This window comes from Crocuta crocuta, unplaced genomic scaffold, assembly GCF_008692635.1.
Source record: "Crocuta crocuta isolate KB4526 unplaced genomic scaffold, BGI_CrCroc_1.0 scaffold564, whole genome shotgun sequence".
Taxonomy (NCBI): Eukaryota; Metazoa; Chordata; class Mammalia; order Carnivora; family Hyaenidae; genus Crocuta; species Crocuta crocuta.
The window spans coordinates 2,168,799-2,239,744 of record NW_027533010.1 but is presented as its reverse complement, the minus strand read 5'-3'; the positions used below and the strand labels follow the sequence as shown (position 1 = coordinate 2,239,744).

General features: G+C 39.2%; 4 protein-coding genes and 1 long non-coding RNA gene across 6 annotated transcripts; 3 read left to right on the top strand and 2 right to left on the bottom strand.

Moving 5' to 3' along the window:
* Positions 1–15,417: 15,417 nt before the first annotated feature.
* On the bottom strand, positions 15,418–17,696 carry HSPE1 (heat shock protein family E (Hsp10) member 1). The gene is made up of 4 exons (XM_077745781.1): positions 17,552–17,696; positions 16,781–16,945; positions 15,669–15,758; positions 15,418–15,591 (listed from the first exon to the last, which is right to left on the bottom strand). Exons 1-4 carry the CDS (start codon positions 17,552–17,554, stop codon positions 15,541–15,543), a joined length of 309 nt encoding a protein of 102 aa, XP_077601907.1. The 5' UTR covers positions 17,555–17,696; the 3' UTR covers positions 15,418–15,540.
* Positions 17,697–17,802: 106 nt separating this feature from the next.
* Positions 17,803–28,827, top strand: LOC144216433 (60 kDa heat shock protein, mitochondrial). 2 transcript variants are annotated; one of them, XM_077745779.1, is made up of 12 exons: positions 17,803–17,956; positions 19,103–19,278; positions 20,408–20,660; positions 22,123–22,205; positions 22,742–22,837; positions 23,223–23,316; positions 23,588–23,756; positions 25,744–25,843; positions 26,612–26,857; positions 27,490–27,664; positions 27,919–28,097; positions 28,199–28,827. In XM_077745779.1, the coding sequence occupies exons 2-12, from the start codon at positions 19,105–19,107 to the stop codon at positions 28,349–28,351; spliced, it is 1,722 nt and encodes a 573-aa protein (XP_077601905.1). In that variant the 5' UTR covers positions 17,803–17,956; positions 19,103–19,104; the 3' UTR covers positions 28,352–28,827. The 2 variants fall into 2 exon arrangements, with proteins under 2 accessions (XP_077601905.1, XP_077601904.1); XM_077745778.1 differs by lacking the exon at positions 17,803–17,956 and adding an exon at positions 18,064–18,173.
* Positions 28,828–29,717: 890 nt separating this feature from the next.
* On the top strand, positions 29,718–35,810 carry LOC144216432 (60 kDa heat shock protein, mitochondrial-like). Its single transcript, XM_077745776.1, has 8 exons — positions 29,718–29,820; positions 30,206–30,299; positions 30,571–30,739; positions 32,727–32,826; positions 33,595–33,840; positions 34,473–34,647; positions 34,902–35,080; positions 35,182–35,810. The coding sequence occupies exons 1-8, from the start codon at positions 29,782–29,784 to the stop codon at positions 35,332–35,334; spliced, it is 1,155 nt and encodes a 384-aa protein (XP_077601902.1). The 5' UTR covers positions 29,718–29,781; the 3' UTR covers positions 35,335–35,810.
* Positions 35,811–39,621: 3,811 nt separating this feature from the next.
* Positions 39,622–61,116, bottom strand: COQ10B (coenzyme Q10B). The gene is made up of 5 exons (XM_077745801.1): positions 60,909–61,116; positions 54,942–55,091; positions 49,296–49,488; positions 43,212–43,313; positions 39,622–40,646 (listed from the first exon to the last, which is right to left on the bottom strand). Exons 1-5 carry the CDS (start codon positions 61,022–61,024, stop codon positions 40,479–40,481), a joined length of 729 nt encoding a protein of 242 aa, XP_077601927.1. The 5' UTR covers positions 61,025–61,116; the 3' UTR covers positions 39,622–40,478.
* A 222-nt stretch (positions 61,117–61,338) lies between these two features.
* Positions 61,339–68,371, top strand: LOC144216455 (uncharacterized). Its single transcript, XR_013330674.1, has 3 exons — positions 61,339–61,500; positions 61,822–61,964; positions 68,244–68,371. It is a non-coding gene; the product is annotated as an uncharacterized LOC144216455 (long non-coding RNA).
* Positions 68,372–70,946: the final 2,575 nt, after the last annotated feature.

The following is a 70,946-nucleotide window of genomic DNA, read 5'->3' as shown; positions in this document are numbered from 1 at the left end:
ATGTTAGGTATACCTTAAGTGTCTTACACTTTTCATATTTTTCTTTTTTATAGTTGCCCTGTATTAATGAAAATGAATTAACCTTGTTTTAATATGTCAGGAGGCGCACCTGGGTGGCTCAGTCAGTTAAGGATCCAACTCTTGATTTTAGCTCCAGTCATTATTCCATGGTTCCTGAGATTGAACCCTTCGTTTGGGCTCTGGGCTCACCGCTCAGAGCCTATTTGGGATTCTCTCTCTCTTTCCACGCCCCTCTTCTACCCCTCCCCCGCTAGAGTTCACTTGCTCTTTTTCTCATGTTATTTAATATTATATATTATTTAATAGATCAAGAAATAAAAATAACCTTCTAGAAGTTTTTCCACAATGTTTTCTCCTAGATAGCATCTAAATACAATTAAAGACTAGTTTTTTTAATTCTTTCCATGCAATTTATACTGAAAATGTTTTCCATCAATATGATTTGACTATTCTTTCCTTTAAAAAAATTAAGATAGTTTGTAAAATATTTTGTTTTAAAAGTATTAAAAAACACATATAGGAATATACAGAAGAGATATAAAAGTATTAGCTGGTAATCAAATGTTTTGTCTCATCATAACTGTCATATGCTTTAAACACTTACAAAAGGAACCAAAAACTGGCTTCATGAATATTCCCATGCATTGCAGGAAATAAACATTTACTGAAAACCAACTCTGTGCCTATATCCCAATCTAACCAATTAAAAAAATATACAACTAGAAAAAAAGGTAGGAAGATACTTCACCTACTCTGTTATAGTACTAAATAAATAATTTAGAATAGACCTATTTCACTTAAGGAAATCAATGTGACAGACAAGAAATAGGAAAGAATGCTGCTTAAGCAGTCTTTTTTTTTTAATCCCTACCTTTAATTTAACAACCTTGATCTATGACAATGGGGGGGGAATCAAAGGAGAATTCTTATATGTTACTTACTGATACCATAGGAAACAGATGTTACAAATTAACTTAAAATATATTCTTTCTAACCTTTCAAAATTAAGAACTGAGTAAACAAAAATGGATGGCAATTCTCAGAATGTGAGAACCCAAGTCCACCTCAATATAAAAATATAAAAGCTGATGACTTAAGAATCAGAAACAATGTTCCCACAAAATAAGAAGTCAAGGTATCTGAGAAAAAGAGCATTTATTTACTTTTTTTTAATGTTTTATTTTTGAGAGCGAGATAGAGACAGCTTGAGCAGGGGAGGGTCAGAGAGAGGGACACACAGAATCTGAAACAGGCTCCAGGCTCTGAGCTGTCAGCACAGAGCCTGACGCGGGGCTTGAACCCACGAAGTGTGGGATCATGACCTGAGCCAAAGTCGGACGCTTAACCGACTGAGCCACCCAGGCGCCCCAGAAAAAGAGCACTTAAAAAGAAGTTTGGAAAAAGTTAAAAAAAAAAATATATATATAATATTGGGGCACCTGGATGGTTCTGTTAAGCTCCAACTTCGGCTCAGGTCATGATCTCACAGTTCCTGAGTTTGAACCCCAAGTTGGGCTCTGTGCTGACAGCTCAGAGCTTGGAGCCTGCTGGACTCTGTGTCTCCCTCTCTCTCACTCTCTGCCCCTCCCCATCTTGAGCTCTCTCTCTCTCAAAAATAAACACTAAAATTTTAATTTAAAAAAAGAAACCATATATAACATAAATTTCCAGTGATATGTCCACAAAACTGTCAAAAGTTACTGACAGTTAAATGTGACTCTGTAAGACTTAAGCTAAACTCTCTAAAATTCAGTAAGTACTAAAAGCAACTTGTTGAAGAGAAAAGGTCACCAATGAACCAGAGACTATGTAAGGCTGAGCAAATGCAGTCAATTATCTGGGCTTCAGTTTCCTTATCTGTAACATGGATCTGGGAAAGTGTCTGGAACTAAAAGATACTTGGGAAGACTTCCTTTCCAAAATTCTGTGCAGTATCTTAAAATCTTTTCTCTGGCATACGGTCAGAGCTCCATGATTTTTTTTTCCAGTTTGTTTTTCCCACTTACATCATTTTTTCCTTAAAAGTACATTTTAACACCTCTTGTGATTTTAGAGCATCTACTCAACAGCAATCCATTTCCGCTGGCGAATTAATCACATCAAACCCAAACGCCTATTTGAATTATTTTTTTTACAATGCGAGGCATCCCGTCTTTTGAAAACCCCCAGAACCAATACCTAAACGAAAACCAACTCACCCCAGATACCGCCCTACTAAAAGTTCATTAAAATTATTATCAGTTTATTCCCTGACTGTGCCTCACACGTAATACCAAGGAAAGACATCTAACAAGAGTAACCTGATGATGAAAACTTGTTGGGCCAGAGAACAGCTGCAGCGAGAAACGGTCAAAGGCAAACTGCAGGAGGAAGATAATCGCTACCAGGATCCGGCTAGACAAGCTGGATGGCAGAAGCCGGGCAGGCACGTCACAAGCCAGGTAGGAACCGGAAGCCAGAACGAGGTTGGCTGTGTTTACAACCCCTTCCCACCGTGGCGGCACCGACCCCCACAAAACCCTCAGGGTCTCCACCTGGCCGGACGCGCCCCTCGGACGATGGTCAGTTGTCATTTAGGGGAAAGACGAGAACAAGTAGTCGCTGCCAACAGGCTTCCACACCGGGGCCCCGGCGGTCACAGCCCAGGGCTCGCCCCCAACCCCTCATGCCCACCCCCAGGCNGGGCGCGGGCGTCGGGGAGGGGCGGCAACTGAAGGATCAGCCGTAGCTCGCGCAGAGCAGGGCGGGAGGACGAAGAGGAGTCCTGGGGAGGAACAGCTAGCGGAGGGAGGGGTACGAGAGAAGGAACAGCCAACGACTCCCAAGTCGCAACGTAGAGGAAGGGACAGACATGGCAGCGAGGAGGAGAAGTGGCTTTGGGAAAGTCCGCAGGCCTGCACCGAAGGCTGCTTCGGAATGAGCAATATCTGCATGACACAATGGTGCATCTCCCTGGGTTTAGGTTAGTTACACTCAAAGGACAGAGCTTGCACAATGGTGACTGTTTCAGTAAACCCTTGTGCAAGCAGACACCCAGAGAAGCATTATTTTGTTCCGAAATCCTCATAGACAGGCAAAGTGGAAAAACAGGCCAGCAGTCGGAAAATTCCACCGATCCCTCATGAAACCGACTCAATCTCAAATAAGACTAGGGCTTGGATTGTCAAATGGTATTTCCGCCGTCCACTGACTTCAAAGCGAAGGACCTTTTCAATGACCAGTTTGTGTAGATAAAAGGCTGAGACGCTAATTATCTGAGAGTGGACATCTGGTACACTGCGTTAGGCAGACTAAATTAGCTCGTATTTTTTGCAAGTCAGAAGCAGGAGGAGAAAATGAATGCCCCTTGACAGATGGTGGGAGTTGTACATCTTTACAGGAATCTGAATTTCCTTTGTTGTAAGTTTTAAGTGTTCTCTTACGTTATGAAATCATGAAAGTTTTGACTAACTTTTGTTTTCCTGTTTAGAAACGTTAAATCTTGATCTGTGTTGAGAGAGGCCATAGAATACCAAATAGAAAGCAAGCTCAGAGTAAAAACTGCATATGCTAGGGTGATTTTCAAGAGAATAAAACATCACAGTCCCATCAAATACACCAAAAGGTGTACTGGGAATGCTGAGAGGAGAACTATGTCACAGACAACCTCCCAAATGGAGGGAAGAGTGGAAGAGAGGTTGGTTAAATCAAATAGGTACAAAGCTGAGTAATTATCAGTGACTTGAACTTGGCTCAAAGGGGCCTGACAACAGGAAGTTGATTTGTCTTTAAGATTCATTCATTTTGGGGGCGCCTGTGTGGCTCAGTAAGTTAAGCGTTGGACTTTGGCTCAGGTCATGATCTCACCTTTCCCGATTTCAAGCCCCGTGTCAGGCTCTGTGCTGGCAGCTCAGAGTCTGGAGCCTGTTTCAGATGCTGTGCCTCCCTCTCTGTCTCTTCCCCTCCCCAGCTCATGTTCTGTCTCTCTCTCTCTCAAATTGAATAAACATTTTTAAAAAAATCATTCATTTTGAAAGATGTATAGACTGGTAACTTTTCCAGAGTAAGTAACTTAATTCCATCACTACCTCCTAGGATATCAAAAGATGTATTCATTCAACAAATATTTAAGCCCCACTATGTGTTCAGCACTGAGGTACAAGTATGAAAAGACTCAGTCCTTAACCATGAACTGCTTAGGGTCTAGCAGTGGAGAAAGAGGTGTGCAATCACCAAATCTCTTACTAAATACAGTGAGAATCCAGGACAAGTGGCGCCCAGAGTGTTGCCTCACTAATAGAGACATGGGGTAGGTCTGGGGAGAGCAGAGTCCTAGGTAGGACTCTAAATCTGTGAACAACTCTACCTGATTTACTCCAAAGATTGAAGTTAAAATTTCTCAGATTGTGTGGTAATGTCCCTAAATGGTAAACAGGAGTTACCTACAATTGAAGGGGCTCATCCTAATGTTCTCTTAAGTCCAGATTTGTTACATTGTTTCAGCTCATCTGAAAAGAACAAGAGAAAAAGTGAGTAAATAGGAATTAAATTCAGGAACAGGATAGTCATTCATCTCTGAAAAATCTGATAAAGTTGCATTATGATGTCGACTCTGGCCTTGTTCACAGGAAGAACCTTGTTCTTTAGGTTTGAAATGTTTCTAGCTCATAACCTTCACATTTAATTCCTTCATCCCTCTGCAGATTATGACCTCCAAACAAAACTAGTTTTCTAAACAGTGTTAATTTGGGGGGTGGGGTAAAGGAGGGAAGAAGAAAAAAATAAGAGCATGATCAGTAATGGGTTACATGTAATAATGGGTTACTTGAATATTTCAGTTAAAAAAGGAATAGTCTTTTTTTAAAAAAATTTTTAAAGTTTATTATTTTTGAGAGAGAGACAGAGAAACAGTGGAAGCAAGGGAGGGGCAGAGAAAGAGGGAGACAGAGAATCCGAAGCCGACTCCAGGCTCTGAGCTGTCAGCACAGATCCTGATCTGGGGCTCGAACTAATGAACTGTGAGATCATGACCTGAGCTGAAGTCAGACACTGAAGTCAAATCACCCAGGTACCCCAGGAATAGTGCTTTTAAAGGTAATATGGACAGATGGAAAGGACTGGGCTGGGATTCAGAAAAGCTAGATTCTCTTGGGGCGCCTGGGTGGCTTAGTCAGTTAAGCGTCTGACTTTCGCTTAGGTCATGATCTCGCGGTTCCTGGGTTCGAACCCTGCGTCGGGCTCTGTGCTGACTGCCAGCTCAGAGCCTGGAGCCTGTTTCAGAGTCTGTGACTCACTCTCTCTCTGACCCTCCCCTTCTCACGCTGTCTCTCTCTCTCTCTCTCTCTCTCTCTCTCTCCTAGAAATAAATAAAACATTTAAAAAAAAAAAAAAGAAAATCTAGATTCTCTTGCCTGTTGACTGTAAGACTTTGAGCTATCAAATAAGAATCTAGGATAAGTCGCATCCAGAGTGTTGCCTCCCTAAGAGAACCATTTCCTTATTTGTACGGAAAATAGTACACAGCAGTTCTTCCTCTCTACCTCATAAATGATGAAAGCAAGTATGAAAGCAAATACTCCTAGGGCACCTGGCTGGCTCACTTGGTAAAGCACGTGACCCTTGATCTCAAGGTTGTGAGTTCAAACCCACATTGGGTATAGAGATTACGTAAAATCTTTTAAAAAATAGTAAATATTCCTTGACTTTTATTAAAGTCTGAAAGAAAATATTTTATAAATCCAAAATATCATGAGCAATTTAAAAAATATCTAACCTGTATGAAATTCTTTTTGGGGAATTTAAAAATCCAGGTAAAATAGTGAATGTCCGTTACATGTAGGGCAATGAAGAAATGCTGAGAAACATGAATAAGATGTGTAAGCTACTTTCCTCAAAGGACTTAAAAAGGAATGGGGAAAGGTGATAGGTAGGCTACTACAAAGCAATATGTCTTAAATCTGTGGCTGCTGTCCATTCCCCTTCACACATGTTCTTTGCAAAACATAGTTTGATCTTGCTCAGTATCTATCTCATCCCATATGACTAGGGAAAAGTAAACCCACCTCCACCTGAGGTTTAAGTCCCTATTGGCCTAAGCCAATGTTGAGTTAAAGGGTAAGCATCTGACTCCATTTGAGCCTTAAGAGATATAAAAGGATATCTGATGGAGGACATTAGGGAAAAGTTTGTTCTTGAGGAGATAACAAAAGAGATGGTCAAGATGGTCCCTTTTTTCTTCCCATGAATATTGCCAAGTTTGGGACTTCACCAACCATGTTGACTTGAAGGAAGCCAGCCTAAGAGCAAAGCTGACACACTGAATGATGCATGAAGTAGTCAAAATATGCCTTAAAGCAGAGGCATTAAAGCATGCAGATTTCATTCCAAGCCAAGTAAAGATGAAGCAGCAGAGAAACATGGGGTTGTATGTTCATAGTTGAACAAATTAGTGCCTATATATGGTTTCATACATTTCCTTTTTTTCTTTAATGTTTATTTATTTTTGAGACAGAGAGAGACAGAGTGCGAGCAGAGGAAAGGCAGAGAGAGGGATATATAGAATCAAAAGCAGGCTCCAGGCTCTGAGTTATCAGCACAGAGTCCAATGTGGGGCTCGAACCCATGAAAGGCGAGATCATACCTGGACCTAAAGTCAGACACTTAACTGACTGAGCCACGAAGATACCCCTGGTTTTATACATTTTTCAATGTATTAAAAAGAGTTGAAACTTAGACAACTTTGACTACAGATAAGATACCAAACTCCTATGGCACTTCATCTTTCTCTATAGAATTCTAGGATATTTGATCAAATTGGTGATTGTGGTAGCCAGCCGCCAAGATAGCCCCCAACAATTAGTATATCCTGTATGTACGCTTTTAATAGGTAAACTTTATTTTATTTTTTTAAGTTTATTTATTTTGAGAGAGAGAGAGCACATAGGTGGGGAGGAAAAGAGAGAGAGGGAGAGAAACCCAAGCAGACTCCACTCTTCAGTGTAGAGTCTGACGCAGGGCTCAATCCCACGACCATGAGATCATGAGCCTTGAGCCAAAATCAAGTCTGTTGGTTAATTGACTGACCACCCAGCCACCCCAAACTTTATATTTTTAAGTATATTTATTTATTTTAAGAGAGACAGCACAAGCAGGGGAGGGGAAGAGAGAGGGGGGGAGAGAGAATCCCAAGTAGGTTCTGCAATGTCAGCACAGACCCCAATGTGGAGCTTGAACCCACGAACTGTGAGATCATGACCTGAGCTGAAATCACGAATGGGACACTTAACCAACTGAGCCACCCAAGCATCCCTGTACACTTTTTGTTGTTTATTTTTTGGAATCTCTCTACCCAACATGGGACTTGAATTCATGACCCTGAGATCAAGAGTTAACATGCTTTTCCAATGGAGTCAGCCAGGTACCTCCCTGATATGTACATTTTTGTGTGGTTCTCTTAACATACTAAACTGGGCTGGCCTATAAAATAGGATACTGTGAAAATGATGTGTGACTTCTGGTATTAAGTCATAAAAAACATTGTAGCTTCTGCTTTGCTCTCTTAACTCACCTGCCCTACCCTATGTGAGAAAGCTGCCATGTGTGAGGGCAGTTAAGAAGCCTTTATGAAGGGTCCTGGGGCAGAAATGAGGTTCCCAACAAAATCAAGCATCAACTTGCCAGAGTGAACCAACCATGTTGGAAGAATAGTCTCGAGGCCCAGACAATCTTTGGATGGCAGAGACACCCCCCAACAACAAGGACCACCCAAATAAGATGCTCTCAAATTTCTGACCTATGAATACTGTGTGAGATGCTTATTGTTGTATTAAGCCACTAAATTTGGGGTGATTTGTTATGTAGCAACAGGTAATTAACACAGTAGTTCCTAAATTTTCAGGAAGAGAAAATATGATCAGGAGAGATCAGTCACAACAGACTATTATCATTTCTTCTTTTCAATAGGTCACCAGATGTCTTTCACGAATTTAGCAGGACTTTCTATCTTTATTTTCCTCGATGACCCTAATCTCTATTTAATATTGTGCAGGAGCACCTGGCTGGTTCAGTTGTAGAATATGTGACTCTGGATCTCAGAGTTGTGAGTTTAAGCCCCACACTGAGGTAGAGTTTACTTTCTTTCTTTCTTTATTATTTTTTAATGTTTATTTACTTTTGAGAGAGAGTGAGCAGGAAAGGGGCAGAGAGAGAGGGAGACGCAGAATCTGAAGCAGGCTCTAGGCTCCAAGCTATCAGCACAGAGCCTGACTTGGGACTCAAACCCACTAACCATGAGATCATGACCTGAGCTGAAGTCAGATGCTTAACCACTTAATTGACTGAGCCACCCAGACGTCCTGAGTTTACTTCAAAAATAAATAAATAGGAATGCCTGGGTGGCTCAGTTGGTTAAACAACCATCTTTTTTTTTTTCAGCTGAGGTCATGTTCTCATGGGTTTGAACCCTGCATGGAGCTCTGCACTGACAGCATGGAGCCTTCTTGGGATTCTCTCCCTTTCTCTCTGCCCCTTCTTGGCTTTTGTGCATGTGCGCAGGTGCTGTCTCTCAAAACAAACTTAAGAAAAAAGAAAAGAAAAATTTAAAAAATGAAATGCTATTAATTTAGTTGTTTATTTCTCCCTCCTCAATTTTATTCATTCCTTATCTCTAATGGTGCCTGGCACTTGTTCAAAAAAAATGAACAACTTGAAAGGAACAAACTGGCCTTTTTGAAATGACACTCAAGTCAGATAAGTAAGAACCCACTGACGCTTCTTCCAAGGCAAGTCTCTAGGCTAAATGATATGGAAAGACCATTTTGCAAGACTTTAGATAAATTTTAACATGTCTTAAAGAACTAGGCTTAATCTGTAAATTATGTTTTATAACAGGAGAATTTCCAGATTAAGCTAGCATTGAAATTAAAAAAAAAAACCCAACAACTATAAAAGCACCTACGGAAGAACATGTAAGTATTAGAGAAGACTTTTCAGTTTGACATAATACCCAGAAGCCATTAATTCAGCTATACCAAAATGACTTTCTGCAAGTTCAAAAAACAGTAACAAAATCAAAGCCAAAATGATAACCAATTTCCCTAATAAACAAATATATCACATATATCATAAAAGGCCAGTCATCCATTAGAAAGATGGGCAGAAGATATTGACAGTCAGTAGGTCAAAATAAAACCTTTATAACATCCTGTATTATTGACAGTGGGAAGAAATCGGTCTCCTACATTGGTGTTAGGCTGTTGATAGAACTTCTATGAAGGGCAACTTGGAGATATGCATGTGTACATACATATATGATCAAAATCCACATGCCTTTTGACAGCAATTACATGTCTAGGAATTTGTCTTACAGATATACTTGTTCACAAGGGCAAAATAATATATGCAAACATTTTATTCAATGCAGAAGTGTTTCTAATGGCATAAGAATAGAATTTAAATATCTATCAGTAGAGGGGCACCTGGGTGGTTCAGTCACTTAAGACTTGATTTCAGCCCAGGTCATGATCTCATGATTCGTGGGTTTGATCCCTGTGTCAGGCTCTGCGCTGGGTGTGGAGCTTGGGATTCTGTCCCTTCTCTTTCAAAAATAGATATTTATAAGTAAAATAAATAAATAAATATCCATCAGTGGAGAATGCTTAAATTACGGTTCACTCATATAATAGGACATTGTATGGCTATAATGAGAACTAAAAGAATCTCTTTATGTAGTTTATAGATTAATTCCAATTTGTTAATACAAAAAGAGTGTCAAATGGTATAGATGGAATGATATTTTTTGGAAAAAAAAGATATTTCACATACATGACACGTATGTATGCATGTCCTTGCATGTATACACACACCCACAAAATAGATACATAAAATATCCCTGAAAATATAAATCGTAACACTAATTGCCTCTAAGGATGGAACTGTGTGGCTGGGGGACAGGGAAGTATATTTTTCACTGTATATCTTTTTAGTGTATATCCTTTTGAATTTTTAACTATATGAATGTTACCTATTTTTAAATAAAACCGAAGTTTAAGAAACAAATAACAAGCCTGACTCAAAATGTTAAGGGATGTCTGGTACTCTCCTTTTACAGTTAATTCTTTAAAAAAAAAAAAAAAGATTTTTAACGTGTATTTATTTTTAAGAGAGTGAGACACAGAGTAGGTGTGGGGGAGGGGCAGAGAGAGAGGGAGCCACAGAATCTGAAGCAGGCTCCAGGCTCCAAGCTGTCAGCAGAGCCTGATGCAGGGCTCGAACTCATAAACCATATCATAACCTGAGCTGAAGTTGGAGGCTCAACCAACTAAGCCACACAGGCACCCCTACAGTTAATTCTTAAACTAAGAGGAGCTATATTATTTGTCACATGTCACTTAACTAGTATGTAAACAACACAGGATCAGAGCTTAGATTTGATTGGGCTTTCTCTTCAAGGTTGCTTAATGGCAAAAGAAACCATGTAAATACTCTTCACATAAATAAATCAAAATATTTAAAAAAAATAAAAAATAATGGGGAACCTGGGTGGCTCAGTTGGTTAAGCATCCAACTTCAGCTCAGCTCATGATCTCACGGCTTGTGAGTTCAAGCCCTACATCAGGCTATGCTGATAGCTCAGTGCCTGGAGCCTTCTTCCAATCCTGTCTTCTCTTTCTGCACCTCCTCTGCTTGCTCACTCTCAAAAAATTTTTTTAAATAAATCAAAAGTTTAAAACTCCATTTTGTTGTGGATGCAACAAACTTGAAAACAGCAACTAACTTTCTGGAAGAGGCATGATTTGATGTCACTCTGGAGAGCAACCTGGCAGTCCTTATCAAGGTTAAGAATGTTCAGAACCAGGTTAAGTGCATTGTCGAAAGAGTACAGAGAAGACTTACCTTATCAAATATCAAACTTAAATACAAAAGTTTATATTTATATTGAATACGATGTGGTAGAATAGAGAAATAAACGGAATAATCCTATAAAACCCAGGAATAGACTTAAAGACTTAATGTACAATAAAGGTGATACCTCAAACTTCAAGGTGGGGGAGTGGTGGTGGGTAAAAACAAATAATAAAGCTGAGACAAGCTAATCATTACTTAAAAAATAAAAGTCAGAAACATAGACCATATAGTAAATAAAGTATGAATTAAATGCTCAAAAGAAAAAAACTACAAGAATGAGACTTGACTAGTTACAAGAACTGCACATCAAATTAGGATATTACAAGTTAGACCTTTCATATCCATGTTGGTAGGTAGTAATGCAAAATAGTGCAGCCACTAGACAGTATAGAGGTTCCTCAAAAAGCTAAAGATAGGGGTGCCTGATGGCTCAGTTGTTTGAGTGTCCGACTTCAGCTCAGGTCATGATCTTACAGTTTGTGGGTTCAAGCCCTGTGTTGGGCTATGTGCTGACAGCTCAGAGCCTGGAGCCTGCTTCGGATTCAGTGTCTCCCTTTCTCTATGCCCCTCCCCCCACTCATGCTCTGTTTCTCCCTGTCTCAATAATAAATAAACATAAAAAACTTTAAAAAAATTTTAATAGAGGGATGCCAGGGTGGCTCAGTCTGTTAAACAGCCAACTGTTGATTTGGGCTCAGGTCGTTATCTCATAGTTTGAGTTATAGCCCCTGAATTGGGTTCTGCACAGTGTGGAACCTGCTTGGGATTCTCTCTCAAAATAAACACAGTTAAAAATTAAAAATAGAGAAGTGCGTGCTTGGGTGGCTCAGTCGGCTAAGCATCCAACTCTCGATCTCAACTCAGGTCATTATCTCATGGTTTGTGAGATCGAGCCCCATGTTGGCCTCTGTGCTGACAGCATGGAGCTTGCTTGGGATTCTCTCTCCTTGCCTCTCCCTAGCTGGTACCCCCACCCTTCAAAATAAATAAATACACAAAAAAAATAGAGGGGCACCTGGCTGTTTCAGTCAGCGGAACATGTGACTCTTGATCTTGGGGTTGTGAGTTGGAGTCCTGTGTTAGGTACAGAGATTACCTAGAAAAATAAAGTCTTTAAAAACAAATACCATAGTTCTATCTAGCAATCCCACTTCCATGTATTTGTCCTAAAGAACTGAAAACAGAATCTCTAAGAGATGTTAGCACTTCCACAATTGCAGCACTGTTCACAAGAGCTAAGATGTGGAAACAACCTGAAACAATCTAAATGGTCATCTACCAGAAGAATGGATAAAGAAAGTATGGTATATAGACACAATGGAATATTATTAAGCTTTAAACAAGGAAATACTGCAATATGTGTCATAACAAAACCTTAAGGGCATTGTAAGTGAAATAGCCAAACACAGGACAAATACTACATGATGCCACTTAGGAGTTAATCTTTTTTTTTTTTTAATGTTTTATTTATTTCTGAGAGAGAGACAGTGTGAGGAGGGGAGGGTCAGAGAGAGGGAGACACAGAATCTGAAACAGGCTCCAGGCTCTGAGCTGTCAGCACAGAGCCCGATGAGGGGCTCGAACCCCCAAATTGCGAGATCATGACCTGAGCCGAAGTTGGACGCTTAACTGACTGAGCCACCCAGGTGCCCCAGGGATTAATCTAAAACAGTCACTCAGAGACGCAGAGTAGAATGGTGGCTGCCAAGGACTAGGGAGAGAAGGGAAATGGGGAACTGCTAATCAAGACATAAAGTTCCAGATAAGCAAGATGAAAAAGTCCTAGAGATGTGTTGTACAACCCTGTGCCTATAATAAAAAATACTGTATTGTAAACTTAAAAATCTGTTAAGATTAATCTCATGTTCTTACATAAATAGAATAGTAAAACAGAAATGAAATCTTATATATAATCCCAACTTTTTAAATAAAAATTTTTGTATAACATATTTTCTGGAATAATAGGAGGGAAAACAATCTTAATGATAATGCTCGTACAACACAATAGCTCCTTGGGAATTTTATTATTAGTTTCCCAAACTCTTTGTGGAGAATAGTTTAAGCCACGCTTTTAAGTCAAACCTGAGTTCAGTCCCAAGCTATGACTTAAAATTGGTGTCACCTGAGCAAGTTATTCTTTTACCTGTGAGGAAAGGAGCATCTGCCTCACAAGGCTGCTAGGATTACCTGCAATTGAATAAGATTATGTTAAATGTCTAGAACAGTGCCTGGCAAATGCTCAAAAATAGTAGTATTGTAACAAAGATTCCAGTTGCAATTTTACCTATTTTAATCCTTATTTTTCTGTTGACCAAAGGGTAAAATGACAACATATTATTGTGAAACATGTGGTTCCACACCCTCAACACCTTTATTTTTTAGCCCAAATTTCTCACACCAAAATCCTTTTCCCTATTCCCAGTAGAATGTCACAATCTAAAATTACTTTTATTTCTTTTAGCAATTCTGCTGGAAATGCACTATGGGACTACTTCAAGATACAAAAAAAATTCCTCCATCCTTCTAAATTAGATTATAAATGGAGCCCTGGAATTTTAAATACACCAGGTAATTCCAAGAATGAACCAAGGTTTGGAAACTACCGCCTTCTACCTCAAAAGTCATTTGCTTGGTTGTTCAAAAAACGTAATTGGGAAATGGGAAAGTCATGGCCTCTAGACTGGATTCCTAACTACAACTTACCAGCCAGAAAGCCTTGAACAAGTTTCCTCATCTCCTCTGAGTCAAGCTTTGTCATTGTTAAAACCGGGACATCCGTGCTCAAGGTTTTAAGAGCAAAGCACATTAATTCTAGCTATGCCTAGGGCACAGTAGGAAAACTGATGACCTGCTCTGGTACTATAGAGCTTTTAATCCTCATTCTTTTACCGGAGTATGAAAAAAATTAAGCCTTAGTATACCAATGAACTAACATACATTAATGTAAATATGCACATACTTTCCTGAGGAGGGTATGACCAAAAGTGGAGACTATTATTCCATGCCATTTACAATTTCAGCTAGCTTTCAATTCCACAAGACAAATATATATTTATATATATTTAAAGGATATAGCTTTAAAGACATCATCATAGACTGATTTGTAGGTAACTAAAACTAGAAAATGATTTTGACCATCAAGAATAGATGGTCTGAGGTAGTTTAGGAGTTAGTAATCAAGTCTGGTGTAGGACTGTTTGGGTTCAAAACTCCCACTAGCTGCTATAAGTAAATCAAGCTGTCCAGCTCTAATTCGGTTTCCTATTTGTTAATTTCAATGAATTATATACTAGATACCAATAATTAGCACTCAAGTACCACCCATCCCTGAAACCACAGCAGTTATCAACCAGGATTTAAGTAATGTATATCAAGTGCTTAGAGTTATCTGACAAAACAGCCACAGGTGAAGTTCTGGCCAGCAGCATCTAGAGATGGGCTATGTTCAAACCCTGGCTTTGCCACTTCCTACGGAGTGTGTTTGGTTATTACTTGTGTGTGCCTCACCTTCCTCATTTTCAAGATGGAGAAGGATAGTAGCTAGCTTACACATCATTGAAAGGTTAAGCCAATTGATACACACCAAGTACCCACAACAGTAGCCAGTACCTAGAAAATGCTCCTGAGGCCTTGGCTATAGTCATTATCACACAGCACCTGGCACATAAAAGGCAGTCAAGCAACCAATGGTAGCTATTAAACCTTGCCATGAACTTTTTGCAAAGTAAGTAACGTAATAGTATGAAGTTTTAAAAACTGGAAATGTTCACTAAGTTTTTCTGAATACTTCAGAAACAAGAAACTTAAACACTAGATTCCATAAATGAAAAAGGATGTTCAATAAAAGCTTGCTATTGTGAAGTTAGAATACTGATATCTTAATTTTTTTAATGTTCATTTCTTCTTGAAAGAGAGGGAGAGACAGTAAGGGGGTCAGAGAGACAGAATCTGAAGCAGGCTCCAGGCTCCGAGTTGTCTGTACAGAGCCTGATGAGGGGCTAGAACTCACAAATCGTGTGATCATGACCTGAGCTGAAGCTGGAGGCTTAACCAATGTAGCCACCCAGGTGTCCCTGAATATTGCTACCCTTTAAAATGTAAATAAGTGTAAATCCATGGCTTTCATCAGGATAATTTCCTTTTTTTTGAATGTTTATCTATTTTTGAGAAAGCAGGGGAGGGGCTGAGAGAAGGGGACAGACAGCAAACAGCCAGCTGCAGGGGTTGAACTCAAGAAAGATGAGATGAACTGAGCTTAACCAAATGAGCCACCCAGGTGCCCCTGTATCAGCATAATTCCTGTAATAAAGCTACATTCAATGTGAAAAGTGGAAAGCCTATTTTCCAGAATTCTCTGCAGGCTACTTGAGAAAAAAAAAATACTAGCACATACTAGAGAACCCTAAAACCATCTTAAATCACCAAATAAAGATTAACCACTCATTTATGCGTTTTTATTTGATAATATTTATACCAGCACACTACAACTAAATTTTAGAGACACTGGATATATTAGTTTGGATATCGTTAGTTTATTATAAAAGAGAGACATGAAAATTATTTACATGATGAAAGATTTCACAACTTCACTGGAATGGGCAGCTTCACTTCATGCCATTTCAAGAATGATTTCTTTCAGTCTACATACTTTCCGAGAATGTCACCATCTCTGAATAAGAAATAATCCTGCAAATAAAGAAAACCGTTAGTTAAGAAAACTATTAACAAATACTTAACTTATAGAAAATATTAAATTTACATACCTTGTCATCTAGAACTACTTTGGTGCCTCCATATTCTGGGAGAAGAACTTTATCTCCAACTTTCACACTGACTGGCTGAATTTCTCCACCCTTAAGAAAATAAGGATATTTACTGGTAAAGATATCTAGATCACCAAAAACTTACACCTAACTTTTATTAATCAAATGTGCTCATTCAAATCAACTGTTAAAAAAAGGACGTTGTGGCCAAGTGGTATGACTTACACTGTAATCGTAGCTTACTCAAAAATAAACTGTAGAATTACACTTTGGAATAATGCATATATGGAGCTTAAACTAAAGCCAGACTTCAGTGTAAAGTTCAAGGGGTTATACTGGAAAGCTAACTTAAGCTAACTTTTTAATTGTTAAATATTAACATTAACTTCTAGACTATGTGAAATAAATCAGTTTTAAACCAGATATACAGATGTCATCTTTAACTTCTTCCAACACAAAAATTCAAGAGGTGTTCCCAGAATTTGGAACATACACTTCTTTATGGTTCAATTTCCATTAAAGTGAAGTGGGCAGCATAGTGCCCACTCCTCAAAGCCTTCCTATTCCTGACTCTGGGTTAGCCCATTCCTATAACTTTCTTAGACGCAACTGGAACAATGCAATTAATGTATTTAACCCCAAGGGCATTTACTGTGTATTTTGGCTGACTTTGAGGTCTGCAGTCTAACCAGTTACTGGAGAATGCTTATCAAGGCTAGGATTCAAACTGTTCTTCTTCAAAGTAGGCCAAAAATTGCTAAAAAGATTAGGGCAATAACAGTGTTAGGGGTTAGAACAAGACTTTACATTTCCCCTCAACTAGTCAAAGCACCCACAGATCATCTTGAAGAACTGTTTGTTTTAATCAAACACTTGGATTTTAAAGAAAACACTGGTCATACTCAGCTACCAAATGGCTATTGATTTTAATACTCTGGAACTCACCATCCTACAAAGTAAGCGAATTTATTTTACAATCATTTTCGTCAAAAAAGCATATTAGACATGTGAATTAGGAAATGATCTTGAAGATAACACAGAGACTTTCAATCGCCACCAAGAGTTCTTTTTTCTCCTCTACCCAAAACTAGTTGCACTTTAGCCCCATTTACCTTTCCTTTAGAGCCTGATCCAACAGCTACTACGGTCGCTTGCAAAACTTTTCCTTGAGATTTTTCTGGAAGCATAATGCCTCCTTTGGTTACAGTTTCGGCTGCACTCCTTTCAACTAAAACTCGGTCAAAGAGGGGAAGAAACTTTCTAAACGCTTGTCCTGCCTGTAAGAAAAAAAGTGTTAAACTTAAAAACAAAAGCAGTATGTGATTATGTTCTAAGCGTTACACGTCAAAAAGCACGTGTAGCTTTCAAAATTAAAATCGTAGCCAAAACTCCGATTATTCGTTTAAGAAAACCATTTGAATGTTTTGCTCTACATTCCGAGTTTGATTTCCCATTCAGTGATAGGGGTCGTTGTTGCTCCTCCGACCAGCAATCAGACTAGAAGAGTAACCTTAGTTTAGTTCAAGGTCAAATATTTTCCTACCTCCACTGGTCCGGAAAATTTCAGCAAAACTTAAGTCAACCCCTTTCCCTTGGGCCACGCTTTTCAAAATACTACACACTCACAAAGACCTCGCAGAAGTGGGTCTGCCGCTGCGCGTGCGTCCGGATTCCCGCCCCCAGGCCCACAAGTATGCGGGGTACACGCGTGCAGAGCCGTTCGCAAAGAAAAGGGTCAGTGGGCCTCGCCCCTCCAGGGTTACTGCAGGCGCGGCTCCCTGAGTGACCCCCGCCCCTCCTGGTAGGCCTAAAAATAAGCATCCAAGTACCCGGGTGCTTTAGGCAGAAGGGGCTCTACGTCCTCCAGCCCACGTGAGACTCACCATGACTCTGGCCACCGCAGTTCCTACTCTGCTCTGGAGCTGCCGCCGCTGCAAGGAGACCCGCAGTCCGACCCCCGGGCCACGTGAACGTGGGAAAAGGCCGCCCAGCGCGCAGGCGCGCTCGCTCCCGCCCCCCGCTCCTCCCCGCANGTCCCGAGGGCTGTGCGCCGGCCACTGACGTGAAGACAGGGAGGCGGAAGAAAAGAGGAGCTCTTTCTAGGCTTTTCTAGGCCGCCAGCCGGGGTGAAAGTACTAGCTCTTCGCCTCTCTCCCGGAAATGACGCGCTCTGAACCTTGACCTACAGAGAGTGCAGTGCTTCCCGGAAAGTTCTCGAACCGAATACAGCCCCGGAACTAGCTTAAGCCGGGTTGGAGGGCTGAGCCCGCTGGCCTGGCCCTGCGCGGGTAGGGAGGGGCGGAGCTGGCGCGCGGCGACTGCCGATTGCGGGGCCCTGGTGGAGGGGAAGGGGTGGGAGTCTCCCGCGCACGCGGTGCCGCGGGGCGGGGGGAAGCGGCGGAGGGAGGGGACACGGGCTCTTTGCCGTGTGCGCCGTGCACTCTGTCCCTCACTCGCCGCCGACGGCCTGCCTCATCGCCCGCACGCTTTGCAGCTGCCCTGCAGGTATACGGCCGCCCCGCGCCGCCTCCCCCGGACTCCTGGGACCTGGGAGCCGAGTCTGTCCCCATCCGCTGCGGTCCTGCCTGATTGAGGCGGCGGGAAAGAGCCGGGGCCTCCCTACGGCGCCGCAGGCCCGGGCCCTCCCGGCCAGGCCTTACGGGTCCCTGTCGGTGTCCATCACGTGCGGCGTGGATTGCTGGCTCGGACAAGGCCCAGGAGGGAGGGCTTGCCCGGTAGTTTGTGTGCAATTCGGGGAGTATATTCACGTGGGCTCTCGTTGCGACGCTGTCGCCCGGGAGGGTGGTCGCAGCCGCGTGGGAACCGACTTGGGCGCCGTGGGCAGCTGGGGTACGGCATCTCCACCCTTGACCTTGCTGAGGGCGTCCTAATAGAAAGACACGTGGGGTTGGGCGGAGTGGGCCGGGCCGTGGCCCCCCTAGCATCGCGGCCCTACGGGCTGATTTGATACAGTAGCCTTCAGTAGACACTGAAGACTCTTCTTACTAAACGGATTTTTGCACCGTCTGGAATATATATAATTTATCCTTTGGTCATTTTGGATTATAATTTACCCTTTTCCTGCAGATTTGGTTTTTGAGGAGCACTTTTGGAGTGGATTTGCTCTGGAGGCTATTTAAGCGGTGGAAGATTAACTCGTTTGTAGCGGTTGGGGTGGGTGGCCGTGGGGAAGGACATGGGTGAACCTTGCGGTAGTTCTATAGGTTAGGCGTGGGGGCGGCCTTTCAAGCTTGCGTTTGTAGCTTCTGTTAACGTGGGCCGCGTGTAGTGGCTGGCAGGGGTCAATACAGCTTATATCTAATATTTTTTGTCTTGTTGTGGGGTACAGGTGTCATATTTGTGCTCTACTGTAACGCGCCACGGGTAGTGCAAGTATAAATTTACTGATAACCTGATTGTTTTCCCCCCAACAGAAATGCTTCGATTACCCGCAGTCCTTCGCCAAATTAGGCCAGTGTCCAGGGCACTGGCTCCTCATCTCACTCGGGCCTATGCCAAAGATGTAAAATTTGGTGCAGATGCCCGAGCCTTAATGCTTCAAGGTGTAGACCTTTTAGCCGATGCTGTAGCTGTTACAATGGGGCCAAAGGTATCAATATTTTTATTGTTTTAGAATTTCTAGTATTCTGAATTAAGGAAAATTTTAATGATGTCAAATAGACAGTAAATGCTTCCAGTCTCCATTGTTGAGAAACCCCAGTTTACATATGAGAGTTCCGTATCACTGCTTGATCTCTGATGTAACGGTCTTAAAACTTAAGTTGTTTTCTTTCAAATTTGCGAAAGTTTATTTCATGTAATGTGTGATGTAATCCAGTGGTAACTCAGAGCTCAAGTTGGATTCATAAATGGAAGGTAGAATTAATCTTGTCTACTTAAGTTTTGGGTTTTTTCCCAGTAGTTAGTATCAAACATTGACATTAGTGGTAACTTAGCTCCAGTAATACCTCAAGTATGTGCTTTATAGGTACTAGTTTTACCTAATGTTTTTCTGCTGTTGGTTCTGTTTCAAAGCCCACTTAAAATGTTAAGTCGTCTTTAACTTGAAGAGGTTGGTGAGGAGTAAAGAATGGCTTGAGGCCTTTGAAGATGATGCACAAGTGTAGTGATGCAGATTAACAGTCCCAATATCAAAGTATTAATATATGCTATATAAAATATGGCATTTGCATGCCTCACAAGTAGCAGCTTTGATTCAAATTCAGAAGCTGACAGTACTGTTTGCACCATGTTTGAGATTTAACATTGAACCAGCCTCGGAAGAGTAAACTGGACTCACCTTGCTGTTAGAATTTTAGTAACTAAATTTTAAGTCAAGTTTAAAAATAAGTTTTCACATTATTTTCAAAGATAGCAGGCAACGGACAAAACTAAATTATGTGAAGAGTATTCTGACATTTCATTATCTACCAAATTGATTTGCTTATCTTGTGTTTTTGTTTTTTTATGAGATAACATCTTAGGGTTCTCTAGGATTTTTATCTTCTGCAAAAATCATCCAAAGTTATGTACTTGGCAACAGAGGTCATTTTGTCTATAAGCTAAGAATACTATGAACCTGCCTTTGAGATTTATGCAGCAGATCTGATTAAAAAATGACAATTTGTGTTGAGGCTTTCAAGTAGTTGTCCTATTATTAAAAAAAAAACTTCCTGTTTTAAGCTAAATAGTACTTAGAGTATGTGATTCTGTCACTTTTTTTCTCTCTGCAATTATAGGGAAGAACAGTGATTATTGAACAGAGTTGGGGCAGTCCCAAAGTAACAAAAGATGGTGTGACTGTTGCAAAGTCAATTGACTTAAAAGATAAATATAAAAATATTGGCGCTAAACTTGTTCAAGACGTTGCCAATAACACAAATGAAGAGGCTGGAGATGGCACCACCACGGCTACTGTCCTGGCACGCTCTATCGCCAAGGAAGGCTTTGAGAAGATTAGCAAAGGTGCTAATCCAGTGGAAATCAGGAGAGGTAGGCATGTCTCTTCATTGTCACCACAGAAAGTTGATTCTTATTTCTTCGTCTTTAAAAAAAAAAAAATCACACTGAGTTTTTCTTTGGCAAGTAGCAATTGGATGTCTGGCTTATGTGATGGGTACTATGCTAGGTGTTGAGGAGGGAAATAGGACTGAGACATTCTTTGCTGTCCTTCCCTTCCCTGTGTCTAGAGCCCCTGAGCCCCCTAACCCCCCGACAAAGGAACAGTTTAGTGGAAGATACGGCATGTTCTCTGTACCTTCAGAATAATAAACTTCCGTGGGGATTAGAGCAGGGAGAGATTACATTCTTTTGATATTTTACAGAGTAGGCCTAAACAAACTATGTCATTCATCCAGCATGTCAAATTTAGTGTGTGTGTATCCATAAAAAAGCAGGATTTTGTTTTTGTTGTTGCCTCTTAACAACACATAATACATTATTGGTCTTCATTTTGTTCATTATTGCTTGCTTTCTATCTTGAAAGTGTAATTACTACTTACCTATAGGGTGTGTTATTGTCCAGATTAGAGGAGAGTTGAGAGTAAGGTGGGGTGCCATTAATAATTTTGTCAGAATTGTCATCCCAGTACACTGATCTGTCAGCATCCCATCTATTTCAGTGTTTGAGGTCCAAATGAATGTGTTGCATTAAAAGCAGCTTGAATGTAAATCATGGACAAATATTAATTGAGGTTATTAAAATTACTTCCCAAAGAAAATGATGGGTTAGTACATGCCTTTCTTTGGATTTATTTCTTGAAGTTCCAGTTCTCTAAATAAAGGGAAGAGCCAGCACTAGTCCCAGTTGAACAAAATGAGGTTCTCATAAATCCCTGCTGTGCTGCTGCTGACTGTTAAATGTTTTATTTATTATTACATATTAAATAAGGAAATTTCAGATAATTAAAACCTCTAGGGACATAGGGTTGGTTAAGCATCTGACTCCTGGTTTCAGCTCACAGTTTATGAGATTGAGTCCCACATGGGGCTCTGCTGACCTTGCAGAGCCTGCTTGGGATTCCCTCTCTCCCTCTATCTCTGCTTCTCACCCACATGTGTGCACACACTCTTTTCTCTCAGAAAAAAAAACAACAACAAAAAACAAACCTGTGGGCGTATAACACCTTATTTCAATTTAGCGAGATGTTGGTGGAAACATGCTTGGATTGGAAATAGCTTACACAGAATGAGTTGAATGGTGAGATTCTTGAAATCATACACCATAATTTTTTTCCTTAGTTCAGTTTTCCAAATAATTTTGATCTGTGGTTTTTTGTTTATCAGAGTTCCTGTTTGTGCACCATCCAACTCCATGTGAGTAGGAGAAGCACTGGCACAGGGGTATTGTTCATGCTGTATTAACATATTAAAACATTTAATATGAGCTGGAATTTTTACTTGACCAGGAACCATGAGTGAATAAGCATTGTAATGGCCTTTATTCTTGAATCAGGTGTGATGTTAGCTGTTGATGCTGTAATTGCTGAACTTAAGAAACAGTCTAAACCTGTAACAACCCCTGAAGAAATTGCTCAGGTAAGGAGTTGTCATCTTTATGACCAATATGTGATTTTATTCCATAATCACACATCATTGTTAGAATAACAATGCCAGTCACTAACACTGAAAGCATTTTTCTTACTTACTTTCATTTGAAAATAATGTAGTGACCATAACTGGAGTCTTAGTGGCTGTCACTTTAGTTCTACATGGCTCTGAGTAAACCTCATTTTGTTTGTATGGAAATGTTCTTCAGTCATTTGTCAAAAGATACATCATTTTTGTCATGTTAAAATATTACCACTTTTTTTTTTTTTTTCCAGGGAGGAGTGGGAAGTCTTTTTTTTTTCTTAGGAGTAGTTGTGTGATTATCTCATCTTTTAAAAACAATGTAGCCAAATGATAAATTGAAAACAGAACCAACACTTAACACTATTACACTTACCTCCTTGTCCATACTGCCCCCCATCAGTGAATGTATCAATTTGGAAGTTACTAGGACAAGGAAGGGAAGTTGAATGAGGACACTAGCCTTAAGTTTTTAATTTGGAAGAGTAACTTGCTTGTTTTAGGTTGCTACCATTTCTGCAAATGGAGACAAAGAAATTGGCAACATCATTTCTGATGCAATGAAAAAGGTTGGAAGAAAGGGTGTCATCACAGTAAAGGCAAGTGTTTTTTTAATGATAGTTTGGTATGGAGTTGTCTGGTGATCAAAACAGTTTTTGAAATATAAAAATTTAAACTGTGTGTGTTTCATGTATTTGACTTCTTTTTTGTGTGATGGCAGCACTTATATATAGAGTATTTACTTGTATGAATTTTTAGCCTTTGCTGTCAGGAATGAATCCATTCTAACGTAAATGATACTGTCTTTTAAATATAAAAATTCAAATATGCATTTTTGAAGTTTTTGTAGAATTGGAGTTGGATGTCCTGGGGCATTTGCATACTTCTCCCTGGATCCTTTATGATCAGTGGGTTCACCTAATGTAGTCTATAATTAAAATTTTTGTGATTCTTTAATGAAATTCATACAATTGTTTGTTATAGGATGGAAAAACACTAAATGATGAATTAGAAATTATTGAAGGCATGAAGTTTGATCGAGGTTATATTTCTCCATACTTTATTAATACATCAAAAGGTAAGAGAAAGTCAGTAAATGAAACTTAAAAAAAAAAATAGAGCTTGCCATGTGTCAAACTGTAAACATTAGGCCATAATTCTAAGAAAATAAATTTTTGTATTCCAAAAGTTACTGTAAATGAGAAATGAAAGCAGAAAAACATGAACTCAGTAGTTACTTGAAATGTACTGAAACTGGTTTATAGCTTTTTCATTTAAAGAAAATTGTAGTTATTTCAAAATATTGTTAACGTTTTGATGTTGATTTAAAATGTTCTTTGTTTTTGCAGGGCAGAAATGTGAATTCCAAGATGCCTATGTTCTGTTGAGTGAAAAGAAAATTTCTAGTGTCCAGTCCATTGTACCTGCTCTTGAAATTGCCAATGCTCACCGGAAGCCCTTGGTCATAATTGCTGAAGATGTTGATGGAGAAGCTCTGAGTACACTTGTTTTGAATAGGTAATAGGCAGTAGTATTTGGTTTACGTTTCCAGATGAAAAGCAATTTTTCGTATTGATGCTTGAAATCTCCATTATGTACCCCCACATGGAACCACTTGTGTTTGTATTTAGGGTTATGTGTAGTATGGGTGTGTTTCATGAACTCTTGGTCCAGTTATAATGATTCTTTGTTTTTGAATGGGTTCTATATGGAAGTCCATAGTATTTTGTGCAATTTTCTCATCAGCCTAATTTTGTATGGTGTCTATTACGAATATTCACAGTTGTTTTGAAGAAATGATTGTTTTTTTTCCTGAAAAAATGTTTTCACAATTATAATTTTGAATGAGAAATAAGTAAACTATTTTTTAAACCTTAGATCAAAATGTATTTAGCCATTAGTATTTTACATAATCTGTTAAAAAAATTAATAGTCTAAATAGAGAAATCGGCACTCAATCTCAGTTGAGATTAAGATAAGTTTTTTAAATCTATAATGTATTACTTTTGATTTCAAGGCAGGTATTTAATGCTATAAACAGAATCTTTGCGCATTTAAAAAATAATAGTCTCTAGAGCCACCGTGGGGTTTGAACTCACAACCCCTGAGACCAAGAGTCACATGCTCTTCCAACTGAGCTAACCAGGCGTTCCTTAGGACATCATTAAAATATATATTCTTAATCCTAGAATTGAGGTATATTAGAAGTAATTCTTCCAATATTATTGTAATCGAAATGCACAAATGAAACAGCAGGTATCTAGAATAGTTATGTAGCTTGACCCAAAAGCTCTGAGTGAGTTTACTTATCCTGGAATGTTTGTTAGCTTGGATTTGCTTTTTGGGTTATGAAAAGTCTTATGAGACTGGGATTTGAAACCATAATAAAAGAATAATAGACCTACAGAGTTTCACTGAGCCATTTTACTGATAGCTTGTAAAATTGATTTTCTTGGTATATTATCAGAGATTACCCCTTTGATTTTTATTTGGGTCTTTAATAAAATAGACCAGCTTTGTTTTAATACTCATCTACTCTTTCTGTTTCATAATATGGTCTCAAGTGGACATTTCTTTGATTATATATTCCAGGTATTCATTATCTGGTAAAATTGCAGGTGAGCTTAGTGCTATTATCAGTAAGACCTACATTTATGAAGGAATTGGATTAAGAACACTGCTTGCTCAAATGTCACGTTAGTAGTAACTTGATCTCCTAAATTAGGAATCTATAGGGTAGGAATAAATGCTCATTAGATCCCCAGATTTAATATTTAACTAAACATTTTAAATTTAGGGGCACCTGGGTGGCTCAGCCGGTTAAGCGTCTAACTTCGGCTCAGGTCATGATCTCACGGTCTATTGGTTTGAGCCCCACCTCGGGCTCTGTACTGACAGCTAGCTCAGAGCCTGGAGCCTGCTTCAGATTCTGTGTCTCCCTCTCTCTCTGACCCTCCCCTGCTCACGCTGTCTCTCTCTCTCTCAGAAATAAAACCTTAAAAAAATAAAATTTTTAAAGTTTAACTATTCTGACTTTTTCAATTTATAAAGTAGTTATCACTATATTAAACCTAAAGGTTTTTTGCTTACAGTAATATTTTTCCTGAGTCCAGTTTAACTGGAAAGTAAGGTCAGCAGTTTATTAAGAAGGTAATTGGATCAATACAGATGAATGGAAAGTTGCCCTTTCCTGCCTTAATTTGACCAAAAGTTGTAGGAAAGCAAAAAATTCTAAAAAGTGTGGTTCCCAGGGATGCCTGCGTGGCTCCATCTATTGTTCCGAGTTTGGCTTAGGTCAGCATCTCATGGTTTGTGGGTTTGAGCCCTGTTTCATGCTTTGCGCTGACATCTGGGAGCCTGGAGCCGGCTTCATAATCTCTGCCCCTCCCCTGCTTGAGTGTTCTCAAAAATAAAAAGTACGTTTCCTAAGTAATCATAGTACTTAGAACTTAAGAACTTTTTATTCAATTTAAATCTGATTTTTATTAATAACTGTTCTTAACAGGCTAAAAGTTGGTCTTCAGGTTGTAGCCGTCAAAGCTCCAGGTTTTGGTGACAATAGAAAGAACCAGCTTAAAGATATGGCCATTGCTACTGGTGGTGCAGTAAGTAAAATAAATGTGATGTTGGTTTACTGAATGTTTTATACTTTTAGGTCTAAAGTTTATAGGTAAATTTTACATTTTTCATGGTCATCGGAACTGTCCACTTAATCTGTGTTTCTTTTGGGTGTTTGGGAGGTGTAGGTTGGATTAAATAGTGCTAAGGTTCCTTCTCTAACTTGCCATGAGTCTAGCCCAAGAATAGGATTATTTGACTAATTTGTATTTAAGAATATTGGCTGGGTGGCTCAGTCGGTTTTAAGCATCCGACTTTGGCTCAGGTCACGATCTCACAATTTGTGAGTTTGAGCTACACGTTGGGTTCTGTCTTGACAGCTCAGAGGCTGGAGCCTGCTTCAGATTCTATATCTCCCTTTCCGCTCTCTGCCTCTCCCTCGCTTGCATGCTTTCTCTGTCTCACAAAAATAAACAAAAAAAAATTTTTTTAATTAAAAAAAAGGACTATTGTAGAAACGACATAGGACTTAAGAGTTTAGGCCTAATATCTAGTCCCAATTTCACCAAAACTATGACCTTGGATGAGTTCTTTTCAAATAAAGCTAATGTTAATTAAGTAAGAAGTTGGATATACAGTGGAAAAACTTGATCAAGTCTTCTCTGGATTAGCCATAATCTTAAAATCTCAACTTTCAAAGAAATACAGTATTATAAGATGTTTTTCTCATCAAAACACCCATGTGATGTATATTGATAAACTTGGTATAATGAAAACCTAAGCTGCAAGTGGTTCAATTTTAAATGTTTTTGTAGGTGTTCGGAGAAGAAGGGTTGACTCTAAATCTTGAAGATGTTCAGCCTCATGACTTAGGAAAAGTTGGAGAAGTCATTGTGACTAAAGATGATGCAATGCTCTTAAAAGGAAAAGGTGACAAGGCTCAAATTGAAAAACGTATCCAAGAAATCATTGAGCAGTTAGATATCACAACTGGTGAATATGAAAAGGAAAAGCTGAATGAACGTCTGGCAAAACTCTCAGATGGAGTGGCTGTGCTGAAGGTAAGATTCATTGTTGTAAATGAGCTTCTTGAGTTCTGAGCCCAAGAATGGAATACCTACTGGTATTCCCCAGTAGGGCAATGTTACTAGAATGTTTTTTTGGGAAATAAGTTCGTCATGGAGATAAATGTTATACAAAATTTCTTTGTTGGAATATTCTTTTCAAAAACCAAACTTGAACTGGGGGAGTTGCTGTGGAAAAAGATGTTTTGTTAATGATCAGTCTGGAGTTCGACTAATATAGGACCCTGTACTCACTCTATTAGCTATTTAGTCATGCAGTCATTTAACAAATAGGCAGCTTTTTTACATGGTCTTATTTTGGTGTTTATTTTTTAAGTAAACCCAGTGCAGGGCACTAGGTGGCTCAGACAGGTAAGTGTCTGACTCTTGGTTGCAGCTCAGGTCATGCTTTCACGGTGTGTGAGTTCAAGCCCCACATTGTGTTCCATGCTGACAGTGCAGAGCCTGCTTGGGATTCTCTCTCTCCCTGTCTTACTCTGCCCCTCCCCCACTCACCCTTCATCTCTCTCTCAAAAATAAACTTAAACCCAGTGCTTTTGAATGATTCTTGCCAGCAGCATTTTGAATGGGAAGAAGCCCATACTAACTGGAATTCTTTTAATTTTTAGGTTGGTGGCACAAGTGATGTTGAAGTGAATGAAAAGAAAGACAGAGTTACAGATGCCCTTAATGCCACCCGAGCTGCTGTTGAAGAAGGCATTGTTCTGGGAGGGGGTTGTGCCCTGCTTCGGTGCATTCCAGCCTTGGATTCAATAACTCCAGCTAATGAAGATCAAAAAATTGGTAAAAACTGCCCTAGAAATGAGTTTATTTGCAGCTCGATTTTAGTCAGCTATAATATTGTTGCTGCCTGTTAAATAGCACTGGTAATCAGAGGATAGATGAAAGATGGAGTCCCATTTTTCTGGGAGGAATTATTTGACCTGTGGAATTTCCCACTTGGGGTTTTCCTGTATCATTCTCACAAATAGAATTGTGTTTTAATTTTTACAAAAGAAATAATGAAACCAAATTTGCTAAAAATTTGTTTTCTTTAGGTATAGAGATCATTAAGAGAACACTCAAAATTCCTGCAATGACCATTGCTAAGAATGCAGGTGTTGAAGGATCATTGATAGTTGAGAAAATTATGCAGAGTTCCTCGGAAGTTGGTTATGATGCTATGCTTGGAGACTTTGTGAATATGGTAGAAAAGGGTATCATTGATCCAACTAAGGTAAATGGTTGACCATTTTCTAAAAATGCTTTCAAGAATCCTCTGTTAAGTCTTGATCATTTTTAAGAGAAAAGTAATATTTTATCAAATCTTTTTCTTAGGTTGTAAGAACTGCTTTATTGGATGCTGCTGGAGTGGCCTCTCTGTTAACTACAGCAGAAGTTGTAGTTACCGAAATTCCTAAGGAAGAGAAGGACCCTGGAATGGGTGGAATGGGCGGAATGGGAGGTGGTATGGGAGGTGGCATGTTCTAATTCCTAGAATAGTGCTTTACCATTATTAATGAACTGTGAGAGGAAGCTCAAGGCAGTGCACCTCAAAAATAACGTGAGAAGTCAGTTGAAGGAAATGACTGAAGAAAAGGCTGGCTGATGTTTTAAGGAAATCACTATAACCATCAGTTACTGGTTTCAGTTGACAACATATAATGGTTTACTGCTGTCATTGTCCATGCCTACAGATAATTTATTTTGTATTTTTGAATAAAAAGACATTTGTACATTCCTGATAACTGAATGCAAGAGCCATGTACCAATGTACTGCTTTCAACTTAAATCACTGAGGCATTTTTACTACTGTTCTGTTAAAATCAGGATTTTAGTGCTTGCCATTACCAGATGAAAAGTTAAGAAGCAGCCTTTCTGTGGAGAGTAAGAATAATTGTGTACAAAGTAGAGAAATATCCAATTATGTGACAACCTTTGTGTAATAAAAATTTGTTTAAAGTTAATTGTGTTATTAGCCTTTCCATGATCTAGAAGATAAATGAAAGCTAACAGACAAAGAGGGGTAGAGTTTGGTACAAGTGTGTAAAACATGCCGCCTGTAGTATTGTTTCTCTTTGCTACGATTCCATTACTACATGGGTAATGGGATTTTATTTTAATATTTTTTATTTATTTTTGAAAGAGCATGAGTGGGGAAGGTGCAGAGAGATGGATACACAGAATCTGAAGTAGGCTCCAGGCTCTGCGCTGTCAGTACACAGTCCTACTTGCGGCTCGAACCCACAAATGGTGAGGTCATGACCTGAGCCACCCAGATGCCCCGTGGTAATGGAAATTTTTAAAGGTGACAACTGATTTCCTGTGGAGACTTCTATAGAGGTCTGGTTATAAAGGGGCAATTTGTTGTTTCTTGTGGAGGTTACAGTTACTGCTTCAAAGCCACTGCTTCAAAGCCTCAGCATAGTAAGAAATGGATTCCTGTTAGGTACCCACAAGTGAGGGGGGCAGGGTCTGTAGAAGAGTGTGCTTCAGTGGAAAGGGAGGTATGCCATTCAGGCATACTGCACAGTGAGGAAGGGCAACTTTGTTTGATGGGCTCAGCCCAGGGTCTTCACTTTCATTTCTTAAGAAATTAAAGCAGGGGCGCCTGGGTGGCTCAGTCGGTTAAGTGTCCGACTTCGGCTCAGGTCATGATNTTATCTCATCTTTTAAAAACAATGTAGCCAAATGATAAATTGAAAACAGAACCAACACTTAACACTATTACACTTACCTCCTTGTCCATACTGCCCCCCATCAGTGAATGTATCAATTTGGAAGTTACTAGGACAAGGAAGGGAAGTTGAATGAGGACACTAGCCTTAAGTTTTTAATTTGGAAGAGTAACTTGCTTGTTTTAGGTTGCTACCATTTCTGCAAATGGAGACAAAGAAATTGGCAACATCATTTCTGATGCAATGAAAAAGGTTGGAAGAAAGGGTGTCATCACAGTAAAGGCAAGTGTTTTTTTAATGATAGTTTGGTATGGAGTTGTCTGGTGATCAAAACAGTTTTTGAAATATAAAAATTTAAACTGTGTGTGTTTCATGTATTTGACTTCTTTTTTGTGTGATGGCAGCACTTATATATAGAGTATTTACTTGTATGAATTTTTAGCCTTTGCTGTCAGGAATGAATCCATTCTAACGTAAATGATACTGTCTTTTAAATATAAAAATTCAAATATGCATTTTTGAAGTTTTTGTAGAATTGGAGTTGGATGTCCTGGGGCATTTGCATACTTCTCCCTGGATCCTTTATGATCAGTGGGTTCACCTAATGTAGTCTATAATTAAAATTTTTGTGATTCTTTAATGAAATTCATACAATTGTTTGTTATAGGATGGAAAAACACTAAATGATGAATTAGAAATTATTGAAGGCATGAAGTTTGATCGAGGTTATATTTCTCCATACTTTATTAATACATCAAAAGGTAAGAGAAAGTCAGTAAATGAAACTTAAAAAAAAAAATAGAGCTTGCCATGTGTCAAACTGTAAACATTAGGCCATAATTCTAAGAAAATAAATTTTTGTATTCCAAAAGTTACTGTAAATGAGAAATGAAAGCAGAAAAACATGAACTCAGTAGTTACTTGAAATGTACTGAAACTGGTTTATAGCTTTTTCATTTAAAGAAAATTGTAGTTATTTCAAAATATTGTTAACGTTTTGATGTTGATTTAAAATGTTCTTTGTTTTTGCAGGGCAGAAATGTGAATTCCAAGATGCCTATGTTCTGTTGAGTGAAAAGAAAATTTCTAGTGTCCAGTCCATTGTACCTGCTCTTGAAATTGCCAATGCTCACCGGAAGCCCTTGGTCATAATTGCTGAAGATGTTGATGGAGAAGCTCTGAGTACACTTGTTTTGAATAGGTAATAGGCAGTAGTATTTGGTTTACGTTTCCAGATGAAAAGCAATTTTTCGTATTGATGCTTGAAATCTCCATTATGTACCCCCACATGGAACCACTTGTGTTTGTATTTAGGGTTATGTGTAGTATGGGTGTGTTTCATGAACTCTTGGTCCAGTTATAATGATTCTTTGTTTTTGAATGGGTTCTATATGGAAGTCCATAGTATTTTGTGCAATTTTCTCATCAGCCTAATTTTGTATGGTGTCTATTACGAATATTCACAGTTGTTTTGAAGAAATGATTGTTTTTTTTCCTGAAAAAATGTTTTCACAATTATAATTTTGAATGAGAAATAAGTAAACTATTTTTTAAACCTTAGATCAAAATGTATTTAGCCATTAGTATTTTACATAATCTGTTAAAAAAATTAATAGTCTAAATAGAGAAATCGGCACTCAATCTCAGTTGAGATTAAGATAAGTTTTTTAAATCTATAATGTATTACTTTTGATTTCAAGGCAGGTATTTAATGCTATAAACAGAATCTTTGCGCATTTAAAAAATAATAGTCTCTAGAGCCACCGTGGGGTTTGAACTCACAACCCCTGAGACCAAGAGTCACATGCTCTTCCAACTGAGCTAACCAGGCGTTCCTTAGGACATCATTAAAATATATATTCTTAATCCTAGAATTGAGGTATATTAGAAGTAATTCTTCCAATATTATTGTAATCGAAATGCACAAATGAAACAGCAGGTATCTAGAATAGTTATGTAGCTTGACCCAAAAGCTCTGAGTGAGTTTACTTATCCTGGAATGTTTGTTAGCTTGGATTTGCTTTTTGGGTTATGAAAAGTCTTATGAGACTGGGATTTGAAACCATAATAAAAGAATAATAGACCTACAGAGTTTCACTGAGCCATTTTACTGATAGCTTGTAAAATTGATTTTCTTGGTATATTATCAGAGATTACCCCTTTGATTTTTATTTGGGTCTTTAATAAAATAGACCAGCTTTGTTTTAATACTCATCTACTCTTTCTGTTTCATAATATGGTCTCAAGTGGACATTTCTTTGATTATATATTCCAGGTATTCATTATCTGGTAAAATTGCAGGTGAGCTTAGTGCTATTATCAGTAAGACCTACATTTATGAAGGAATTGGATTAAGAACACTGCTTGCTCAAATGTCACGTTAGTAGTAACTTGATCTCCTAAATTAGGAATCTATAGGGTAGGAATAAATGCTCATTAGATCCCCAGATTTAATATTTAACTAAACATTTTAAATTTAGGGGCACCTGGGTGGCTCAGCCGGTTAAGCGTCTAACTTCGGCTCAGGTCATGATCTCACGGTCTATTGGTTTGAGCCCCACCTCGGGCTCTGTACTGACAGCTAGCTCAGAGCCTGGAGCCTGCTTCAGATTCTGTGTCTCCCTCTCTCTCTGACCCTCCCCTGCTCACGCTGTCTCTCTCTCTCTCAGAAATAAAACCTTAAAAAAATAAAATTTTTAAAGTTTAACTATTCTGACTTTTTCAATTTATAAAGTAGTTATCACTATATTAAACCTAAAGGTTTTTTGCTTACAGTAATATTTTTCCTGAGTCCAGTTTAACTGGAAAGTAAGGTCAGCAGTTTATTAAGAAGGTAATTGGATCAATACAGATGAATGGAAAGTTGCCCTTTCCTGCCTTAATTTGACCAAAAGTTGTAGGAAAGCAAAAAATTCTAAAAAGTGTGGTTCCCAGGGATGCCTGCGTGGCTCCATCTATTGTTCCGAGTTTGGCTTAGGTCAGCATCTCATGGTTTGTGGGTTTGAGCCCTGTTTCATGCTTTGCGCTGACATCTGGGAGCCTGGAGCCGGCTTCATAATCTCTGCCCCTCCCCTGCTTGAGTGTTCTCAAAAATAAAAAGTACGTTTCCTAAGTAATCATAGTACTTAGAACTTAAGAACTTTTTATTCAATTTAAATCTGATTTTTATTAATAACTGTTCTTAACAGGCTAAAAGTTGGTCTTCAGGTTGTAGCCGTCAAAGCTCCAGGTTTTGGTGACAATAGAAAGAACCAGCTTAAAGATATGGCCATTGCTACTGGTGGTGCAGTAAGTAAAATAAATGTGATGTTGGTTTACTGAATGTTTTATACTTTTAGGTCTAAAGTTTATAGGTAAATTTTACATTTTTCATGGTCATCGGAACTGTCCACTTAATCTGTGTTTCTTTTGGGTGTTTGGGAGGTGTAGGTTGGATTAAATAGTGCTAAGGTTCCTTCTCTAACTTGCCATGAGTCTAGCCCAAGAATAGGATTATTTGACTAATTTGTATTTAAGAATATTGGCTGGGTGGCTCAGTCGGTTTTAAGCATCCGACTTTGGCTCAGGTCACGATCTCACAATTTGTGAGTTTGAGCTACACGTTGGGTTCTGTCTTGACAGCTCAGAGGCTGGAGCCTGCTTCAGATTCTATATCTCCCTTTCCGCTCTCTGCCTCTCCCTCGCTTGCATGCTTTCTCTGTCTCACAAAAATAAACAAAAAAAAATTTTTTTAATTAAAAAAAAGGACTATTGTAGAAACGACATAGGACTTAAGAGTTTAGGCCTAATATCTAGTCCCAATTTCACCAAAACTATGACCTTGGATGAGTTCTTTTCAAATAAAGCTAATGTTAATTAAGTAAGAAGTTGGATATACAGTGGAAAAACTTGATCAAGTCTTCTCTGGATTAGCCATAATCTTAAAATCTCAACTTTCAAAGAAATACAGTATTATAAGATGTTTTTCTCATCAAAACACCCATGTGATGTATATTGATAAACTTGGTATAATGAAAACCTAAGCTGCAAGTGGTTCAATTTTAAATGTTTTTGTAGGTGTTCGGAGAAGAAGGGTTGACTCTAAATCTTGAAGATGTTCAGCCTCATGACTTAGGAAAAGTTGGAGAAGTCATTGTGACCAAAGATGATGCAATGCTCTTAAAAGGAAAAGGTGACAAGGCTCAAATTGAAAAACGTATCCAAGAAATCATTGAGCAGTTAGATATCACAACTAGTGAATATGAAAAGGAAAAGCTGAATGAACGTCTGGCAAAACTCTCAGATGGAGTGGCTGTGCTGAAGGTAAGATTCATTGTTGTAAATGAGCTTCTTGAGTTCTGAGCCCAAGAATGGAATACCTACTGGTATTCCCCAGTAGGGCAATGTTACTAGAATGTTTTTTTGGGAAATAAGTTCGTCATGGAGATAAATGTTATACAAAATTTCTTTGTTGGAATATTCTTTTCAAAAACCAAACTTGAACTGGGGGAGTTGCTGTGGAAAAAGATGTTTTGTTAATGATCAGTCTGGAGTTCGACTAATATAGGACCCTGTACTCACTCTATTAGCTATTTAGTCATGCAGTCATTTAACAAATAGGCAGCTTTTTTACATGGTCTTATTTTGGTGTTTATTTTTTAAGTAAACCCAGTGCAGGGCACTAGGTGGCTCAGACAGGTAAGTGTCTGACTCTTGGTTGCAGCTCAGGTCATGCTTTCACGGTGTGTGAGTTCAAGCCCCACATTGTGTTCCATGCTGACAGTGCAGAGCCTGCTTGGGATTCTCTCTCTCCCTGTCTTACTCTGCCCCTCCCCCACTCACCCTTCATCTCTCTCTCAAAAATAAACTTAAACCCAGTGCTTTTGAATGATTCTTGCCAGCAGCATTTTGAATGGGAAGAAGCCCATACTAACTGGAATTCTTTTAATTTTTAGGTTGGTGGCACAAGTGATGTTGAAGTGAATGAAAAGAAAGACAGAGTTACAGATGCCCTTAATGCCACCCGAGCTGCTGTTGAAGAAGGCATTGTTCTGGGAGGGGGTTGTGCCCTGCTTCGGTGCATTCCAGCCTTGGATTCAATAACTCCAGCTAATGAAGATCAAAAAATTGGTAAAAACTGCCCTAGAAATGAGTTTATTTGCAGCTCGATTTTAGTCAGCTATAATATTGTTGCTGCCTGTTAAATAGCACTGGTAATCAGAGGATAGATGAAAGATGGAGTCCCATTTTTCTGGGAGGAATTATTTGACCTGTGGAATTTCCCACTTGGGGTTTTCCTGTATCATTCTCACAAATAGAATTGTGTTTTAATTTTTACAAAAGAAATAATGAAACCAAATTTGCTAAAAATTTGTTTTCTTTAGGTATAGAGATCATTAAGAGAACACTCAAAATTCCTGCAATGACCATTGCTAAGAATGCAGGTGTTGAAGGATCATTGATAGTTGAGAAAATTATGCAGAGTTCCTCGGAAGTTGGTTATGATGCTATGCTTGGAGACTTTGTGAATATGGTAGAAAAGGGTATCATTGATCCAACTAAGGTAAATGGTTGACCATTTTCTAAAAATGCTTTCAAGAATCCTCTGTTAAGTCTTGATCATTTTTAAGAGAAAAGTAATATTTTATCAAATCTTTTTCTTAGGTTGTAAGAACTGCTTTATTGGATGCTGCTGGAGTGGCCTCTCTGTTAACTACAGCAGAAGTTGTAGTTACCGAAATTCCTAAGGAAGAGAAGGACCCTGGAATGGGTGGAATGGGCGGAATGGGAGGTGGTATGGGAGGTGGCATGTTCTAATTCCTAGAATAGTGCTTTACCATTATTAATGAACTGTGAGAGGAAGCTCAAGGCAGTGCACCTCAACAATAACTTGAGAAGTCAGTTGAAGGAAATGACTGAAGAAAAGGCTGGCTGATGTTTTAAGGAAATCACTATAACCATCAGTTACTGGTTTCAGTTGACAACATATAATGGTTTACTGCTGTCATTGTCCATGCCTACAGATAATTTATTTTGTATTTTTGAATAAAAAGACATTTGTACATTCCTGATAACTGAATGCAAGAGCCATGTACCAATGTACTGCTTTCAACTTAAATCACTGAGGCATTTTTACTACTGTTCTGTTAAAATCAGGATTTTAGTGCTTGCCATTACCAGATGAAAAGTTAAGAAGCAGCCTTTCTGTGGAGAGTAAGAATAATTGTGTACAAAGTAGAGAAATATCCAATTATGTGACAACCTTTGTGTAATAAAAATTTGTTTAAAGTTAATTGTGTTATTAGCCTTTCCATGATCTAGAAGATAAATGAAAGCTAATAGACAAAGAGGGGTAGAGTTTGGTACAAGTGTGTAAAACATGCCGCCTGTAGTATTGTTTCTCTTTGCTACGATTCCATTACTACATGGGTAATGGGATTTTATTTTAATATTTTTTATTTATTTTTGAAAGAGCATGAGTGGGGAAGGTGCAGAGAGATGGATACACAGAATCTGAAGTAGGCTCCAGGCTCTGCGCTGTCAGTACACAGTCCTACTTGCGGCTCGAACCCACAAATGGTGAGGTCATGACCTGAGCCACCCAGATGCCCCGTGGTAATGGAAATTTTTAAAGGTGACAACTGATTTCCTGTGGAGACTTCTATAGAGGTCTGGTTATAAAGGGGCAATTTGTTGTTTCTTGTGGAGGTTACAGTTACTGCTTCAAAGCCACTGCTTCAAAGCCTCAGCATAGTAAGAAATGGATTCCTGTTAGGTACCCACAAGTGAGGGGGGCAGGGTCTGTAGAAGAGTGTGCTTCAGTGGAAAGGGAGGTATGCCATTCAGGCATACTGCACAGTGAGGAAGGGCAACTTTGTTTGATGGGCTCAGCCCAGGGTCTTCACTTTCATTTCTTAAGAAATTAAAGCAGGGGCGCCTGGGTGGCTCAGTCGGTTAAGTGTCCGACTTCGGCTCAGGTCATGATCTCGCGGTTCGTGGGTTTGAGCCCCGCATCGGGCTCTGTGCTGACAGCTAGTTCAGAGCCTGGAGCCTGCTTCAGAGTCTGTGTCTCCCTCTCTCTCTGACCCTCCCCTGCTCATGCTGTCTCTATCTATCTCTCTCAAAAATAAGTAAAATATAAAACTTAAAGCAGAGTTTGGCTCAATGTACTTGATCTATATTAGAGAAAACAGTATGGAAATATGTGGTTTTTTTTAGTGTGTGTTTATCAGAGCACAAGAGCAGAGGAGGGACAGAGACAGGGAGGCAGAATCTGAAGCAGTGCAAAACCCAATGTAGTGACTTGAACCCACCAACTAACTGAGATCAGGACCTGAGCTGAAGTCAGACAGTTGACCTACTGAACCACCCAGGCACCCTGAAATGCAGCCTATTTTTAAAATAATACCTGAGTGTGGGCATGTTGGGGGCAGATTGGTTTTTGAGACATTGCTTAGCTTTCTAGATTTACACATTATAATGAGTTGAAGGCACAAGATCTTGTGTAACAACATCTAAGATCTTGCCTTCACTTGTGCCAAGGACCTAGTTTGCCTTGGCCATAGAATGTAAATCTGCTCTAGATGGGAAGGATCTTGCCTGCTCCTCAGTTTGGTCTTGGGGCTACTGCTTAGAGACTGGTATAAACTAGGCCACTGGGGCAATGCTCTCCTTGTATACAGAGCTTGGGCAGAAATAGGAGAAATAAAGTCCACCACAGATCAAAAGCCAAAGTCACCTGAAATCTGTACCTGGAAATACCTGTGCTTTCCTTGATTTAAAGAATGACCACAGATTAAAGGGGACTGGATAAAAGACATAAATGAACAAAATTTCCCTAGAATGTAGTTTTGGCTACAGAAGTACCGAAAGGCAAACCATTATCAAAAGAGAAACCTTAGAAAAAGGGTTTTATGTAGTTTATTTTAAAGGCCAAACTTCAGGCGCCGCTTGAAGCCTACTTCAGATTCTGTGTCTCCCTCTCTGCTCTTCCCCTGCTCGTGCTGTCCCTCTCAAAAAATAAGTAAACATTAAACAAACTTAGAGAATGTTTTTAATGTTTATTTTTGAGAGAGACAGCGTGAGCCGGGTAGAGGTAGAGGGAGACACAGAATCCAAAGCAGGCTCCGGGCTGTCAACACAGAGCCTGACCTGCGGTTTGAACCCATGAACCATGAGATCATGACCTGAGTTGAAGTCTGATGCTTAACTGACTGAGCCACCCTGGTGCCCCAAAAAATAATAATGTAAAGGCCAAGCTAGGTGATTAGGAGAAAAGATAAGAGATGAGAAACACCTGGACTTCAAAAGATTAGAATGGACAGCCTAAGGAGATCAGCACAATAGTGTTCTGTGGTAGACACTGGACTAAATTAAGTACTGCATTAACTCAACAGTCTTGGACTAGGGACTACTTAATAAACCTATGCTACACGTATGTAAACAGGCTGTGAAAGGTTAAGTAGCTTATACAAAGTTTCAGAGCTATTAAGTGGTAGACCCCAGATTTAAGCCAGGTTTGAAGAGTTTAAACTTAAAGAGGCAGCCTGGAATGAAATCCTAAACCAAGATCTAGGCAATTGTAAAACCCTCTAAAAGCTGCAGCTGGAGAAATCAATAGATTGGAAAATAACCTTTTTCCTCTGCCACTCATCTTACAGAATGCTAGCAGCTAGGAATTTCTACTCCTCTCCACTCCCATATTTCTCTGGGACGAGAAATAGAATCATGTAGAAAAACAGAAAATACCTAGATTCTGCTATTTGAGAGTCCTCCCCAGTGAAAAGGCTGTCTCACCTGGTCCACCTTACAGTGAAACTCAATAGTCCGTGTGCCCTACCTTAATGCCAATAAGCTTTTTAGTATCTTGCTTTCAAATATTATTGGACAAACAGGAACCATTAGACAGTCAAACATCAACATGAAGGAGGATAGCAAAAACCATAAGGGACCTAAGGGAAACTTCTAAAAAATCATGTTAAAGATACCTTGTTGCCATAAACGAAGGAAGCTATAAGAAAAGGAACAATAGTTAGGGGTGCCTGGGTGGCTCGGTTGAGCGTCCGACTTCAGCTCAGGTCATGACCCTGTGGTCTGTGAGTTCAGGCTCTCTGCTGTCAGCGCAAAGCCTGCTTCAGATCCTCTGTCGCCCCCCTCTGCCCCTCCCCGGCTCATGCTTGCCCTCTCTCAAAAATAAACATGTCTTAAAATTTTTTTTTAAAGTTTGTAAGGGTGTTGTTTTCCCTCTTCCCATATGGAGAGCATTGATGACAAACTTAAGTGCACAGGTCATGGCCTCCAGAGTGCTGTACTAGCAAAAACAAGAGCATAGATACTGGAGCCAGCACACCTGGGTATGTTGTATCCTGTCTCTCTACTGCTTACTGTAACCTGGGTTCTCAGGTATCTGGGAAACCTCATGTGTTACACGGATGACTAGATCAAGGCATTATTTGTATATTCCTGGGCTCCCTGACCAAAATACTTTCCACACACTCTCATAATACAGGCTCAGATAGATCGTAACCACTAAGTCAGATTCTGAACACAAGAGTTTATCTGTGGTATTTAAGAGAGTAGTGGGAAAGTACATGTTCTTATTTCCATCAAAAGAAAAGTTATATTTACAGGAATGAAAAAATATCTGGATCCTATCTCTGTCATTTAAAAACATTCTGTTATTTAAAAGGCAATTATATATAAACTGGAGATATTCTGGAAAGATATTCCTTTACCTGGGTGAAGCCACAATCAGTTCCACGTGAGTGGACTGTTAGGAGTACTTCACTGCTGTATAACCAGCACACAGCAGGCACTCAAAACAGATTTACTGAAAAAATTGATGCAAACGTGCTTTTATGTAGCGAACTAATTAATTACTGAGGTCCCCTGTTGATCTGAGGAAACAAATAGCACTCAGATTGGAAAGGTCAGGCAAAGGAGGTTGTTGTGTGTGGAGTAAAAGGAGGGAAGAAGATCAATAATGATTAAAGGAAGACTGAATTTTGCCCAGATTTGTTTCATAAAATGCCACAATTAAACTTGACTATGTCTATGTAAAATACACACTGAAATAACACAGGATTTCAATAACAATACAAAAAATAAACAAATTAGCTTTATTAAGTTACTACTTCAGTCCTTAGACACTGATTTGTTTACAAAAATATCAGTTTGAAATACATTATTGAAAGTGAATACACACAATAAATAGAAAATAGGGATGCATGGTGCTGGACACATTATCAACCAACTTCTCTTCATGTGATGCCCACTGCTGTAGACAAAATTTGACACATAATCAGACTTATTGAAAGAGCAGTCAAAGTACCTGAGAGGGCTGCAAACTACAAGAAAAGTAGCTTAAAGCTCTGGACCACTCACCAAAAAAATATTCACTGTTTAATCTGGGAGTTAATCTCACTATATATAGCACTGAATTACCTCCTACCCATAAGAACAATTTAAAAATAAGAAAAGTGCCAAGGAACCTTCATTAACAGTATTTTTAAGTCTAAGTTTCTACTTTAAATATCTGATGATTACTCGAATATCTAAAGCCAAGAGGCAGGCCCTATGATAATAAGTTATAAATAGTCTGAATTTAATAACTTAAAGGTGATAATGGTTAATATGATACATACCGTGTGAGTATCTCACCTAACCCCCTTCAGGTAAGGTCATTAATTATAAGGTTTAAATTTACAGTTTCAATTTCTGATTAAGAGTGATGACATCCCATTATTGTAAATATGCTAATATACATATTACTTTGAACTACACTTGATTGAATTCTGTGTACATGTGGTTCCATATTCCAAGTGCAAATTCTCAACGGTGTAGGTTTATATTCAAAGCTGGGTTTAACAAATGCTTTCTAACTTCTGAAAGCAAATGATAAAAGCACTTCCTAAAAGTAAATAAACTAAAGTTACAAACAGGTGACCAGTTCTTTTTTCCCTTTATGTGTGATGAACTTCATGAAGCATTAATTCCCGAGGTATATTTGTTTCTGGACCATACAGCTTACATGCTCTTCTTTCAAAGGCAGCTACCATCTGCTTTACAACTTCATCGAAAAACAATGTGGCAAGCTGAGAGTGCAGAAGGGAGCGGAATTCAAAAGAAATCTGTAGGAAAATGTTAATTATTTTAGGAAGCTCTTTCTTTTATTCAATGTCTACTTAGGGTAATGGTATTCACATTGTGAAATGGGCAGCTTGGCCTGTAAGGCAGAGCTGTATGGGTATGTCTAGAGATTTTTCCTACCCCTCAGAAGACGGAGACTTCTTTTCCACAATAAGCACAACTACTGGCACAATAAGCCTAACAAGGCCAGTGCATTTCATTTCAGAACAAAGAATCTGTTTTTATTAAGTTAAAGATAAAACTGGAAAAAAGCTTTGCTGAATGAATCAATACCATTTTGGTCTGGCTTCTTTTTATTTTATTATTATTATTTTTTAATGTTTTATTTATTTCTAGGAGAGAGAGAGAGAGAGAGAGAGAGAGAGAGAGAGACAGCGTGAGCAGGGGAGGGTCAGAGAGAGAGGGAGTCACAGACCCTGAAACAGGCTCCAGGCTCTGAGCTGGCAGTCAGCACAGAGCCCGACACAGGGCTTGAACCCACGAACCGCGAGATCATGACCTGAGTGAAAGTCGGATGCTTAACCGACTAAGGCACCTGGGCGCCCCAATCTGGCTTCTTTTTAATGTGCCCCTTTTAGATCTATCCTATCTCCCAAAAGGAAATACGGAAGGGAAGTAACTAACCCTTCTGACAGATATTCCTATGAGAAGTAGCAGAAGGAAGATGAGAAAATAACTATTTATATCTCCTGAAGACAGAAATCAAGACAAGTGGTTTGAGAAAGAGTATTTTAAGGACCAAATATCTACTAACTTTTTAAAAATTGCTTTTATTTTCCATTTTGAAGTAATTTCAAATTTGTAAGAAAGTAGCAAAAATACTACAAAGATTTCTGATATACCCATTACCCAGATTCTCCTATTTTAAAAAAAATTTTTTTTAAGTTTATTTATTTAGAGAGAGCGAGCGCACAAGCAGGGGAGGGGCAGAGAGGAGAGACAAAATCCCAAGCAGGCTCCACACCATCAGTGCAGAACCTGATGTGGGGCTCAAACTCATGAACTGTGAGATCATGACCTGAGCTCAGATCAAGAGTCAGATGCCTAATCGACTGTAGCACCCAGGCACCCTCAGATTCTCCTATTCTAATGTCTTATAGAACCACAGTGCAATTATTAAAGCCAGGAAATTAAGAGAGAGATAATGCTACCAGATAGTAACACTATCTAATCTACACAGGCCTTATTCAAATTTCCCCAACTGTCCCATGAATGTCCACTAATATTTTTATGAAAGCAACTCAAGAGCTGAGAACAGCAGCATCAAAATTATGACTACTTCTGGGGCGCCTGGGTGGCTCAATTGGTTGAGCGTCTAACTTTGGCTCAGGTCATAATCTCACAGTCTGTGGGTTCAATCCCCGTATTGGGCTCTGTGCTGACCGCTTAGAGCCTGGAGCCTGCTTCAGATTCTGTGTCTTCCCCTCTCTCTGCCCCACCCCTGCTCGCTGGCATGCGCACATGCGCACGCTCACTCTCAAAAACAATCATTAAAAATTTTTCTTTTTAAATTATGACTATTTCTTGAAATACAATGCCTGAGTTGCAAACACATAGAACAACTCATGTATTATCTGTTGGCAAAGAAAAACCATAAGTGGCTTTAAGTTTTCTGTAGCTAAGGTGATATGAACAAGAAAATGCCATAGTCCCTATTTTAAAAACAAATTCTCAACCTTTGCACTTTATCTCTGCACTGTAAGATGTAGAAATCAATGTGCAGATTCCATCTGGTGTTAATAAACTGTTATTAGACTGTTAGTAAAGTCTTAATATGTGTCTTATAATCTATGGACCTGTAAAAATTTGAAAATAGAGAAGGAATGACTATTCAAGTTTTCAAGAAATAGAACAGAAAAAAAAGAAAGATTCGTTAGTATTTTCTTATTAAGTTAGTGCAGAAAAAGGTATTCAATACTCAGAAATTTGAGGGGCGCCTGGGTGGCTCAGTCAGTTGAAAGTCAGACTTCAGCTCAGGTCATGATCTCACAGTTCATGGGTTCAAGTCCTGCATTGGGCCCTGCGCTGACAGCTCACAGCCTGGAGCCTGTCTTCAGATTCTGGGTTTCCCTCTTTCTCTGACCCTCCCCTGCTCATGCTGTCTCTCTCTCTCTCTCTCTCTCAAAAATAAATAAAACACTGGGGCGCCTGGGTGGCTCAGTCAGTTAAGCATCCGACTTCGGCTCAGGTCATGATCTCATGGCTCATGGGTTCGAGCCCCGCGTCGGGCTCTGTGCTAACAGCTAGCTTAGAGCCTGGAGCCTGTTTCAGATTCTGTGTCTCCCTCTCTCTCTGACCCTCCTCTGCTCATGCTGTCTCTATCTCTCTCTCAAAAATAAATAAAACATTAGAAAAATTTTTTGAAAATAAAACATTAAAAAAAATTTTTTTTAAATACTCAAATTTGAGATTTCTGAAGTCTTTTAGTAATTACTATGCACCTAAGATTAATTATGGCAGCTTAGATCTAATAAATGGATTATTCCTTCTTTATCAAAACTTCACTTAATATTTGGAACAAACTGAGGGCTGTATGAGAGACTTACTGAAAAATCCAAGGTACAAGTTCTTGGGTAGCCAGGAAGACCAGGGCTAAAACGCCAAACAGTCTCCAAATGATTGAAAAGCTTCCCATCGGTACAGGATGCCTAGAAGAAAACGAAATAAGCCACAGTGAAATACCATTTGGACTGTCCAGAATATGTAATTGAGATTGATTTCTTTTTAAAATATGTTTATAGGCCAGACCACGGGTGATAAAAACATCTCATCTTCAGCCTGGCACTAGGAAGTGACCTCTTGCTAATATATGCCATTTTCTTTCCTCCTGGGATCCCCAAGGTTTTCAGTTCTCAATTTCAGGGCTGACACCCACTGTGCTGAAGAATTTTCTCCTCTAGCAACAAAACAGGGAGTGATGTTTTTGGAAGTTTATTTCTCTAGCCCTGCCACTTATAAGTAATCCTGAATAAGTTAATGCCCAGTACCATATTTCCTTAAATCTATGAGTATAATACTTATTTTATATCATCATTATGATATAGCTAAAGTATTTATAAGGTATCTGGAACAGATCCCAAGTACAATTCTAGAATTCTTTCCTGCCCAAAGACTTTTCTCTTGTCAGTTACATTCACTCTATTCTGTTTCTAAGGATATCCATGCCTCTAGTTTTCCTGAGAGTCTGACCCTGACCGGTGTCCCTGATCCATCGCTTTCTAACCTCTAATCTCTTCAGTGCTCGTGTTTATTTTATATGTGTATGTACACCTCAAAACATAATACTTAGTATTACTATATACAGTGCATCTTGATAGTTTCCATTCTGCCTCATTAAAAGAAGGCTGACTGAGACCCACTAGAGTTGCCTCCTGCAGTGTGAAAAACAGTGGCCAGATTCACAGTCACTAGTCTATTGTCAGGACTGGTTATGACTCTGAATGAAGTTCAGCTTCTTTACTTACTATCCTAAGATGGTATCTGGGCCTTCATACTAGTAGACAACTGACCTCAAGAATATATATCACTTTCCTTCAGCAGCAAACCATCTTTTAAATCCTTGTTTCAAAGTCAACACATCCCTCCCCAATTAAGCCTTAAGTTTTCAGGTCTTTTGGCATATCCTGGCACCAATAAATGATTAAGGCCCTCCACCTCTTTATTCTGTTAACTTATTCCCCTCAACACTTTAGACTGTCCCTGCTCTGGCCTATACACTACAGACTGGCAAAAAGACTTGCATTAATAAACGTTTTTCCCCAAAGTGTATTTTTTCTTCCCTAGCCTCTGCCTCCCTAAACACAGAATGCAGGACTATTTGACTATCTCTGATGATATCTCCACAAATAGTTCAAACTGGAAGCCAAAGAGCTTCAAATATGTTTGCTGTTCATTTTTCACTTCATCTAAAGCCTTTTGAGTCAGTTATCACATAAAAACATGGTAGAATCATTACTAAGATCAATTGCAGCCATACTAAAAAGCATTTATAAAGAAATGCTCTATTTTCACATTCATAAAAGAAAATATTATAATTTTTAAGGTGGAAACCAGTGAATGTTTTAAAATTTATTTAGAGGAAAGGAGGAAAAAATAAATAAAATTTATTTAGACATGATAAAATAATAGTAAACAAAATGCTAACTACTTTATTTTTATCTTATTTATTTATTATTATTTTTTTAATGTTTTATTTCTGAGAGAAAGAGACAGTATGAGCAGGGAAGGGTCAGAGAGAGAGGGAGACACAGAATCTGAAGCAGTCTCTGGGCTCTGAGCTGTCAGCACAGAGCCCAACGTGGGGTTTGAACTCATTAACTGTGAGATCATGACCTGAGTCGAAGTCGGACGCTTAACCGACTGAGCCACCTAGGTGACTCTATTTTTATTTATTTTAGAGAGACAGCATGAGTAAGCAGGAGAGAGGGAGGGACTCTCAAGCAGGCTCCATGCTCAGCGCAGAGTCCGATGAGGGGCTTGATCCCACAACCATGAGATCATGACTGGAGCTGAAACTGACTTGACTACTAAACTGACTGAGCCACTCCAGCACCTCAGCTAACTACTTTAACAGCTAAAGTTAGTCACATTATGCTATGTCTCTGGGGAAAAGTGAAAATTTTCTTCATTTAGCTTGGTTTTTTGTTTTGTTTTGTTTATTTTTAGTGAGAGAGAGAGAGAGAGAGAGAGAGAAAGCACATGTGCACAAGCAGGGGAGGAGCACAGGGAGAGAGAGACTCTCAAGTAGGCTCCACATCCAGCAGAGAGCGTGATACAGGGCTTGGGGCTCAATCTTATAACAGTGAGATCATGACTTGCATCTAAATCAAGAGTCAGACATTAAACAGACTGAGCCACACAGGATCCCGGAAGAGTTTGATTTTATAGGTAGTTTAGTAATGAGCATCTAATTTTCAAAACCACAATATACCACCTCCCTCCAACTACTTTTTCACAAACTGTGGCAGTGCTGTACTCATACCAATAATCTAGCTCAAGGACCCACAGATTTTTACTGGTACGTTTAGATATTGCCAAAGGCCTCACTCCTAACAGCAGAGATGCTGACCACAGCAGGAGGTGTTATGACATACAAGCAGTTGTTCTGACTGAACTGAACCAGACCATACAAACTATGGCATACAAAATTTTATATTGTGGCCCAGGGAGTAAGATTCATTGAATGGTTGCCTATATTAAATCTGCTGAAAACCTCCAAGGGCTTCTGGCCATTATAGATTCATGTACACTAGAATTACTGACACACCACAGGCACATTTGGGGCAACTAGTGATTCACAGAAAATGTCACATGGCTTTTCCTGCTCCCTTGGTTACAATGATTTTTATTCTATACCACATGTGCATATGAGGTATTAAAATCCAAAACGTGAATCCAGGGACAACTAAAATTTGAACATATATACTTGTGTGTTATGCTCAAATATATCTTTTTAAAAAAAAATTGTTTTAATGTTTATTTGTTTTTGAGAGAGAGAGAGAGAAAGAGAGAGCGAGCGAGTGCAAGCAGGAGAAGCAGAGACAGAGAGACACAGAATCAGAAGCAGGCTCTAGGCTCCGAGCTATCAGCACAGAACCTGACATGGGGCTTGAACTCACAGACTGAGAGATCATGACCTGAGCTGGAGTCGGACGCTCAACTGAATGAACCACCCAGGCGCCCCTCAAATACATCTTTAAGCAATAAATTGGCACATTAAATCAGGCAGCTTATTTTATTTTATTTTTTAATGTTTATTTATTTTTGAAGGAGAGAGAAACAGAATGTGAGTGGGGAAGGGGCAGAGAGAGAGGGAAGCACAGATCCGAAGTAGGCTCCAGGCTCTGAGTGGTTAGCACAGAGCCCAATGCGGGGCTTGAACTCACAGACTGTGAGATCATGACCTGAGCAGAAGTCGGACGTCCAATCTACTGATCCACCCAGATGCTCCTATGAGGCAGCTTATTTTAATGGAAAAATAGCTTTGGAATCTGACACTTACAGTGTGTATTTGCATAAGGTTCTTCATTTTCCTAAGCCTCATAAAATTGAGATAGCAATGATCATTTTATACATGTTATTATAAAGACTTTTTTTTTCTAATACAGTTTCCTCTCTCCTTGGCAGTGCTGAAAGATACCAAGATTATGAGGAACATTTCTGGATCTGTAATAACCCAAGAAAACAGTAGTGAGAACTTAAGCACGGAGATTTCATTACTCCCATAATTGTAGTATTGGTGTTGAGGAAACACAAACATGAAAAAGAGGAGCTTCCACTCACTCCAGTAGCTCAAACTTGTCAAGCAGAAATCAGATGAAGAAATAAATTAGAGTGATAAGAGAAACAAAGCATGTATACCAAAGAATCACTAAAGTAGGACTGATTATTTATATAAAGGAAAGGGAGAAAGCAACACCAGACAGTTAGAATTTGAAGGATTACTAGGCAAAGAGTTAAGTTTATTACAGGTAGAAAAGTGAGGAATATGCAAAGGCACAGGGCTGCATAGTAAGCACTGTACGGTGCATTCATGGAACTTGAAGATGGAAGGTATTGCCTGAACGAATAGTATAACGTGTGTGTGTGTGTGTGTGTGTGTGTGTGTGTGTGTGTGTGTACTGGAGTATACACTGGGGGAGCAACAATAAAGCAGATGACTTAAACATGTATGTATTAAGAAGCAAGGGAAGGAGTGTCAACTATACCTCAATAAAATTTAAAAAAGCCATTGAAAGGAAGAAAAAGCCAGGAGGAAAAAATTGAGGGTCATTATTTTTTTTCCCCAAGAGTTTAGTTAGATATAGAATAACTGAAGATTTAAGTTATAAGAGGGGCACCTGGGTGGCTCAGTTGGTTAAGCACCCGACTTTGGCTCAGGCCATGATCTCACAGTTCATGGGCTCAAGCCCCTCATTAGGCTCTGTGCTGACAGCTCAGAGCCTGGAGCCTGCTTCAGATTCTGTCTCTCTCCCTCTCTCTCTGACCCTCCCCTGCTCACGCTGTGTCTTTCTCTCTCTCTCAGAAATAAATAAAAACATTGAAAAAAATTTTTAAAAAATATTTAAGTTGTAAGAGACTGAGGTCAGGGGCACCTGGGTGGCTTACTTGGTTGGGCATCCAGCTCTTGATTTTGGCTCAGGTCATGCACAGTTCGTGAGATCAAACCCCACATCGGACTCTGTGCTGACAGCATGGAGTCGGCTTGGGATTCGCTGTCTCCCTCTTCCCCTCTGCCAGTCCCCTGCTAGTGCACTTGCTCACTCGCTCGCTCTCTCGCTCTCTCTCTCTCTCAAAATAAAGATACATTAAAAAAAAAAAAACTGAGATCGGGGAACAGACAAACATGAAAAAAAATTTTTTTTCACATTGATTTATTTTTGAGAGAGAGAATATGAGCAAGATAGGGGCAGAGAGGGAGACACAGAATCTGAAGCAGGCTCCAGGCTCTGAGCTGTCAGCGCAGAGCCTGATGTGGGGCTTGAACTCACAAACTGTGAGATTGTGACTTGAACTGAAATCAGATGCTCAATTGACTGAGCCATCCAGGCGCCCCCGCTCCCCCCGCCAAACATTTTAAGATTATATATTCATTGGTGTTAGAAAGACTGAGCCAGAGTCTTGGCTCTGTAACCTTGGGTAAGTTATCCAACTCTTCTAAACCTTAAATTTGCTCAACTGTATGATGGAGAACAGTAACATTTGAATCTCAAAGGGCTGTTTGAAGATTAAACAAATAATTCAAATAAAACACTACAAATAAATGTTAGCTAATGTGAGAGGTCATGCAGTACAGTAGTACAAAACTCCAAAACTATGAGGCAAATAGGTGGAAATATTCATAATGGCAAAGTCCCAGAGAGGGGCACAGCCCTTTTACTTGGAGTTCAAGTTTTGAGAGTAAGATGAGGGCGGAATCCAAAGTCTTAGCCTCACTGGACAGTAGACTCTGATATGACGGTTACACTTCATTCAATGCCTAATAATGAGCTGACGAAGGCATTTAGCTCTGGCCAGTTACCAAGAAATGGTATCTGGTGGGCATAAAATACAACTAAACTTTAAGTCTTTGGCCACCAAACTCTAGGAATTCAAAAGAACTCTATGGAATTCTGCCATTTTGTTTATTTAAGCCTTGGTACCTTTTCTATACAGGTACTCTCCTCTGACAAGGTAAGATGATCAACAGAATGCCTGTAATAGTATGTGGCATTTTAGTAATGACCACGTGGCAGTATGACCTCGACAGTGTTTATGTTCTCATTTACATCTTTTTCTACCTCTCTCCATGGTCTCACCACTTTCCCTTCCTTAACTTAAAAAATAACTAGTGCAAAAGTTAAATTAAAACATTTGTCCCTTGTGTGGGCCAATCTTTCCTAACGGGTAGTATTCCTCAAGTAAAGAAAAAAAGAAAAAGTTTATTTCCATATCCTAGTCAAATTTCTATTTGGAAAGAATAACACTAATATTGGGTAAAACAGCACAGTTAGAAAACATAAGAAATCATTTGTTTTTTCCTTCCTTCTGATTAGTTAGGCGACATTCTTTTAAGCTATTATACTTTTAACTCACTTGATATAATCAACATTTGGGAAAGATTTAAAAACAACAAAAAGCAAAACTATTACCTTGACCAAATGTGGTTTCACCAAGGTTACCACTGATGTATAGCGCTCCAACACAGGTGGAAACCCAATTTCTAATCGTGTTTTGCAGTATCCAGTTCTCTTTGATATTACATCTGATTTTTTGCACCAAGGAACAAAATGCTTGTAATCCTCCATTCCTGATACCACATCATACATTTCCTGCATAGAGTATCTTTAAAAAAAAAAAAAGGAGAGGTGTTAACTGCACCTAGTTATATGGTAAACGTATACTTTAAATTGAAATGAGGAGCGCCTGGATGGCTTAGTCAGTTAAGCATCTGACTCTCGGTGGTTCGGGAGGCTGAGCTCTGCATGGGGCTCTGCACTGACAGTTCAAAGCCTGCTTAGGATTCTCTCTATCTGCTTTTTTCCTCTATGTCATCCCAACTCAATGTCTCTCAAAATATATAAATAAACTTTAAAAAATAAAAGAACTGAAATCAAATATATACTTTGAAATTTATTTATTCATTTATTTTAATAATCTCTACACCCAATGTGGGGCTCAAAGTCACAACCCTGACATCAAGTGTTGCATGCTGTTCTGACTGAGCCAGCCAGACATACCCCTTTTTTATTTTTTTAAGATCAAATATATACTTTAGAGCAAAGATGTTCACAATATACTGTTATATGAAAAAAAAACACACTACAAAGCAGATAGGATATGCACAATTCTATTATCCGTTTAAGAAGTTATAAATAAATACTGTATTTCTAACTTTTAAATACCTGATGTTTACTTTTTCCTGAAACTAACTGTTGTGGTAACAGAGTATGTGCAATGAAAATAGATTTAAAAAGCCCTGGAAGGACACAGATTAAACAACAGTTTCAACTCAAAAAAATAGAAGTAGGAATAAAGATAGACTCTCTTAGTACATATTCTTCTGTATTTTTAGGTTTTTATAAAAGTATGTAGTATTCTTGTAATTTAAAAAAAAGAAGAAATTATTCTAGGACATAAAGGAAATCTCTCATTATTTTTTGAGCTGGCATAACACCCTATCAACCCTAACCTGACAAAGAACATAAAAAAATAAAATCTATAGACCAATGTCACCTGTGATTACTAAGGCAAAAATTCTAATTATCGGCAAATAAAATCCAGAAATACATTTTAAAAAGCCATTAACAATCAAATGCAACTCTTTTAAAGATGCATGGGTGGCTTAACACTAAGAATGATATTATAACCATATTAACCAAAAGAAGAAAAACTGTGATTCTATCCATGAATGGTAACATACCAAAAGGATTCTCATTAGAGTTAGAAATAAGACAAAGATGCTAGTTATTGTTCTGTAACATTGTTTTGAAAGTATGAGCTGAAGTAAATAAGAGTGTGAAATATGAGGCATATGTATGGAGAAGAATAAGGCAAGAGTATCAGTTGGCAGGTGATATGACTATCAAATCAGAAGAGAAGCAATTCAGAATTTAGTAAGGTAACCTATTACAGAACTTTAAAAACTTAAGGCCCTAAATGGAAAGCAAACAAACAGAAACAACAAGTCTATGGATACAGATAAAAGACAAGTGAATGAGAGCCAGATACATATTATTCTTATAAAAACTCAACACTGTTAAAACATAATTCACCTCAGAATCATAATAGGAATTTAGACCACCACCAAGATCATGATGGCTGCAACTAGAATTCTGCCTCCCTTCAATCCCTTCAACAAGTACATGGTCTTAATCAACCACACCATGCCCTACAACTACCCAGTACCCCTCCCAGATGATGGGAACAGGCCCAAGGTGCCCAGCCACCCCCAGGACCTTCAGGGCCCAAGCCTGGAATGGCTGAAGAAACTGTAAGCACCTCCAGTGGCAGGGAGGACGCCTCTTCCCATGGCCAAAATGTGAAAAGCGAGAGAAAAATTATACAGTAATTTAAATGATCCCAATATAAATTGCAAAAGGGAAGTTTCATAATAAGAGAGAATGAGTCTTTATAAATGTTTAAATTAATCTTTATGAGCATGAAATGAGGCCCACAGCAGAAGGGAGGGAAAATAACCCTACTTTTCAGTTTTCAGTTACTTTGAAATAAATACCAGAGTAAGTCCCATGAAGAAGTATGAAACCTTATAGCCTAGAACATAATTGTTATAAAATTAGTAGTAGTCTACAACAACTAAGAAAGCAGTATATGTAGCATAGTGGTCAAAAGGATGGACTTTATAGTCAGAAAGGGCTGTGCTCAAATATCAACTTGAAAACATAGTGAGCCACATGACCCTGGGTAGACTGTTTAACCTCTCAATTTTGTGTTCTTCATCCATTAACTGAAAAGTACCTCTACAGGGTTCTTTTAAGGATTAAATGAAATTATTTTGCCATACTGCACAATGCTTAATAAGCACTTAATAAACTAAGCAGCTAATATGTGTTTATCTCAAATATGGGGGAAAGATAAGACCAATTTGTAATAAAAAGAATTATTTATTAATATTTTTATTATTTTTAATTTATTAATATTATTATTGAACTGAAAAAGACTTAGGAATAATAAGTAAATATAATAAGTAAATATGTTGGAAAAAATCATCTTTGAAAAAATAATCTTTGGAATCATACTTCATGTACATTATCTCTCTGAGCTTCAGTTTCCTCACCTCTACAACGAGTGTACCACCACCTAATATACATGGCTACTGTGAGAATTAAATGAAACAATAAATATAAAGCATCCAGGAATAGCTGTCAAATGTCAGGTCCACGGTGAAAAGAAGGTAACAGTGATTCAGAAGTAAAGCAGACCAGGGGTGCCTGGGTGGCTGTCGGTTTTGCATCTGACTCTTGGATCTCAGCTCTGGTCCTGATCTCACAGTTCGTGGGTTCGAGCCCCACATCAGGCTCTGTGCTTGCAGCGTGGAGCCTGCTAGGGGTTCTTTCCCTCCCTTTGCCCCTCCTCTGTTCACACACAGGCTTTCTCTCAAAATTAATAAACAAACAAAAAAAGTAGTCCAATTCACTATTTATATTTTTATTGCCATTTCTCTTTTTAACTGATACCAGCTCTGGCAAAGATGTCTACCTATCCAATTTTTAGGCTCACTTTACATGGTGTTCTTGCTGGGAAGAAAATGCCCATCAGGAGGCTACTACTCCCTGGCACAAAAACAGACACTCAGATCACTGAAACAGAATAGAGAACCTAGAAATGGACCCACAAACGGATGGCCAACTAATCTTTGACAAAGCAGGAAAGAATATCCAATGGAATAGAAGATAGTCTCTCCAGCAAATGGTGCTGGGAAAATTGGACAGTGATTGTAGCCAAATGAACCTCGACCACTTTCTTACACCATACACAAAAATAAGCTCAAAGTGGATGAAAGACCTAAATGTAAGACAGGAAACCATCTAGATTCTAGAGGAAAAGTAAGCAAAAACCTCTTTGACCTTGGCCACAACTTCTTATTCAACACGACTCCGGAGGCAAGAGAAATAAAAGCAAAAAAGAACTACTGGGACCTCATCAAAATAAAAAGCTTTGCACAGTGAAGGAGACAAGCAGCAAAACTAAAAGGCAACCGACGGAATGGGAGAAGATATTTGTAAATGACGTATCAAATAAAGGGTTAGTATCCACAGTCTATAAAGAACTTATCAAGCTCAACACCAAAAAGCCAAATAATCCAGTGAAAAAATGGGCAAAAGACATGAATAGACACTTCTCCAAAGAAGACATACAGATGGCCAACAAACACATGAAAAGATGCTCAACATCACTCATCATCAGGGAAATACAAATCAAAACCACAATGAGCTACCTCGTCACACCAGTCAGAATGGCTAAAATTAACCACTCAGGCAACAACAGATGATGGTGAGGATGCAGAGAAAGAGGATCTCTTTTGCACTGCTGGTGGGAATGTAAACTGGTAGAGCCACTCTGGAAAACAGTATGGAAGTTCCTCAAAAATTAAAAACAGAACTACCTACAACCTGGCAATTGCTCTGCTAGGTATTTATCCAAGGAATACAGGTGTGCTGTTTTGAAGGGCACATGTACCCCAATGTTTATAGCAGCACTATCAACAATAGCCAAAGTATGGAAAGGGCCCAAATGTCCATCAATGGATGAATGGATAAAGATGTGGTGTGTGTGTATGTATATATATACACATACACACACAATGGAGTATTACTCAGCAATTAAAAAGAATGAAATCTTGCCATTCACAACTAACTATGTGGGTGGAACTGGAAGGTATTATGCTAAACGAAATTAGTCAGTCAGAGAAAGACAAATATCATACAAAACAGATGAACACAAGGGAAGGGAAGCAAAAATAATATAAAAACAGGGAGGGGAACAAAACATAAAAGACTCTTAAATATGGAGAAAAAACAGAGGGTTGCTAGAGGGGTTATGGGAGGGGGGATGGGCTAAATGGGTAAGGGGCATTAAGGAATCTACCCCTAAAATCATTGCTGCACTATATGTTAACTAGGATATAAAGTAAACAATAAATAAATTAAAAAAAAAAAAAGGAGGCTATTATTCCCAATACCTCTGTTGTACTGAAAAGGAAAAAAACCTAGTTTTTTCCAATAATCCCTTCCAAATCAATATGGTTTTAGAATAAGGTATATCTTTTTAAGAGACTCTGAGGACTAAGGAATTACAAAGGCACAAGTTATATGGAGCCTGGGTTCCTAAATTGCTGCCCATGGATGGGGAATACATCCTTGAACTTTAGATAAGGAAGAAATAGATTTTCAGGTTTTACCTATATGGCTGCTAGCATTACCTTAACCAATACAGTGACTTAGCTAGTAACAAAGGTAATTTTAGTGACAAAAGGGGAGTCTGCTGAAAGTCCTTTACTACAGAAATATCAGGAGGGAAAAAACAAGTGAACAAATTTATGAAATGCACTTTTACAAGAAATTTATGTAATAGTTAACAGCCTGTTGAGAATTAAGACCCCCTTGTAGGAATTCCCCTATGAACAGATGCTATATTTCTGGTTAGCAGAACTGCAATCTCTGTATTCTCTCCTGTATATATGGCTAGATGAGGGGTCAAACCTGGCCCATTATGTGGTTTTGTAAATAAAGTTTTATTTGCACATAGTCACACTCATTTATTAACTACTGTCTACAGCACTATGTCTTTTGGGCTACAATTACAATGACAGAGTTGAGTAGTTGCTACAGAGATAGTACGGTCCACAAAACCTAAATTTACTCTCTGGCCCTTTACAGAAAAAGTCTGCCAACCTATGCTCTTGGTGATAGGAGCTTCTTAGCACATCTGTATGTTACTTACCTGTGCATGCGTATATGTGAGGAAGCTATATAAAAGCATATTGGGCCCAACATATCACTAACGTTGCCACTTCAAAAACCAAACAGTGTACAAAAATACAGGTCATCAACAGTTCAGTTACTTCCTTTATGTGTCAAGGCTTAAACCTATCCTACAAATTCACCATATAATTATGTTCATTCAACAAATATTTACGAAACAGTGAAGGCTATGGAAAAGGCCAATCCAGAAAAATCAGAGCTTAGTCTGTAAGAAGAAAATCCAGGAAAAAAAAGGTCATGATACAAGAAAGTTGTGAACATGCTCTTTTAGCAGAACTATTATTTTATACAAACCCTATAATTCTCCTCTCTGAATATTCTTTTCTTTTGTTTATTAATGGTGCAGCAATTCTGAAGAAAGTTCTTGCATATATCTCCTTAGGCAAAACTGAGGTATGTAGTGGAAGGGTTCTGCTCATCAGTATACCACAGGAAGCTAAATATCTAAAAAGACAAAAATTACTTGATTTAGAATGGCATTGAAAATTAAGAGGAAACACAAATTATAGACTGTAAAATACTAACACACTTTATTTTTTTTAAGTAATCTCTACAACCACCATGGGGCCCAAACTCATGACTATGAGATCAGGAATTGCATGTTCCACCAACTGAGCCAGCCTGGCACCCCAGTGACTATCTTTGGAAGGCTTTGCAACTTTAGAATATTCCTGAAACACACACACACACACACACACACACACACGCACACGCACAGGCACGCAGAAAAAAATCTTATTAAATACCATAAGGAAAACTGAAAATAACAGCTTACAGTTTTGGTTAGAAGTTCCTGGCACAAAAGGTCTCTCTCCCAGAAAGCTGGCTTTCAGTCTACAGTCACGTATTCCAACATATTCTTCCCATACACTTGCTAAAATATTCATCATCTATTTTTTTCTTTCTTTCTTCGATAATGTAAACTCTATCCCCAATGTGGGGCTTGAACTCATGACCCCAAGACCATGATTCCCATGGTCTATTGACTGAGCCAGCCAGATGCCCCTTATCATCTATTTTTTAACTCATCTATCCAGCTTGTTTTCTCAGCTGGATCCAGAGTTTCCTCTTAATTCTTTTCTTTTTTCTTAAGTTTATTTATTTTGAGAGAGAGAGAGAGAGAGAGAACGAGAGAGTGTGTGAACACAAAAGTGGAGGAGGGGCAGAGAGAGGGAGAGAGAATCCCAAGCAGGCTCTGCACTGTAAGCACAGAGCTGGATTCAGGCTCGAACTCAGGAACCTAGAGATCACGACCCGAGCTGAAGTTGTACTCAGCCGAGTGATTCAGCCAGATGCCCCAGGTTCCTTAAATCTTGATCTACTCTGAGACTCGAGACTGGAGATCTAGTGACCCTCAGGACTGTTGCTCTATACTCCTTTAACTTCCAGTCTCCCTTTCAATGCATGTATGTAAAAACACATGTCAAAGAAATTAGAATATTAATTCTTTGGGTATTTCTAAATACAGATGCCTGATACACTGTTTTTCACCTGAATATTTTTGCCTTTCCCTAATAAGATTATTACATAACTAATTTATACTACTATTCATGTATCAGTTCACACACTTATTGAGATCTTGTTCTGTGCTAGGCACTAGGGATATAATGGTAAAAATAAAAATTAACTGTATGAAGATTACTTTGTAGTTGAGGATTCAACTCTCTCTCAGAAATATATAAAAAAATATTTAAAAAATTTTAAAAAGGATTGAAAAAGAAGTGCTAAGAAAGAAATGGGGATGGGGACATGTAATCAGGAGCTCCTTAGATAAGGTGGTCTAGGAAGTCCTTTGAGGTTATATTTCAGCTGAGACATAATAGAAGGAGTTAGCCATGTAAAGAGAGAAGTAGGTATGTATGTACATAATAAATGTGTGTGTGTGTGCACACACAGTATATGTGAAGTATATAGGAGGAGGAGAGGTAGATAGGGGGCATTCCAGGTAGTAGGAAAAGGGCCTGGCAGTATCTGCAGACTGAAAAAGACTAACAGTATAGCAGCAGTATAGCAAGCCAGGAGAGTACCATGAAATAATAGTAAACTGGTTGGAGCTAGATCATATTGGGAATTATTAGCCAGAATAAAGCAATTTGTATTTTATCCTCAATGAGAAGCTTTTGAAGAATTCCCAGCAAAAGAATTGTACTTCATTAGATCAAATCTTCAAATTATTTTTTAAAAGAGGAATGGATGGTCTGGTGAAATCTTCTTGTGTCATCATACATAAAGCATGCTATATAAAATAGGATTTACACATAAACAAATTTCTTTGGACACAGACATCCTACAATTTGGTTACGGAGGAAGAAACAATCAAGTTAAACAAAGAATAGTTGAAGAAATAGTTGGGAATATTCAGCCAGAAGATAGAGATGATACCTGAGGATATGGTTCCAAAATATAAAAAAGAAGCCCAATAAGAGGGAGACAAATTTAGGCTCCATAATACAAGAAAGAACTTTTGAAGATTTCTTTTTTTCTTAATTTATTTATTTTTGTGAGAGAGGGAACAGAAGATCTGAAGTGGGCTCTGTGCTGACAGCAGAGTCCGATGTGGGGCTCAAACTCACAAACCATGAGATCACGACCTGAGCCGAAGATGTATGCTTAACTGACTGAGTAACACAGGTACCCCAAAAAAGAACTTTTGAACACTAATACTCTTTATAAAAATTAGGTAGTTTTATTCTAGACAATGAAATAGAGGTCAATGAAAATGGTTGAGCTAAACACTGCATGACTATTTGTCAAACGTAATGGTAAAGAATCAAACATATGAACTATACAGATGAACTTACTGGCCTCTTTTAATACTTTAAAAAACAAAACTTCATTTATTTCTAAGAGAGAGCGAGTGAGCAAGGGAGGGTCAGAGAGAGAGAGAGAGAGAGAGAGAGAGAGAGAGAATCTGAAACAGGCTCCAGGCTCTGAGCCAGCTGTCAGCACAGAGCCCAACGCGGGGCTTGAACCCACGAACCTTGAGATCATGACCTGAGCGGAAGTCAGACGCTTAACGGATTGAACCCAGGCACCCTCCCTTTTAATACTTTTAAGATTCTTCATCCAACTGTAAATAACACTGAAATATGTGAACAATGGGGATAATATTGCAAAACAAGATAGCTTTGTGAATTCTAGGTTTTCTAGGACATCACAAGTGGTATTTGATTTTATAATGATGGTAAGAGCATATTTTAAAGATATCTCTATTTTTTTAATCATAAGAGATTTTAGATAAATTCATCTCCTAGAGATAAAAATGTTACCAATTTAGATAGATTCATCTAGAGAGAATAAAGATGTTAAGTGTTTCCAAAATATCTTTAAAAATTAGTTATGTGAATCTTATTTTAAAGGCAGAGAAAATGTTAAAATAATCCTATTGTCGGGGCACTTGGGTGGCTCAGTCAATTATGCATCTGACTCCTGATCTCAGCTAGGGTCATGATCTCAAGTTTGGGCGGATAAAGCCCCATGTTGGACTCTGCGCTGACAGCATGGAGCCTGCCTGGGATTCTCTCTCTTCCTCTCTCTTTCAAAATAAATAAATAAACTTAAAAAAAAAAAACCCAGCCTATTATGATTTTCTTTTCTTTTCTTTTTTGAGTAAACCTATAGAGTTTTCTTAAAAGTGGGAAAAGACCCAGGCACCTGGGTGACTCAGTTAAGCTTCTGACTTCCGCTCAGGCCAGGAACTCGCAGCTGGTGAAGTAGAGATCCGGGTCAGGCTCTGTGCTGACAGCTCAGAGCCTGGAGCCTGCTTCGGAATCTGTTTCCCTCTCTCTCTGGTCCTCCCCTACTCACACTCTGCTTTCTCTCTCTCTCTCAAAAATAAAATATTTAAAAAAAGGTGGGATTATACTAATGTAAGTGAATGATAGTTACTCTACTAAATGAAGCAGATTAGTGGAAATAGTGGAAATAACATAATTTGATAATTTAGCTTCCTCCTTAAAAAAATTTTTTTAAACGTTTATTCATTTCTGAAAGACAGAGCACGAGCAGGGGAAGGGCAGAGAGAAAGACACAGAATCTGAAGCAGGCTCCAGGGTATGAGCTATCAGCACAGACCCTGACGTGGAGCCCGAACCCACGACCAGTGATATCATGACCTGAGCCAAAGTCAGACACTCAACTGACTGAGCCACCCAGGTGCCACAGCTTCTCCCATTAAAAAAGAAAGCCACATAAAATAATTTAGGATCTGTTAGCTATATTGATTACAAACCAAATCTGGTATACAAAATACCTAATCACCTGTTTCCCTTCTAAGACATTCTGTAGATGTCTTTGTTATAACAGTTTTACCTATTTTCCCCACTTTTTGTGTACTTTGTTACCTATTATCAGAAGCCAATTGTGGCTGACAGACACTGAACACACTGATTAATAATTTTCTGATAAATCAGTATCAGAAAAGTCAGCATCTCTGAGATAAACCTTTATTTAAAAAAGATAAGACCATTGCTCCTGAATAGATGAACTGGTTGCTTATGAAGCTTTTCACTGCATATGGTTTTGAATTTTGTATCAAGTTTATGAAACACTATGCCCCCAACCTCTACCTCCCCCAAAACACATGCACACACACACACACACCCTTATACAATCTGATTGCAATCATAAAGTAAATGTGTTTAAAGCAAGCTAATAGTTTCCCTGATGAGTTTGTCTACTATGGTTACAAGCCCTGGACCACACATCTATTTTCACAATCAAGAATGATGTCAAGAAAGAAAGAAAGAGAAAGAAAGAAAGAAAGAAAGAAAGAACGCTTTTAACTGTAACGAAGAGGCATACACTCATATATGTTGTTAAACCATGAAATTAAAACTGAATCAGGAAGGGCAGTTTTTGGTTACTAATCTTCCAATACTACATCTCACTCTACTATAATAAAGGCCACAATCTATATTAATGCTTCCGCCTAAAAATGAGCTCATAAACTGCCTCCCTCTTCATTATTATAAACAGTAAATATTTGTATTGGAACTTAAACTTTAATGTGATCACTAAAACAACTTTTCAAGTTATTTCCTTTAGCAGGACTAAGTCTAAATATGATAAATAATCTCATATTTAGAAATTTAATATTTCAGTTCCAACCAATATTTGTCGAAAAGGATTTAGAGTTGGCTGGGGCTTGGAAACTTGAAAAATACTTCTATAATCTAAATTCCTGCAGTTCAGGGGCGCCTGGGTGGCTCAGTCGGTTAAGCGTCCAACTTCAGCTCAGGTCATGATCTCACAGTTCGTGGGTTCGAGCCCCACGTCGGGCTCTGTGCTGACAGCTAGCTCAGAGCCTGGAGCCTGTTTCAGATTCTGTGTCTCCCTCTCTCTCTGACCCTCCCCTGCTCACACTGTCTCTCTTTCTCAGGAATAAATAAAACATTAAAAAAAATTTAAAAAGAAAAAAAAAAGGAAAGAGAAACGTCTAAAAAAAATTAAAAAAAAATAAATTCCTGGAGTTCAGTATTTGTGCTTTCTCCCTTCATCTTGTACTGTTTACAACTGAATACATTTTAAACACTAACTTTAATTTTCGAGCATTAATTTATTACAAAGTCATTAGTAAAAGGAAACTAAGCGGTAGAAGTATGGAATCATTCATGTCTCCGCCTCCACCCACCAAAAAAGAGCCAACCAGGAAAATCCAAGGCTGGTTCAAGGTTACAGGACCTCTAAGTTAAAGTCGAGTGGGGGAAAAAAAAATCCAGGTTCCCTACTATGGCTACATTTAATTTTGCAAGCACCAAAGGGTGGAGGCAAAGACCCCCCCACCAAAAAATGGGAAAGCACGTCTGGCCAGTTGGCACGCTAGAAGAAACGAAGGGGGCTCACCGCCAGGCCACAAACTCCCACAGCCCGGGCAGCTAGCAAGTCTTGTGCCGCAAAGATAAAAGAGCAGCAACAGCAGCAGGCCCCAGGGGAGGAGACCGGAAGAGCACCAAGTTACCGGTCGCCAAATTGCTCTATCAGCTGCTACTAGGTCGCTGCGCCGATGATTCACTACCTCTCGCGAGGGTAGCGAGCCACCAACCCAGACAGGGCGTCTGGTACAGGCCCGCGAACCTCCGCCCAGAGTGATGGGCGCAAAGTCTGAATCCCTCAAATGCCGAACGCAGGAGACCCTCTCCCTCTGGAGACGCGGAAATGCATCCGGTCGGGATCCACCTCGCCCGGGGTCTCCTTGGTCCCCCAACTCAGCAAGCCGGGGCCGAAGGCTACCCTCACCGCGACGCCCCCGTTGTTTATTACCTGACGTTCCGGGTAGGCCCCTGCCCCGGAGCCGGGGTTCCGGCCGCTGCTGTCGACTTTGGACGGCATCCCGAAACCACCTTTCTCAGGGCCCTCTGGCCGGCCCGAGCTGCCATGATCTTCTGAAGCCGGTCCTCACCTCCGGGACCTGGCCCTGGGCGCCGCCCTCCTGCGGCCCGCGGAGTCGCCCGGCTCTGCCACCTTCCGACCAATCGGCAGGCCCCTTGAGCCGCCAGACACGCCCTCTCTTCCCACCCCGAAAGCTCATAACTGACGCAAGCTTCTGCTGCCATTAGGCCGACTGTAAATGCCTCGTCATCTTTCCAGCCAATCAAAGGAGCTCAGGGCCTCCTAGACACACCCCTCTTCCCTGGCCCAATTCCAGCTCCCGGCGCGCGCTCTGACGTCTTTTACGTAAGACTCACCGTGACCTCTCACTCCATCTCCCGCTCTAGAACTCTTCTCCGGATTCGCCAACCGCCAACGTTGTCTTAGGCGCTGTTTGAGGTCGGGAGGCTCCGCACGTGAGCCCAGCCCAAGGGCGGGAGGGAGTTTTAGGTTCTGGGTGTTCATTATATAACTGTACAAACCGGTGAGTGCTGAGCCGGACTGCCATCGTTCCTGGTTGGGAAGTCTGGCCGTCAGTCTTGCTGTTTAATGATTGTCTAATACAGTACTTGCCGTGCTTACCCCATGAGGTTGTTGCGAGGGCAGTATAAGGTCATGTCCCTAGGGAAGGGACTCAGTTCTATATGCCTTCCTCTTGTGTGGCCAACATTTTAGTTGTTGTTCGTGTATAAGTGTGGGTTTCCCATAGTCCAGATAAACCAGACAATTTTGCTTTAATTTACCCATTTCAGGAACCAGTCAGTCATCAGGTCTTGACATTCTTTTCTCCTCCGTTTGTTCCCAGGCCATTATTTAATCTTTGTACCTCAATGTCCTGTAAACTGGATAGCAGTACTACCTACTGAATATACTTTTGAGGAGTAAATGCGATAGTTGATTAAATATAATCAACAAATGTGGGGCAAGTGTTATAGAAAAAAAATCAAGGTAAGGAGGTGGACGGGGTAAGATGGGGTGCTATTCTATATAGGGTGGTCAAATGGGGCTCTGAGGAGGTTATACTGAACAAAGGCCTAAAGTGAGGACATGAACTATGTGAGTATTGGGGGGGGGGAGTAACTCCAGGTGGAATAGCAAGTGCAAAGGCCCCAAACATAATATTGCCTTGTTTTATGAAGAACAAGGGCTTTGGATCACAGCAAAAGAGTAAGGTAAGAAATGAGGTCAAGGGTAGTGAGGACTTTATCATAGTGCCTGGGAGGCAATGGTACTAACTTTGGATTTTATTCTAAGTGTGAAGGGAAGTGAAGCAAGTTTGAGGGCAGAATAGTGACTTGATCTACATTCACAGAAATATTCCAGCTGCTGTGTGTATATAGGACAATTTTGGGGGTGATATAAATAATGATATAGGGAATTTGTTATTTTTTATTATTTTTCTACTCTTGCTTTGTTCATTGCAATCATCCCTTACTAGATGCTTTGTGGAATGATTTTAAATCACCAGCTACAACATTTATCAAACATTTTTCTATACAAAACATAATGTACTTGTTGAGGTGGTTGTGTAGCTGCATCCAAACGATTCTGTATTAAATTATCTTCAAATACACAATCCCTGCTACTCTGACTTTAATATTTCCAGTAATGTCTTCCTTAAAACACATTTTTATCAAATTAAACCTCTGCTCACAAACCAGTTGTTACCAGTTGTCTAAAAAATAATACGCATTACACTGCCACATCCTACTAAGTTCTATTTCAAATTATTGGTATAGTTAACTGGAAAGTCTTTTAAACATATTTATCAGTACATGATGTGCTTAAGTACTTAATGTAAGGTCTTGTTTGTTTATTTTGAGAGCGAAAGAGCGCACGAGTGAGTACGCAAGTGGGGAAGAGGTGGAGAGAGAGGGGGGAGAGAGAGAAAATCCCAAGTAGTCTCCGCACCATCAGCACAGCCTGATGTGGGGCTTGAACTCACGAACTGTGAAATCATGATCTGAGCCAAAGTCAGAGGCTTAATTGGCTGAGACACCCAGGTGCTACAACACCTTACTTTTTTTAAATTATATATATTTTAGAGAAAGAGAACTCAAGTTGGGGAGAGGGGCAGGAGAGAGAGAGAATCATTAGCAGGCTCTATGCTCAGCACAGAGCCTAATGTGGGGCTCAATCCCATGACCCTGGGATCATGACCTGAGCCAAAATCAAGAGTTGGATGGTCAACTGACTGAGTCACTCAGATGCCCAAAGGTTTTCTTTTATTAAATTTGCCAAACATTTTCTCATTCAACTCTTTCCAGACATGTGAAAATACCTACTGAATTGGGTCACTCAATTAAACAGTTTATCAATTTAAAAAAACTTAAAAACATTTTTTTAATGTTTATTTTTAAGAGAGAAACAGAGAAAGAGAATGAGTTGGGGAGGGGAGAGAGAGAGACACAATCTGAAGCAGGCTGCAAGCTCTGAGCTGTCAGTACATAGCCCAACATGGGGCTCGAACACATGAACCATGGGATCATGACCTGAGCTGAAGTCAGACACTTAACCAACTGAGCCACCCAGGTGTCCCCCAATTTAAAAAAAACTTTTAAGGCAAATAAAAGAATCTTTGTGATAGATGACAGTGTATGGTACTCATCTGACTTGTCAGCAAAGGAAATAATGTCATAAGCTTAAAGGTGATAATAAACTATGTTCAGTTTCAGTAGATGACAGTGCTTCCATAAATTAAGGGTCAAAAGGTCTATCAACATAAAAAGATTGGTAATAAAACTCAGCAGAGATCTATAGGAAGCAATATCTTAGAGTCCAAACAAACTATGTTAAAAATCTATTTGACACAATATCACATATTAAATATTCTTGCCAAAATAATTGAATCTGAATCTGGTGAAGCTTTCAAATAAGCCAGTTTATACAGGGGATAGAAGAACACGTTAAATGACACCATGGAGATACAATCTGCCTAATAATATGGGAAATTTTATAGGACAAATGCCCCAATTTCTTCAACAAATGTCAAATAAGGAGGAAGGGGACAGGAGACTGAGGTGGATTTTTTTTTCCTTTGAGTATAGTTGATACACAGTGTTACATTAGATAAGTTGGATAAGTTTATGCATTATGGTATATTCACCATAAGTGTAGCTACCACCCATGCTGATTAGATTTAAAAGATCTAAAGAAAAAAAAAATAAAAGATTTAAAAAGGCATTATTTGGATTAAAAAATTTTTTTTAATGTTTATTTTTGAGAGTGACAGAGCATGAGCAGGAGAAAGAGGGAGACATAGAATCTGAAGCAGGCTCCAGGCTCTGAGCTGTCAGCACAAAGCCCGCTTCAGATCCTCTTTCCCCTTCTCTTTCTGCCCCTCCTCTTGTGCATTGTCTCTCTCTCTCTTTCTCTCTCAAATAAACATTAAGGGCACCTGGGTGGCTCAGTCAGTTAAGTGTCTGACTTTAGCTCAGGTCACAATCTCATGGTTTGTGAGTTCGAGCCCCGCGTCAGGCTCTGTGCTGACAGCTCAGAGCCTGGAGACTGCTTCGGATTCTGTGCCTTCCTTTCTCTGCCCCTCTCCCACTCACACTCTGTCTCTCAAAAATGAATAAATGTTAAAAATAAAAAATAAACATTAAAAATATTAAAAAATCAAATGGCGAAAAATCCATATGAACAAGATATCAAAATATTAAAGACAGGGTCAATATTTCTGATTTTTCTTTTTGCCCCAGACTCAATATGGCTCAGCAAAGCACTATTAGTCATGGTGGTTGTTCTTTACAGGCCTTTGGTGATAGTAGCAGATAAAGTTATAGAGCTGAGCTCCATGATAGCAATGGGATGATGGTATCCCCAAATAGAGGCCGCCTGGTGATGCTTAACTATCAGAAGCAAGGTGGGCACAATTATGATTAGCACAAGGTTGGAATGGCTTCCTGGAAGATCCTGACCTGCAGAATGATATTTAGATGGTTGATACAGTAGGATTTCCATAGAGGCAAATTGATGGACAGTGTACAGGGGTATTGTTCAATCTATTACAACCAAGGGAAATCAAGGGTGGATGTTCAGGAGGTTGAAGGCAGTTATTCCAGTTAGAAGCTAGATCATGTAACACCATAGTATGTGTTAATGAAATCCCCTAGTACTTCTCCAAAGGTACCTATCATTTGTTCTTGTAACTATACATTGGGAAAAGTGGAATAACCAAATATTTTGAGGGCTGTGTCCACACAGTGTCCAAGTTGACATTGATACCCAAAGTGTTATAGTGGCCTCTGTTAGAATGGTGGTTTATAGGGGCGCCTGGATGGCTCAGTTGGTTAAACATTCAACTTTGGTTCAGGTCATGATCTCACAGTTCATGAGTTTGAACCTCACATCAGGCTCTGTGCTGACAGCTCAGAGCATGAATCCTGCTTCGGATTCTGTGTCTCCCTCTCTGCCCCTCTCCTGCTCATGCTGTGTGTGTGTGTGTGTGTGTGTGTGTGTGTGTGTGTGTCAAAAATAAATAAATTAATTAATTAATTAAAAACATTAATAAAATTTAATTTAAAAAATTAAAAAGAATGGTGGTTTATAGGGTCATAAATGTTGTCCTGGCCCAAGTCTGGCTCACAATGCCAAGTATTATTTCTCAACTTGCTAAATGTATAATTGTGATGAACATAATTAGCAGTTGGCTAAACTCTCATATAGGTTCCATAGCCTATGGGATAAGAACATAGCAGGGAAGGATACTGAATAGCTCCCCCAACACCCTGCCAAGATAGTAAATAAATAAACGCTAGTATATCCTAGGAAATGTGGCAGAGATTAGTACCTTAAAGACCTAAAGCATGCAAGGATGGTGGTCCACATTATATTTACATTAACATCAGACCCTTACAAAGGCTATACGGATCCTGGAGTATGACAGTAAATTATCATTTTCAGCCAGGTAGTAGCCTCAATTGCGGTTGCTGTGCCAGATGTGGTATCTAGAAAAGATTAAGAGATTAACATGACCTCAAGTACATGGTAGGCAAGTATTGATCTGATGAAAGAGTTGTTTCCCATCCCCAACAATAAGGAGGATTTAAAACAGTGTGCATTTTCTTGGGGTGGACAACAGTATACATTTTAAGTTTTATCCCTGAATTATGTTAACTCCCCCCCCAATAGAGTCAATCATAATAAGTATCATAATGTAGTCTTAAGCAACATGGACATCTGAACATTCAGTGAAACATTGGTCCACTATGTTGATGGCATTGTGTTAATCCTGTTAATAAGACTAAATGTTCAGGAAATGGTCAATACTTGGAGGGGTTGGAAAGACATATAGGCTCCAGAAGGTGGAAGATAAACCCAAAGAAAAGAAAGGGTCTGTCCCATTGGTGATATCTTTAGGGCAGGGTTTCTCAACTGTGGCACAACTGACAACCTAGGCTAGAAAAATTCTAGTTTGGGGGAGCTTCCTTTGCAACATAGGATGTTGAGCAGTATCCCTGACCTCTAGATACCAGTAATCTCTCCCTTTAAGTTGCTGTAGGTGTTATAGTCCAGTTCAGGGAGATAGATACACACAGAAACAATGATAATACAAAGTAATTACTTAGATATATCTGTGGTATTTTAGGAGCATGGCACAGAAATATCAAAGCATACAATCTATATCTCCTAGGGTGAGGTTTCTGGCTGTGGTGATACTAGGCAAGTCTTACAGGATGAGAATTTAGCGAAGTGACAGAGAGTAGAGGAAATGGGGGGTATAGGAAGGAGGATCCTCTAGGAAGAGAATAGACTTGTGAGAACCAAAAATGTCTCTAGACATTGCCAAAGTATCCCTGGAAGACAAAATTACCCCTAGCTGAGAACCACTGTTTTTGGGGCATAGTGGCCTGGGGCATGCCTTGACATCCCTTCCAAAGTATCGAACAACTATTGCATCTTGTACCTCCTACTACTAAGAAGGAAGCACTATGCTTAGTAGGTCTCTTTGGGTTCTGGGTGGCATCAAAAACTGAGCTTTGTATGGTAGCTATTGTTATTTATGCTATTGCCAATTTGTTGACTCTGGTACCTGCTGATTATACAACACCTATCATTGACCCAAGGACCCTAGTCTGCCCAACATTCCTTACCCTCCTTCAGAAATCCTATTTCTCTGGTCCTCATATACCACCTTCCTCTCCCTCCTACCAATTTCCTAGTTTAGCTAGTGACAACAGTCAGCCTAAGGTGAATCATTAATGACAATGTTTTCTACTCTTAATGTACATCTATCACTGAGAATACAGTAGCAAAAACTATGTGGCTGCTCTCTCTGTATTAGCTAACAGAGGGGGAGTAAAGCAGGAAAGTTTGGAAGATACTTTGATTCAACATTCATTCGTTCATTCATTCATTCATTCAACAATGAATTACTGTCAGGCACCTGTGATACCAACTCATCTCATGCCATTCTTCTCCCCCTTCCCCTTACTTCACTCTGGACACATACTTATTCCCACCTTGGCACAACATTTGCTCTTTCTATGTCTGGAATACTCTTCTCCCCAATCCTCATTCCCTTTTAATATCTGTTCAAATGTCATCCTCTCAGAGATCTTGCCTTTTCTGTTCATCCTATTCATCCTTAAAAAAGTTTTTTTTTTGTTAGTAAGCAATCTCTATGCCCAACGTGGGGCTCAAACTCATGACCCTGAGGTTAAGAGTAGCATGCTCCACTGACTGAGCCAGCTAGGTGCCCCCATCCTATGCTTCCATCCTGCCCACTCCCTCCCTTATTGTGCTTTTTCTTCATATTGTTTGACAGTACCTGAAATTACACAAACACACACACACACACACACACAGGTTTTTTTTTTTTTTTAATTTTTAAATGTTTGTTTATTTTTGAGAGAAGGAGAGAGAGAGAGACAGAGCATGAGTAGGGGAGGGGCAGACAGAGAGGGAGACAGAATCTGAAGCAGGCTCCAGGCCCTGAGCTGTCAGCACAGAGCCTGATATGGGGCTCGAACTCACAAACCATGGGACTGTGACCTGAGCTGGAGTTGGAGGCTTACCCAACTCAGCCACCCAGGCGTACCCCCCCCCAACACACAGTTTTTAATCTCTTCCTCAAAGAATGTAAGCTCCATGAGGACTGCGTCTTTTCCAACATTGTATTCCCAGCATCTAAAATAATGTCTGGTAATTCTCCTACTGGGTATTTACCCAAAGAGTGTGAAAACACTAATTCTAAAAGATATATGCACTCCTGTGTTCTTGCAGCATTATTTACGATAGCCAAGATATGGAAGCAACCCAAGTGTCTATCCCTTATTAGGAGATGAATGGATAAAGAAGATGTGGTTGTATATATACAATGGAATATTATTGAGTCATAAAAAGAATGAAAGATTGCCATTTGCAACAACATGGATAGATGTTGAGAGTATAATGCTAAGTGAAATAAATCAGAGAAAGACAAATACCATGTGAGTCCATTCGTATGTGTAATTTAAGAAACAAAGAAAAAAAAAGACAAAAAACAAAAAAACAAAAAACAACACCCCAGACTCTTAAATATAGAGAACAAACTGGTGGTTACCAGAGGGAAGGTGAGTAGGTGATGGATGAAATAGGTGAAGGGGATTAAGAGTACACTTATTATGATAATCACTGAGTAATGGATAGATTGTTAAATCACTGTATTGTGCACCTAAGACTAATAAAACACTGTATATTATACTGAAATTAAAAAAAGAACAAGTGATAACTACATACAAGTTATAGAAGACTGTAACTGGGATGATTCTATTTACATAAAAGTTAAAAAAAGTAAAATTAAACAATATACTTGATGATTACATACATATATAGTAAAACTATAAAGAGGGAATAATTAACACAAAATTCGAAGCAGTGGATATTTCAAATACAACTGGTGGAGTGATAATTGAGGCAATGCACACTGAAGTCAATACACTGATAATATTCTTGAGTAGTAGCAGCTGTGTGGGAATTTGTACACAGTTTTTGTGGATACAGTGTGCTTCATAATTAAAAATAAAATAAAATAATGTCTGGTATAGACTAGGTCCTCATTAAATATTTATTGATAGGTCCTCAATAAATATTTTTTGAACAAATGAATGGTGAAATTTACCTCTGGCATTTATATTGAGGTTTTAACTGGAGAAACACCAGTAGGAGATACATATTAAGAGATTTACTGCAGGGAACTGGGTTTATGCAGTTGTGGACACCGGCTAAGCAAGTCCAAAATCTGAGGAGCAGACCATCAGTAAGGGCAGGCTGGAACATTCCAGCAGAGGCTGAAGTTGCTAACCACAGGTAGAATTTCTTCTGCATCAGGGAAACCTAGGTTCTGCTGTTAAGGCCTTTCAACTGATTGAATTAGATCTACCCGGCTTATCTAGGACAGTCTCCTCAAAGTCAATTATTGTGAACTTTCAGCATATCTATAAAAGCCTTCATAGCAACACCTAGATTGGTATTTGTTTGAATAAGTAAGGACTGTAGCTTAGCCAAATTCACACATTAGAAGACATCACAGCGTTCCAGGTGCCTAATGCTTCTGTGCCACAATCCCTTAGCTGTTTGGGACACCTACTCAGACTTGATTTATATGTACTCTAACTAGATATTTTGCTAATATGAATCAGAGAGATCTCCCAGTTGACCTTTAACTAGAAAAAGAAGCTAGTTAATGAATTCACACTAAGATGTTAGAATTCACACTCTTCTATTCTAGCTAGGCCTGGTATACTTGGAAGGTAGAGAAATCCACCCAAGTTAGCTGAAGAAAATCAGTATTATTTAAAGAATGGGCCTTAATAAGGTTGGAGCTGGAGATAGTCTGGATTTAGGGTAGCTATGGGAACTTGAGCAGCAGGAGTTTATGACCCCTCAGTCTTAGTCATTCAAGTGACATTTTCTTTTGATTCTTTCTGTTTAATAGCAACCAGCAAGTTCCTTTCATACTTCCAGTTCAGATTTCCAAGAGAAGGAATCTTGGCTTAGCCAGTAACTTCTATTTCTATGGGTAGAATTTCTTGTATTCTAGGCCAGGTTCTAGGTAACTGGCCAGGTGCCTATCTCTTCCAGGAGAGCAACCCAATGCTGTTTCCCTGAGCCGAGAGTTTGGTCAGTTAAGTTGAAGCTAGAAGGGAAAGTCAGGCATGACAGGCACGTTGATGGACATATTTAGAACATCATCTCAAGGTTATCTTTTTTTAACTGAGTAATGTATTAAAATTTCAGAAATAAGACTCTGTAGTTTTGGGATTTTAGGCATAACTGAAAGGGAGTTTTTGGATTTTTGGACTCGAGTAGGTAGAATCTGATATTCCTTTGATATAGGAGAATTCTAAGAATCGCTGCACATCAAGATTGTGGGCCTGTTTATCCATGACAGTCCTTCTTTTACTTAAAAAAAAATGGGCTGGATAAATTGTCAGTGGTTTTCCTATAGCATAGAACTTCACGGCCTTTATAGTTTTATCCCCAAAGGTAAGTTGAGCAAGTTACAGCTAGCATTCAACATTCTGCAAGATTGTTATATCTTGTTTTTTGTCCAGAAAAATTATGTTTGCTTGCTACTTTGCAATATTTTTTTGAGACTCAGAAAAGCCAGCCTTCAAGTGCTCCTGATAAGAAAAGGAATGACGGCACCTGGCTGGCTCCATAAGTAGAGCATACAACTTGTGATCTCAGGGTCCTAAGTTCAACCCCCACATTGGGTGTGAGCTTACTTGAAAAGAAGAGGGATAGGAGCACCTGGGTGGCTCAGTTGGTTGCATGTCTGACTTTGGCTCAGGTCATGATCTCACAGTTTGTGGGTTTGAGCCCCATGTTCGGCTTTGTGCTGACAGCGAGGAGCCTGCTTTGGATTCTGTCTCCCTCTTCCTCATGCCCCTACCCCACATGTATGTGCATGTGTGCTCTCTCTCTCAAAAATAAACATTAAAA

Coding starts and splice junctions, on each gene's coding strand:
- LOC144216432 (XM_077745776.1), top strand. CDS start 29,782: ATGAAAAAGGTTGGAAGAAAGGGTGTCATCACAGTAAAG. Junction 34,648..34,901: donor TAATGAAGATCAAAAAATTG/GTAAAAACTGCC, acceptor TGTTTTCTTTAG/GTATAGAGATCATTAAGAGA. Junction 35,081..35,181: donor GTATCATTGATCCAACTAAG/GTAAATGGTTGA, acceptor TCTTTTTCTTAG/GTTGTAAGAACTGCTTTATT.
- LOC144216433 (XM_077745779.1), top strand. CDS start 19,105: ATGCTTCGATTACCCGCAGTCCTTCGCCAAATTAGGCCAGTGTCCAGG. Junction 20,661..22,122: donor TCCAGTGGAAATCAGGAGAG/GTAGGCATGTCT, acceptor TTCTTGAATCAG/GTGTGATGTTAGCTGTTGAT. Junction 28,098..28,198: donor GTATCATTGATCCAACTAAG/GTAAATGGTTGA, acceptor TCTTTTTCTTAG/GTTGTAAGAACTGCTTTATT.
- HSPE1 (XM_077745781.1), bottom strand. Junction 15,759..16,780: donor GATCAGGCTCTAAAGGAAAG/GTAAATGGGGCT, acceptor TATTTTCTTAAG/GGTGGAGAAATTCAGCCAGT. Junction 15,592..15,668: donor AAGTAGTTCTAGATGACAAG/GTATGTAAATTT, acceptor CTTTATTTGCAG/GATTATTTCTTATTCAGAGA.
- COQ10B (XM_077745801.1), bottom strand. CDS start 61,024: ATGGCAGCTCGGGCCGGCCAGAGGGCCCTGAGAAAGGTGGTTTCGGGA. Junction 55,092..60,908: donor GGGCCTACCCGGAACGTCAG/GTAATAAACAAC, acceptor TTGTCTTTTTAG/ATATTTAGCTTCCTGTGGTA. Junction 43,314..49,295: donor TGAAACCACATTTGGTCAAG/GTAATAGTTTTG, acceptor GTTTTCTTCTAG/GCATCCTGTACCGATGGGAA.